The 72089-nt window shown below is 44.7% G+C and overlaps 2 protein-coding genes and 1 pseudogene across 2 annotated transcripts; 2 read left to right on the top strand and 1 right to left on the bottom strand.

The window, feature by feature from the left end:
* Positions 1–23546: 23546 nt before the first annotated feature.
* On the bottom strand, positions 23547–35573 carry LOC124042236 (polymeric immunoglobulin receptor-like). The gene is made up of 9 exons (XM_046360652.1): positions 35510–35573; positions 35015–35320; positions 34386–34718; positions 34105–34216; positions 32925–33019; positions 32671–32711; positions 31734–31817; positions 31418–31477; positions 23547–23600 (listed from the first exon to the last, which is right to left on the bottom strand). The coding sequence occupies exons 1-9, from the start codon at positions 35571–35573 to the stop codon at positions 23547–23549; spliced, it is 1149 nt and encodes a 382-aa protein (XP_046216608.1).
* A 15809-nt stretch (positions 35574–51382) lies between these two features.
* Positions 51383–56840, top strand: LOC124042235 (polymeric immunoglobulin receptor-like). The gene is made up of 5 exons (XM_046360651.1): positions 51383–51431; positions 51702–52022; positions 55822–56250; positions 56418–56529; positions 56738–56840. The coding sequence occupies exons 1-5, from the start codon at positions 51383–51385 to the stop codon at positions 56838–56840; spliced, it is 1014 nt and encodes a 337-aa protein (XP_046216607.1).
* A 3049-nt stretch (positions 56841–59889) lies between these two features.
* LOC124042234 lies at positions 59890–71525 on the top strand (annotated as a pseudogene).
* Positions 71526–72089: the final 564 nt, after the last annotated feature.

The raw sequence follows: 72089 nt of genomic DNA, 5'->3' as shown, positions 1-72089 counted from the left end.
TGCATATGACGGCCTTCCACACCTGCATATGATGGCCTTCCACACCTGCATATGATGGCCTTCCACACCTGCATATGATGGCCTTCCACCTCTGCATATGACGGCCTTCCACCTCTGCATATGACGGCCTTCCACCTCTGCATATGACGGCCTTCCACCTCTGCATATGATGGCCTTCCACCTCTGCATATGATGGCCTTCCACCTCTGCATATGATGGCCTTCCACCTCTGCATATGATGGCCTTCCACCTCTGCATATGACGGCCTTCCACCTCTGCATATGATGGCCTTCCACCTCTGCATATGATGGCCTTCCACCTCTGCATATCACAGCCTTCCACACCTGCATATGATGGCCTTCCACACCTGCATATGATGGCCTTCCACACCTGCATATGATGGCCTTCCACCTCTGCATATGATGGCCTTCCACCTCTGCATATGATGGCCTTCCACACCTGCATATGATGGCCTTCCACCTCTGCATATGATGGCCTTCCACCTCTGCATATGATGGCCTTCCACCTCTGCATATGATGGCCTTCCACCTCTGCATATGATGGCCTTCCACCTCTGCATATGATGGCCTTCCACCTCTGCATATGATGGCCTTCCCACACCTGCATATGATGGCCTTCCACCTCTGCATATGATGGCCTTCCACCTCTGCATATGATGGCCTTCCACCTCTGCATATGATGGCCTTCCCACCTCTGCATATGATGGCCTTCCACCTCTGCATATGATGGCCTTCCACCTCTGCATATGATGGCCTTCCACCTCTGCATATGATGGCCTTCCACCTCTGCATATGATGGCCTTCCACCTCTGCATATGATGGCCTTCCACACCTGCATATGATGGCCTTCCACCTCTGCATATGATGGCCTTCCACCTCTGCATATGATGGCCTTCCACCTCTGCATATGATGGCCTTCCACCTCTGCATATGATGGCCTTCCACCTCTGCATATGATGGCCTTCCACCTCTGCATATGATGGCCTTCCACACCTGCATATGATGGCCTTCCACCTCTGCATATGATGGCCTTCCACCTCTGCATATGATGGCCTTCCACCTCTGCATATGATGGCCTTCCACCTCTGCATATGATGGCCTTCCACCTCTGCATATGATGGCCTTCCACCTCTGCATATGATGGCCTTCCACCTCTGCATATGATGGCCTTCCACCTCTGCATATGATGGCCTTCCACCTCTGCATATGATGGCCTTCCACCTCTGCATATGATGGCCTTCCACCTCTGCATATGATGGCCTTCCACCTCTGCATATGATGGCCTTCCACCTCTGCATATCACAGCCTTCCACACCTGCATATGATGGCCTTCCACACCTGCATATGATGGCCTTCCACACCTGCATATGATGGCCTTCCACCTCTGCATATGATGGCCTTCCACACCTGCATATGATGGCCTTCCACACCTGCATATGATGGCCTTCCACCTCTGCATATGACGGCCTTCCACCTCTGCATATGATGGCCTTCCACCTCTGCATATGATGGCCTTCCACACCTGCATATGATGGCCTTCCACCTCTGCATATGATGGCCTTCCACCTCTGCATATGATGGCCTTCCACCTCTGCATATCACAGCCTTCCACACCTGCATATGATGGCCTTCCACACCTGCATATGATGGCCTTCCACACCTGCATATGATGGCCTTCCACCTCTGCATATGATGGCCTTCCACACCTGCATATGATGGCCTTCCACACCTGCATATGATGGCCTTCCACCTCTGCATATGATGGCCTTCCACCTCTGCATATGATGGCCTTCCACACCTGCATATGATGGCCTTCCACACCTGCATATGATGGCCTTCCACACCTGCATATGACAGCCTTCCACACCTGCATATGATGGCCTTCCACCTCTGCATATGATGACCTTCCACACCTGCATATGATGGCCTTCCACCTCTGCATATGACGGCCTTCCACACCTGCATATGATGGCCTTCCACACCTGCATATGACGGCCTTCCACACCTGCATATGATGGCCTTCCACACCTGCATATGACGGCCTTCCACACCTGCATATGACGGCCTTCCACACCTGCATATGATGGCCTTCCACACCTGCATATGACGGCCTTCCACACCTGCATATGACGGCCTTCCACACCTGCATATGACAGCCTTCCACACCTGCATATGATGGCCTTCCACACCTGCATATGACAGCCTTCCACACCTGCATATGACAGCCTTCCACACCTGCATATGACGGCCTTCCACACCTGCATATGATGGCCTTCCACACCTGCATATGATGGCCTTCCACACCTGCATATGATGGCCTTCCACCTCTGCATATGACGGCCTTCCACCTCTGCATATGACGGCCTTCCACCTCTGCATATGACGGCCTTCCACCTCTGCATATGATGGCCTTCCACCTCTGCATATGATGGCCTTCCACCTCTGCATATGATGGCCTTCCACCTCTGCATATGATGGCCTTCCACCTCTGCATATGACGGCCTTCCACCTCTGCATATGATGGCCTTCCACCTCTGCATATGATGGCCTTCCACCTCTGCATATCACAGCCTTCCACACCTGCATATGATGGCCTTCCACACCTGCATATGATGGCCTTCCACACCTGCATATGATGGCCTTCCACCTCTGCATATGATGGCCTTCCACCTCTGCATATGATGGCCTTCCACACCTGCATATGATGGCCTTCCACCTCTGCATATGATGGCCTTCCACCTCTGCATATGATGGCCTTCCACCTCTGCATATGATGGCCTTCCACCTCTGCATATGATGGCCTTCCACCTCTGCATATGATGGCCTTCCACCTCTGCATATGATGGCCTTCCACCTCTGCATATGATGGCCTTCCACCTCTGCATATGATGGCCTTCCACCTCTGCATATGATGGCCTTCCACCTCTGCATATGATGGCCTTCCACCTCTGCATATGATGGCCTTCCACCTCTGCATATGATGGCCTTCCACCTCTGCATATGATGGCCTTCCACCTCTGCATATCACAGCCTTCCACACCTGCATATGATGGCCTTCCACACCTGCATATGATGGCCTTCCACACCTGCATATGATGGCCTTCCACCTCTGCATATGATGGCCTTCCACACCTGCATATGATGGCCTTCCACACCTGCATATGATGGCCTTCCACCTCTGCATATGATGGCCTTCCACCTCTGCATATGATGGCCTTCCACCTCTGCATATGATGGCCTTCCACACCTGCATATGATGGCCTTCCACCTCTGCATATGATGGCCTTCCACCTCTGCATATCACAGCCTTCCACACCTGCATATGATGGCCTTCCACACCTGCATATGATGGCCTTCCACACCTGCATATGATGACCTTCCACCTCTGCATATGATGGCCTTCCACACCTGCATATGATGGCCTTCCACACCTGCATATGATGGCCTTCCACCTCTGCATATGATGGCCTTCCACCTCTGCATATGATGGCCTTCCACACCTGCATATGATGGCCTTCCACACCTGCATATGATGGCCTTCCACACCTGCATATGACAGCCTTCCACACCTGCATATGATGGCCTTCCACCTCTGCATATGACGGCCTTCCACACCTGCATATGATGGCCTTCCACACCTGCATATGACAGCCTTCCACACCTGCATATGATGGCCTTCCACACCTGCATATGACGGCCTTCCACACCTGCATATGATGGCCTTCCACACCTGCATATGACAGCCTTCCACACCTGCATATGATGGCCTTCCACACCTGCATATGACAGCCTTCCACACCTGCATATGACAGCCTTCCACACCTGCATATGACGGCCTTCCACACCTGCATATGATGGCCTTCCACACCTGCATATGATGGCCTTCCACCTCTGCATATGATGGCCTTCCACCTCTGCATATGACAGCCTTCCACACCTGCATATGATGGCCTTCCACCTCTGCATATGATGGCCTTCCACCTCTGCATATGACAGCCTTCCACACCTGCATATGATGGCCTTCCACCTCTGCATATGATGGCCTTCCACCTCTGCATATGATGGCCTTCCACCTCTGCATATGATGGCCTTCCACCTCTGCATATGATGGCCTTCCACCTCTGCATATGATGGCCTTCCACCTCTGCTGGCCTTCCACCTCTGCATATGATGGCCTTCCACACCTGCATATGATGGCCTTCCACACCTGCATATGACAGCCTTCCACACCTGCATATGATGGCCTTCCACACCTGCATATGACAGCCTTCCACACCTGCATATGACAGCCTTCCACCTCTGCATATGATGGCCTTCCACCTCTGCATATGATGGCCTTCCACCTCTGCATATGATGGCCTTCCACCTCTGCATATGATGGCCTTCCACCTCTGCATATGATGGCCTTCCACCTCTGCATATGACAGCCTTCCACCTCTGCATATGACGGCCTTCCACCTCTGCATATGATGGCCTTCCACACCTGCATATGATGGCCTTCCACCTCTGCATATGATGGCCTTCCACCTCTCTGCATATGATGGCCTTCCACACCTGCATATGATGGCCTTCCACCTCTGCATATGATGGCCTTCCACCTCTGCATATGATGGCCTTCCACCTCTGCATATGATGGCCTTCCACCTCTGCATATGATGGCCTTCCACCTCTGCATATGATGGCCTTCCACCTCTGCATATGATGGCCTTCCCACCTCTGCATATGATGGCCTTCCACCTCTGCATATGACAGCCTTCCACACCTCTGCATATGATGGCCTTCCACACCTGCATATGATGGCCTTCCACACCTGCATATGATGGCCTTCCACCTCTGCATATGATGGCCTTCCACCTCTGCATATGCCTTCCACAGCCTTCCACACCTGCATATGATGGCCTTCCACCTCTGCATATGATGGCCTTCCACCTCTGCATATGAGCCTTGGCCTTCCACCTCTGCATATGATGGCCTTCCACCTCTGCATATGATGGCCTTCCACCTCTGCATATGATGGCCTTCCACCTCTGCATATGATGGCCTTCCACCTCTGCATATGATGGCCTTCCACCTCTGCATATGATGGCCTTCCACCTCTGCATATGATGGCCTTCCACCTCTGCATATGACGGCCTTCCACCTCTGCATATGACGGCCTTCCACCTCTGCATATGATGGCCTTCCACACCTGCATATGATGGCCTTCCACACCTGCATATGATGGCCTTCCACCTCTGCATATGATGGCCTTCCACCTCTGCATATGATGGCCTTCCACCTCTGCATATGATGGCCTTCCACCTCTGCATATGATGGCCTTCCACCTCTGCATATGATGGCCTTCCACCTCTGCATATGACAGCCTTCCACACCTGCATATGATGGCCTTCCACCTCTGCATATGATGGCCTTCCACCTCTGCATATGACAGCCTTCCACACCTGCATATGATGGCCTTCCACCTCTGCATATGATGGCCTTCCACCTCTGCATATGATGGCCTTCCACCTCTGCATATGATGGCCTTCCACCTCTGCATATGATGGCCTTCCACCTCTGCATATGATGGCCTTCCACCTCTGCATATGATGGCCTTCCACCTCTGCATATGACGGCCTTCCACCTCTGCATATGATGGCCTTCCACCTCTGCATATGATGGCCTTCCACCTCTGCATATGATGGCCTTCCACCTCTGCATATGATGGCCTTCCACCTCTGCATATGATGGCCTTCCACACCTGCATATGATGGCCTTCCACCTCTGCATATGACAGCCTTCCACACCTGCATATGATGGCCTTCCACCTCTGCATATGATGGCCTTCCACCTCTGCATATGATGGCCTTCCACCTCTGCATATGATGGCCTTCCACCTCTGCATATGACAGCCTTCCACACCTGCATATGATGGCCTTCCACACCTGCATATGATGGCCTTCCACCTCTGCATATGATGGCCTTCCACCTCTGCATATGATGGCCTTCCACCTCTGCATATGATGGCCTTCCACCTCTGCATATGATGGCCTTCCACCTCTGCATATGATGGCCTTCCACCTCTGCATATGACAGCCTTCTACACCTGCATATGATGGCCTTCCACCTCTGCATATGATGGCCTTCCACCTCTGCATATGACAGCCTTCCACACCTGCATATGATGGCCTTCCACCTCTGCATATGATGGCCTTCCACCTCTGCATATGATGGCCTTCCACCTCTGCATATGATGGCCTTCCACCTCTGCATATGATGGCCTTCCACCTCTGCATATGACAGCCTTCCACACCTGCATATGATGGCCTTCCACCTCTGCATATGATGGCCTTCCACCTCTGCATATGATGGCCTTCCACCTCTGCATATGACAGCCTTCCACACCTGCATATGATGGCCTTCCACCTCTGCATATGATGGCCTTCCACCTCTGCATATGATGGCCTTCCACCTCTGCATATGATGGCCTTCCACCTCTGCATATGATGGCCTTCCACCTCTGCATATGATGGCCTTCCACACCTGCATATGACGGCATTCCACCTCTGCATATGACGGCCTTCCACCTCTGCATATGATGGCCTTCCACACCTGCATATGGCGGCCTTCCACCTCTGCATATGGCGGCCTTCCACCTCTGCATATGATGACCTTCCACACCTGCATATGATGGCCTTCCACCTCTGCATATGATGGCCTTCCACACCTGCATATGATGGCCTTCCACCTCTGCATATGATGACCTTCCACCTCTGCATATGATGGCCTTCCACACCTGCATATGATGGCCTTCCACCTCTGCATATGACAGCCTTCCACACCTGCATATGATGGCCTTCCACCTCTGCATATGATGGCCTTCCACCTCTGCATATGACAGCCTTCCACACCTGCATATGATGGCCTTCCACCTCTGCATATGATGGCCTTCCACCTCTGCATATGATGGCCTTCCACCTCTGCATATGATGGCCTTCCACCTCTGCATATGATGGCCTTCCACCTCTGCATATCACAGCCTTCCACACCTGCATATGATGGCCTTCCACACCTGCATATGATGGCCTTCCACACCTGCATATGATGGCCTTCCACCTCTGCATATGATGGCCTTCCACACCTGCATATGATGGCCTTCCACCTCTGCATATGATGGCCTTCCACCTCTGCATATGATGGCCTTCCACCTCTGCATATCACAGCCTTCCACACCTGCATATGATGGCCTTCCACACCTGCATATGATGGCCTTCCACACCTGCATATGATGGCCTTCCACCTCTGCATATGATGGCCTTCCACACCTGCATATGATGGCCTTCCACACCTGCATATGATGGCCTTCCACCTCTGCATATGATGGCCTTCCACCTCTGCATATGATGGCCTTCCACACCTGCATATGATGGCCTTCCACACCTGCATATGATGGCCTTCCACACCTGCATATGACAGCCTTCCACACCTGCATATGATGGCCTTCCACACCTGCATATGACGGCCTTCCACACCTGCATATGATGGCCTTCCACACCTGCATATGACAGCCTTCCACACCTGCATATGATGGCCTTCCACACCTGCATATGACGGCCTTCCACACCTGCATATGATGGCCTTCCACACCTGCATATGACAGCCTTCCACACCTGCATATGATGGCCTTCCACACCTGCATATGACAGCCTTCCACACCTGCATATGACAGCCTTCCACACCTGCATATGACGGCCTTCCACACCTGCATATGATGGCCTTCCACACCTGCATATGATGGCCTTCCACACCTGCATATGATGGCCTTCCACCTCTGCATATGATGGCCTTCCACCTCTGCATATGACAGCCTTCCACCTCTGCATATGACGGCCTTCCACCTCTGCATATGATGGCCTTCCACACCTGCATATGATGGCCTTCCACCTCTGCATATGATGGCCTTCCACCTCTGCATATGATGGCCTTCCACACCTGCATATGATGGCCTTCCACCTCTGCATATGATGGCCTTCCACCTCTGCATATGATGGCCTTCCACCTCTGCATATGATGGCCTTCCACCTCTGCATATGATGGCCTTCCACCTCTGCATATGATGGCCTTCCACCTCTGCATATGATGGCCTTCCACCTCTGCATATGATGGCCTTCCACCTCTGCATATGACAGCCTTCCACACCTGCATATGATGGCCTTCCACACCTGCATATGATGGCCTTCCACCTCTGCATATGATGGCCTTCCACCTCTGCATATGATGGCCTTCCACCTCTGCATATGATGGCCTTCCACCTCTGCATATGATGGCCTTCCACCTCTGCATATGATGGCCTTCCACCTCTGCATATGACGGCCTTCCACCTCTGCATATGATGGCCTTCCACCTCTGCATATGATGGCCTTCCACCTCTGCATATGATGGCCTTCCACCTCTGCATATGATGGCCTTCCACCTCTGCATATGATGGCCTTCCACCTCTGCATATGATGGCCTTCCACCTCTGCATATGATGGCCTTCCACCTCTGCATATGACGGCCTTCCACCTCTGCATATGATGGCCTTCCACCTCTGCATATGATGGCCTTCCACACCTGCATATGATGGCCTTCCACACCTGCATATGATGGCCTTCCACCTCTGCATATGATGGCCTTCCACCTCTGCATATGATGGCCTTCCACCTCTGCATATGATGGCCTTCCACCTCTGCATATGATGGCCTTCCACCTCTGCATATGATGGCCTTCCACCTCTGCATATGACAGCCTTCCACACCTGCATATGATGGCCTTCCACCTCTGCATATGATGGCCTTCCACCTCTGCATATGACAGCCTTCCACACCTGCATATGATGGCCTTCCACCTCTGCATATGATGGCCTTCCACCTCTGCATATGATGGCCTTCCACCTCTGCATATGATGGCCTTCCACCTCTGCATATGATGGCCTTCCACCTCTGCATATGATGGCCTTCCACCTCTGCATATGATGGCCTTCCACCTCTGCATATGACGGCCTTCCACCTCTGCATATGATGGCCTTCCACCTCTGCATATGATGGCCTTCCACCTCTGCATATGATGGCCTTCCACCTCTGCATATGATGGCCTTCCACCTCTGCATATGATGGCCTTCCACACCTGCATATGATGGCCTTCCACCTCTGCATATGACAGCCTTCCACACCTGCATATGATGGCCTTCCACCTCTGCATATGATGGCCTTCCACCTCTGCATATGATGGCCTTCCACCTCTGCATATGATGGCCTTCCACCTCTGCATATGACAGCCTTCCACACCTGCATATGATGGCCTTCCACACCTGCATATGATGGCCTTCCACCTCTGCATATGATGGCCTTCCACCTCTGCATATGATGGCCTTCCACCTCTGCATATGATGGCCTTCCACCTCTGCATATGATGGCCTTCCACCTCTGCATATGATGGCCTTCCACCTCTGCATATGACAGCCTTCTACACCTGCATATGATGGCCTTCCACCTCTGCATATGATGGCCTTCCACCTCTGCATATGACAGCCTTCCACACCTGCATATGATGGCCTTCCACCTCTGCATATGATGGCCTTCCACCTCTGCATATGACGGCCTTCCACCTCTGCATATGATGGCCTTCCACCTCTGCATATGATGGCCTTCCACCTCTGCATATGACAGCCTTCCACACCTGCATATGATGGCCTTCCACCTCTGCATATGATGGCCTTCCACCTCTGCATATGATGGCCTTCCACCTCTGCATATGACAGCCTTCCACACCTGCATATGATGGCCTTCCACCTCTGCATATGATGGCCTTCCACCTCTGCATATGATGGCCTTCCACCTCTGCATATGATGGCCTTCCACCTCTGCATATGATGGCCTTCCACCTCTGCATATGATGGCCTTCCACACCTGCATATGACGGCATTCCACCTCTGCATATGACGGCCTTCCACCTCTGCATATGATGGCCTTCCACACCTGCATATGGCGGCCTTCCACCTCTGCATATGGCGGCCTTCCACCTCTGCATATGATGACCTTCCACACCTGCATATGATGGCCTTCCACCTCTGCATATGATGGCCTTCCACACCTGCATATGATGGCCTTCCACCTCTGCATATGATGACCTTCCACCTCTGCATATGATGGCCTTCCACACCTGCATATGATGGCCTTCCACCTCTGCATATGACAGCCTTCCACACCTGCATATGATGGCCTTCCACCTCTGCATATGATGGCCTTCCACCTCTGCATATGACAGCCTTCCACACCTGCATATGATGGCCTTCCACCTCTGCATATGATGGCCTTCCACCTCTGCATATGATGGCCTTCCACCTCTGCATATGATGGCCTTCCACCTCTGCATATGATGGCCTTCCACCTCTGCATATGACAGCCTTCCACACCTGCATATGATGGCCTTCCACCTCTGCATATGATGGCCTTCCACCTCTGCATATGATGGCCTTCCACCTCTGCATATGATGGCCTTCCACCTCTGCATATGATGGCCTTCCACCTCTGCATATGATGGCCTTCCACCTCTGCATATGATGGCCTTCCACCTCTGCATATGACGGCCTTCCACCTCTGCATATGATGGCCTTCCACCTCTGCATATGATGGCCTTCCACCTCTGCATATGATGGCCTTCCACCTCTGCATATGATGGCCTTCCACCTCTGCATATGATGGCCTTCCACCTCTGCATATGATGGCCTTCCACCTCTGCATATGACGGCCTTCCACCTCTGCATATGATGGCCTTCCACCTCTGCATATGATGGCCTTCCACCTCTGCATATGGCGGCCTTCCATCTCTGCATATGACGGCCTTCCACCTCTGCATATGATGGCCTTCCACCTCTGCATATGATGGCCTTCCACCTCTGCATATGGCGGCCTTCCACCTCTGCATATGATGGCCTTCCACCTCTGCATATGATGGCCTTCCACCTCTGCATATGATGACCTTCCACCTCTGCATATGGCGGCCTTCCACCTCTGCATATGACTGCCTTCCACCTCTGCATATGATGGCCTTCCACCTCTGCATATGATGGCCTTCCACCTCTGCATATGACGGCCTTCCACCTCTGCATATAATGGCCTTCCACACCTGCATATGACGGCATTCCACCTCTGCATATGACGGCCTTCCACCTCTGCATATGATGGCCTTCCACACCTGCATATGGCGGCCTTCCACCTCTGCATATGGCGGCCTTCCACCTCTGCATATGATGGCCTTCCACACCTGCATATGATGGCCTTCCACCTCTGCATATGATGGCCTTCCACACCTGCATATGATGGCCTTCCACCTCTGCATATGATGACCTTCCACCTCTGCATATGATGGCCTTCCACACCTGCATATGATGGCCTTCCACCTCTGCATATGATGGCCTTCCACACCTGCATATGATGGCCTTCCACCTCTGCATATGACGGCCTTCCACACCTGCATATGATGGCCTTCCACCTCTGCATATGACGGCCTTCCACCTCTGCATATGATGGCCTTCCACACCTGCATATGGCGGCCTTCCACCTCTGCATATGACGGCCTTCCACCTCTGCATATGATGGCCTTCCACACCTGCATATGATGGCCTTCCACACCTGCATATGATGGCCTTCCACCTCTGCATATGATGGCCTTCCACCTCTGCATATGATGGCCTTCCACCTCTGCATATGATGGCCTTCCACCTCTGCATATGATGGCCTTCCACCTCTGCATATGATGGCCTTCCACCTCTGCATATGACAGCCTTCCACACCTGCATATGATGGCCTTCCACCTCTGCATATGATGGCCTTCCACCTCTGCATATGACGGCCTTCCACACCTGCATATGATGGCCTTCCACCTCTGCATATGATGGCCTTCCACCTCTGCATATGATGGCCTTCCACCTCTGCATATGATGGCCTTCCACCTCTGCATATGATGGCCTTCCACCTCTGCATATGATGGCCTTCCACCTCTGCATATGATGGCCTTCCACCTCTGCATATGATGGCCTTCCACCTCTGCATATGACGGCCTTCCACCTCTGCATATGATGGCCTTCCACCTCTGCATATGAAGGCCTTCCACCTCTGCATATGATGGCCTTCCACCTCTGCATATGATGGCCTTCCACCTCTGCATATGATGGCCTTCCACACCTGCATATGATGGCCTTCCACCTCTGCATATGACAGCCTTCCACACCTGCATATGATGGCCTTCCACCTCTGCATATGATGGCCTTCCACCTCTGCATATGATGGCCTTCCACCTCTGCATATGATGGCCTTCCACCTCTGCATATGACAGCCTTCCACACCTGCATATGATGGCCTTCCACACCTGCATATGATGGCCTTCCACCTCTGCATATGATGGCCTTCCACCTCTGCATATGATGGCCTTCCACCTCTGCATATGATGGCCTTCCACCTCTGCATATGATGGCCTTCCACCTCTGCATATGATGGCCTTCCACCTCTGCATATGACAGCCTTCCACACCTGCATATGATGGCCTTCCACCTCTGCATATGATGGCCTTCCACCTCTGCATATGACAGCCTTCCACACCTGCATATGATGGCCTTCCACCTCTGCATATGATGGCCTTCCACCTCTGCATATGATGGCCTTCCACCTCTGCATATGATGGCCTTCCACCTCTGCATATGATGGCCTTCCACCTCTGCATATGACAGCCTTCCACACCTGCATATGATGGCCTTCCACCTCTGCATATGATGGCCTTCCACCTCTGCATATGATGGCCTTCCACCTCTGCATATGATGGCCTTCCACCTCTGCATATGATGACCTTCCACCTCTGCATATGGCGGCCTTCCACCTCTGCATATGACTGCCTTCCACCTCTGCATATGATGGCCTTCCACCTCTGCATATGATGGCCTTCCACCTCTGCATATGACGGCCTTCCACCTCTGCATATAATGGCCTTCCACACCTGCATATGACGGCATTCCACCTCTGCATATGACGGTTCCGGTTCCGGTTGGAGCGAGTGGTCGCATCTGCACGTCGCTCCAACGGGTAGTATAACTTTTTCATTATATTTCATTATATTTCATTATATTCATTATATCACAACGGTTTGATTTGTCTTATCTTAGCAATTTCTTCTCAGCTAGCTACATAGCCGTCTTTGTATCAAAGATAATTGCGTAATTATCGTATTTCGCCGTCCTAACGTAGTCTTCACTAGCCAGCTAGCTAACGTCCACTGATTAGCTGCACTGAGAAACTTTACACTCAACTGAACGACTTGATTAGTTTAGTGTTAGCTACCTACATAGCTGTCTTTGCTGTCTTCGTATCATCGTATCATCGTATCCAAGATAATTGTGTTGTTTAGGTTTAGAGTGTGTAGTCTTAGAGTGATTATCTTAATTTACCGAGGTTAGCTAGCCAGCTATTTGTCGTCCTTAACGTAGGTGACTCTGCTAGCTAGCCAACAGCTAGCCAACGCTAGCCAACGTCTTCTGTATAGAACTCAACTACCCGGTCGCATTCACAGGTTGTATCACATTTTCACTTCATTTCATTACAGTACAACGGTTTGATTTGTTTGATCGTAGCTAGCTACTTAGCTAGCTACATAGCCGTCTTTGTATCAAAGATAATTGTGTAGTCTAGAGCGATTTTCTAGGTTCGCTAGCCATCTATTGTCGTTCTTTTAACGCAACGTAACGTAAACAACACTGCTAGCTAGCCTGCTAGCCCCCGAATAGCAACACTGCAGAAACTATTACACTCAACGGAATGACTTGATTAGTGTAGTGTCAACAACGCACCCACTGCCAGCTGGCCTACTTCAGCAGTACTGTATCATTTTAATCATTTTAGTCAATAAGATTCTTGCTACGTAGCTTAACTTTCTGAACATTCGAGACGTGTAGTCCACTTGTCATTCAATCTCCTTTGCATTAGCGTAGCCTCTTCTGTAGCCTGTCAACTATGTGTCTGTTTATCCCTGTTCTCTCCTCTCTGCACAGACCATACAAACGCTCCTCACCGCGTGGCCGCGGCCACCCTACTCTGGTGGTCCCAGCGCGCACGACCCACGTGGAGTTCCAGGTCTCCGGTAGCCTCTGGAACTGCCAATCTGCGGTCAACAAGGCAGAGTTCATCTCAGCCTATGCCTCCCTCCAGTCCCTCGACTTCTTGGCACTGACGGAAACATGGATCACCACAGACAACACTGCTACTCCTACTGCTCTCTCTTCGTCCGCCCACGTGTTCTCGCACACCCCGAGAGCATCTGGTCAGCGGGGTGGTGGCACCGGGATCCTCATCTCTCCCAAGTGGTCATTCTCTCTTTCTCCCCTTACCCATCTGTCTATCGCCTCCTTTGAATTCCATGCTGTCACAGTTACTAGCCCTTTCAAGCTTAACATCCTTATCATTTATCGCCCTCCAGGTTCCTCGGAGAGTTCATCAATGAGCTTGATGCCTTGATAAGCTCCTTTCCTGAGGACGGCTCACCTCTCACAGTTCTGGGCGACTTTAACCTCCCCACGTCTACCTTTGACTCTTTCCTCTCTGCCTCCTTCTTTCCACTCCTCTCCTCTTTTGACCTCACCCTCTCACCTTCCCCCCTACTCACAAGGCAGGCAATACGCTCGACCTCATCTTTACTAGATGCTGTTCTTCCACTAACCTCACTGCAACTCCCCTCCAAGTCTCCGACCACTGCCTTGTATCCTTTTCCCTCTCGCTCTCATCCAACACCTCCCACACTGCCCCTACTCGGATGGTATCGCGCCGTCCCAACCTTCGCTCTCTCTCCCCGCTACTCTCTCCTCTTCCATCCTATCATCTCTTCCCTCCGCTCAAACCTTCTCCCACCTATCTCCTGATTCTGCCTCCTCAACCCTCCTCTCCTCCTCTCTGCATCCCTTGACTCTCTATGTCCCCTATCCTCCAGGCCGGCTCGGTCCTCCCCTCCCCGCTCCGTGGCTCGATGACTCATTGCGAGCTCACAGAACAGGGCTCCGGGCAGCCGGCGGAAATGGAGGAAAACTTCGCCTCCCTGCGGACCTGGCATCCTTTCACTCCCTCCTCTCTACATTTTCCTCCTCTGTCTCTGCTGCTAAAGCCACTTTCTACCACGCTAAATTCCAAGCATCTGCCTCTAACCCTAGGAAGCTCTTTGCCACCTTCTCCTCCCTCCTGAATCCTCCGCCCCCTCCCCCCTCCTCCCTCTCTGCAGATGACTTCGTCAACCATTTTGAAAAGAAGGTCGACGACATCCGATCCTCGTTTGCTAAGTCAAACGACACCGCTGGTTCTGCTCACACTGCCCTACCCTGTGCTCTGACCTCTTTCTCCCCTCTCTCTCCAGATGAAATCTCGCGTCTTGTGACGGCCGGCCGCCCAACAACCTGCCCGCTTGACCCTATCCCCTCCTCTCTTCTCCAGACCATTTCCGGAGACCTTCTCCCTTACCTCACCTCGCTCATCAACTCATCCCTGACCGTTGGCTACGTCCCTTCCGTCTTCAAGAGAGCGAGAGTTGCACCCCTTCTGAAAAAACCTACACTCGATCCCTCCGATGTCAACAATTACAGACCAGTATCCCTTCTTTCTTTTCTCTCCAAAACTCTTGAACGTGCCGTCCTTGGCCAGCTCTCCCGCTATCTCTCTCTGAATGACCTTCTTGATCCAAATCAGTCAGGTTTCAAGACTAGTCATTCAACTGAGACTGCTCTCCTCTGTATCACGGAGGCGCTCCGCACTGCTAAAGCTAACTCTCTCTCCTCTGCTCTCATCCTTCTAGATCTATCGGCTGCCTTCGATACTGTGAACCATCAGATCCTCCTCTCCACCCTCTCCGAGTTGGGCATCTCCGGCGCGGCCCACGCTTGGATTGCGTCCTACCTGACAGGTCGCTCCTACCAGGTGGCGTGGCGAGAATCTGTCTCCTCACCACGCGCTCTCACCACTGGTGTCCCCCAGGGCTCTGTTCTTGGCCCTCTCCTATTCTCGCTATACACCAAGTCACTTGGCTCTGTCATAACCTCACATGGTCTCTCTTATCATTGCTATGCAGACGACACACAATTAATCTTCTCCTTTCCCCCTTCTGATGACCAGGTGGCGAATCGCATCTCTGCATGTCTGGCAGACATATCAGTGTGGATGACGGATCACCACCTCAAGCTGAACCTCGGCAAGACGGAGCTGCTCTTCCTCCCGGGGAAGGACTGCCCGTTCCATGATCTCGCCATCACGGTCGACAACTCCATTGTGTCCTCCTCCCAGAGCGCCAAGAACCTTGGCGTGATCCTGGACAACACCCTGTCGTTCTCAACTAACATCAAGGTGGTGGCCCGTTCCTGTAGGTTCATGCTCTACAACATCCGCAGAGTACGACCCTGCCTCACACAGGAAGCGGCGCAGGTCCTAATCCAGGCACTTGTCATCTCCCGTCTGGATTACTGCAACTCGCTGTTGGCTGGGCTCCCTGCCTGTGCCATTAAACCCCTTCAACTCATCCAGAACGCCGCAGCCCGTCTGGTGTTCAACCTTCCCAAGTTCTCTCACGTCACCCCGCTCCTCCGTTCTCTCCACTGGCTTCCAGTTGAAGCTCGCATCCGCTACAAGACCATGGTGCTTGCCTACGGAGCTGTGAGGGAACGGCACCTCAGTACCTCCAGGCTCTGATCAGGCCCTACACCCAAACAAGGGCACTGCGTTCATCCACCTCTGGCCTGCTCGCCTCCCTACCACTGAGGAAGTACAGCTCCCGCTCAGCCCAGTCAAAACTGTTCGCTGCCCTGGCCCCCAATGGTGGAACAAACTCCCTCACGACGCCAGGACAGCGGAGTCAATCACCACCTTCCGGAGACACCTGAAACCCCACCTCTTTAAGGAATACCTAGGATAGGTTAAGTAATCCCTCTCACCCCACCCCCCTAAGTTTTAGATGCACTATTGTTAAGTGACTGTCCCACTGGATGTCATAAGGTGAATGCACCAATTTGTAAGTCGCTCTGGATAAGAGCGTCTGCTAAATGACTTAAATGTAATGTAAAAATGTGGCCTTCCACCTCTGCATATGATGGCCTTCCACACCTGCATATGGCGGCCTTCCACCTCTGCATATGGCGGCCTTCCACCTCTGCATATGATGGCCTTCCACACCTGCATATGATGGCCTTCCACCTCTGCATATGATGGCCTTCCACACCTGCATATGATGGCCTTCCACCTCTGCATATGATGACCTTCCACCTCTGCATATGATGGCCTTCCACACCTGCATATGATGGCCTTCCACCTCTGCATATGATGGCCTTCCACACCTGCATATGATGGCCTTCCACCTCTGCATATGACGGCCTTCCACACCTGCATATGATGGCCTTCCACCTCTGCATATGACGGCCTTCCACCTCTGCATATGATGGCCTTCCACACCTGCATATGGCGGCCTTCCACCTCTGTATATGACGGCCTTCCACCTCTGCATATGATGGCCTTCCACACCTGCATATGGCGGCCTTCCACCTCTGCATATGATGGCCTTCCACCTCTGCATATGATGGCCTTCCACCTCTGCATATGGCGGCCTTCCACCTCTGCATATGACGGCCTTCCACCTCTGCATATGATGGCCTTCCACCTCTGCATATGATGGCCTTCCACCTCTGCATATGGCGGCCTTCCACCTCTGCATATGATGGCCTTCCACCTCTGCATATGATGGCCTTCCACCTCTGCATATGGCGGCCTTCCACCTCTGCATATGATGGCCTTCCACACCTGCATATGGCGGCCTTCCACCTCTGCATATGACGGCCTTCCACCTCTGCATATGATGGCCTTCCACCTCTGCATATGGCGGCCTTCCACCTCTGCATATGACGTCCTTCCACCTCTGCATATGATGGCCTTCCACCTCTGCATATGATGGCCTTCCACCTCTGCATATGACGGCCTTCCACCTCTGCATATGATGGCCTTCCACACCTGCATATGACGGCCTTCCACCTCTGCATATGACGGCCTTCCACCTCTGCATATGATGGCCTTCCACACCTGCACATGGCGGCCTTCCACCTCTGCATATGATGGCCTTCCACCTCTGCATATGATGGCCTTCCACCTCTGCATATGATGGCCTTCCACACCTGCATGTGATGGCCTTCCACCTCTGCATATGATGGCCTTCCACACCTGCATATGATGGCCTTCCACCTCTGCATATGATGGCCTTCCACACCTGCATATGATGGCCTTCCACCTCTGCATATGACGGCCTTCCACCTCTGCATATGACGGCCTTCCACCCCTGCATATGGCGGCCTTCCACATCTGCATATGACGGCCTTCCACATCTGCATATGACAGCCTTCCACACCTGCATATGACAGCCTTCCACATCTGCATATGACAGCCTTCCACATCTGCATATGACAGCCTTCCACATCTGCATATGACAGCCTTCCACCTCTGCATATGACAGCCTTCCACCTCTGCATATGACAGCCTTCCACCTCTGCATATGACAGCCTTCCACATCTGCATATGACAGCCTTCCACATCTGCATATGACAGCCTTCCACCTCTGCATATGACAGCCTTCCACATCTGCATATGACAGCCTTCCACCTCTGCATATGACAGCCTTCCACACCTGCATATGACAGCCTTCCACCTCTGCATATGACAGCCTTCCACATCTGCATATGGCGGCCTTCCACCTCTGCATATGACAGCCTTCCACATCTGCATATGACAGCCTTCCACCTCTGCATATGGCGGCCTTCCACATCTGCGGTGTTTGTCAGACCAGTAGACATTACGAAATTGGGTCTTCTCAAGAAATCGTCTGTAGAATCCAAACGATTTGGGCTACAAACTAGTATGACCCATGACCCCCTCTATGGAAAGATGATACTCCCACAAATGTGAGAGATATACTGTAGATCCATGATATAGAGAGGACCAACACTTCTTTTGATGTATCTTATAGCAGCAAACTGTGAAAACTGTCAAGAGGTGTGTAGACTCTGTCACAAGTTACCACGACTCTTCGGGAATATTCATGAATAGCGTAGCTTATGCCAAGTTAGGAAATAAACTATCAATATGCCAAAACTTTAGATGTACAGAATCATAAATATGCAAATTTGTTCTACAAGCTTCCCTAAATGTGAACATGTAGTAGTTGAATGTTTTCTAGCTTTTTTCATTCATGGAAGTTGACAACGGCATTATGATGAGATCAATGGGTAAATTGTATCAATAATCATTCTGAAAAGTGTTTGTGCAATTTTTTTTTAAAACCAGCAGTGTTGTCCTTGTCTCCTTCCTTATCTTAGCTGTGCATTGCACTTACTGTATGTTCATCACTTTACATCCCAGGTGGAACTTTACTGACCCCTGCTGGATGAAGACAGTATTCATCAGTATCCAGCGGGCCAAACAGCCTGTTGGGACAGTTATACAGGGCCTAGAGTTCACCACAGAATCAGGAACAGGTCCAGAGCTTAAAGGGTATGTATAGGAGTTCAATGGATGCCATCTCTATAAAAGGCTAACTTTAAATTTGAATAATGGTCTTCTGTATAAAGCTTTAATGAAGATAGGCATAATCTGAATAAGATGGCAGTCAGAACACATTGAGTTTGCTGGCACCACAGAGATCCTATTAGCCTAAATAGTTCTATATGTAATACTATGGCTGGTACTAAGAGAGAGATCAGAGTTGTGTGGCCTCGTATAACCATTTACTTGTTATGAATTAAAACAAGACTCAAAATCATTGTTTCCAGTGTTGTTTTAGCCTTCTGATCTGGGTGGGAAGAATTCAGAATTGGAATCTTCGTTAGCCAAAGCCTGGAGGCTGTGTGACGGGGTTAAGCAGGGCCCTATAGAGTAGGCTGCCGAAGCACCTACACACACCAGAGTCATTTCAATCACATACTGTGAATCTCAGTAATATCATGCCGGGACACATCAGATTACATGTTTGTTATACTTAAATCAAATCAAATCTAATTGTATTAGTCACATGTGCCAAGTACAACAGTTGTGTAGACTTACAGTGAAATCCTTACTTACGAGCCCCTAACCAACAATGCAGTTAACAAAAAACAATATGGATAAGAATAAGAAATAAAAGTAACAAGTAATTAAAGAGCAGCAGTAAAATAACAATAGCGAGAATATATTCAGGGAGGTACCGGTACAGAGTCAATGTGCGGGGACACCAGTTAGTTGAGGTAATATGTACATGTAGGTAGAGTTATTAAATTGACTGTGCATAGATGATAACAACAGAGAGTAGCAGTGGTGTAAAAGAGGGGAGGGGGGGGGGGGCTATACAAATAGTCTGTGTAGCCATTTGATTAGGTGTTCAGAAGTCTTATGGCTTGGGGGTAGAAGCTGTTTAGAAGCCTCTTGGACCTAGACTTGGCGCTCCGGTACCGCTTGCCGTGCGGTAGCAGAGAGAACAGTCTATGACTAGGGTGGCTGGAGTCTTTGACAAATTTTAGGGCCTTCCTCTGACACCGCCTGGTATAAAGGTCCTGGATGGCAGGGGGCTTGGCCCCAGTGATGTACTGGGCTGTTCGCACTACCCTCTGTAGTGCCTTGCGGTCAGAGGCCAAGCAGTTGCCATACCAGGCAGTGATGCAACCAGTCAGGATGCTCTCAATAGTGCAGCTTTAGAACCTTTTGAGGGTCTGAGGACCCATGCTAAATCTTTTCAGTCTCCTGAGGGGGAATAGGTTTAGTCGTGCCCCCTACACAACTGTCCTCGTGTGCTTGGACCATGTTAGTTTGTTGGTGATGTGGACACTAAGGAACTTGAATCTCTCAACCTGCTCCACTGCAGCCCTGTCGATGAGAATGGGGGCGTGCTCGGTCCTCCTTTTCCTGTAGTCCACAATCATCTCCTTTGTCTTGATCACGTTGAGGGAGAGGTTGTTGTCCTGGCACCACATGGCCAGGTCTCTGACCTCCTCCCTATAGGCTGTCTCATCGTTGTCGGTGATCATGCCTACCACTGTTGTGTCATCTGCAAATGTAATGATGGTGTTGGAGTCGTGCCTGGCCATGCAGTCATGAGTGAACAGGGAGTACAAGAATTGACTGAGCACGCACCCCTGAAGGACCCCTGTGTTGAGGATCATTGTGGCGGATGTGTTGTTACCTACCCTTACCCCCTGGGGGCGGCTTGTCAGGAAGTCCAGGATCCAGTTGCAGAGGGAGGTGTTTAGTCCCAGGGTCCTTAGCTTATTGATGAGCTTTGAGGGAACTATGTTGTTGAATGCTGAGCTGTAGTCAATGAATTGCATTCTCGCATAGGTGTTCCTCTTGTCCAGGTGGGAAAGGGCAGTGTGGTGTGCAAAAGAGATTGCATCATCTGTGGATCTGTTGGGGCGGTATGCAAATTGGAGTGGGTCTAAGGTTTCTGGGATAATGGTGTTGATGTGATCTATGACCAGCCTTTCAAAACAATTCAAGGCTACAGATGTGAGTGCTATGGGTCGTTAGTTATTTAAGCAGGTTACCTTAGTGTTCTTGGGCACAGACACTATGGTGGTCTGCCTAAAACATGTTGGTATTACAGACTCGGACAGGGAGAGGTTGAAAATGTCAGTGAAGACACTTGCCAGTTGGTCAACGCGTGCTCGCAGTACACATCATGGTAATCCGCCTGGCACTGCGGCCTTGTGAACGTCGACCTGTTTAAAGGTCTTACTCACATCGGCTGCAGAGAGTGTGATCACACAGTCTTCCAGAACAGCTGGTGCTCTCATGCATGTTTCAGTGCCATTTAACTCAAAGAAAGCATAGAAGTAGTTTAGCTCACCTGGTAGGCTCATGTCACTGGGCAGCTTTCGGCTGTGCTTCCCTTTGTAGTCTGTAATGGTTTGCAAGCCCTGCCACATCTGACGAGCGTCAGAGCCGGTGTAGTACGATTAGATCTTAGTCCTGTATTGATGCTTTGCCTGCTTTATGGTTCGCCGGAGGGCATAGCGGGATTTCATATAAGCTTCAGGGTTAGAGTCCCGCTCCTTCAAAGCGGCAGCTCTAGCCTTTAGCTCAGTGAGGCTGTTGCCTGTAATCTATGGCTTCTGGTTGGGGTATGTACGTATGGTCACTGTGGGGACAACGTCATCGATGCAGTTATTGATAAAGCCAGTGACTGATGTGGTGTACTCCTCAATGCCATCGGAGTAAACCCAGAACATATTCTAGTCTGTGCTAGCAAAACAGTCCTGTAGCTTAGCATCTGCTTCATTTGACCCCTTTTTATTGATCTAGTCACTGGTGCTTCCTGCTTAAATATTTGCTTATAAGCAGGAATCAGGAAGATATAATTATAGTCAGATTTTCCAAATGGAGGGTGAGGGAGAGCTTTGTATGCGTCTCTGAGTTGAAGTAAAGATGGTCCAGAGTTTGTTTTCCTCTGGTTGCACATTTAACATGCTGATAGAAATTTGGTAAAACGGATATAAGTTTCCCTGCATTAAAGTCCACAGCTACTAGGAGCGCAGCCTCTGGGTGAGCGTTTTTTTGTTTGCTTATGGTGGAATACAACTCATTCAATGCTGTCTTAGTGCCAGCCTCTGCTGTGGTGGTATGTTAACATCTACGAAAAATACAGATGAAAACTCTCTAGTTAGGTAGTGTGGTCTACAGCTTATCATGAGGTACTCTACCTCAGACGAGCAATAGCTGGAGGCTTTCTTAGATATTGTGCACCAGCTGTTATTTACAAAAATACATAGACCACCACCCCTTGTCTTACCAGACGCCGCTGTTCTATCCTGCCGGTACAGTGTATAACCAAGCTGCTGTATGTTGATAGTGTCGTCGTTCAGCCACGACTCCGTGAAACATAAGATACTACAGTATTGAATGCCCCGTTGGTAGTTTAATCTTCAGAGTAGGTCATCTATTTTATTCTCCAAAGATTGCATGTTTGCTAGCAGAATGGAAGGAAATGTTGTTGTTTTTTAGATCGCCTACGAATTCTCTGCTGCAATCTGGTAAATGGTGTCATCATAATCAAGAACTGGCAGGAAAGTCACCTGTACATTCTGCTTCCTGCTATTTAGCAAGAGGCAATATCTATTTCTAAAAAGCCCACTTTAAATCTTAGCTTTTTAACTAGCTCATCCATATGTAAAAAAATAAAAAAAATAAAGTCTTTGTCAATCCAGATGCCCAGATATTAGTCGGTGGTATCCAATGAATAAATATGCAGTCCATCTGGAATATTCTTGCGAGAACTAGAGAACAACATGTATTTAGTCATGGTCGCATTATAGCAATCTAGTGCCCGACAGCACAATTGATGACAACGTGGCAACCATTGGTTGATGCATGCAACATCTGAGCAGGGGAACACAACCTTTATGTGGTTTGCTGATATGTAAAATACCTATCCAGGCATTGTAAGATCTGGCATGCATCAGCAACGTCTGCCTCCACTTTAATACTTTCAAGCCTCAAACCACTGGGCCAATCCTACAGGCAGTAACAAAGGGTAGTAGGACTGAAAAACAAAAATACAATAGAGGAAATTCAAAAGAAAATGTCGTACTGAAGAAGTGCCTATGGGCTATCAAAAATTGTTCTGTGCTTTGTGAGTTTGAGTGTTATATTCTGATGTATCAGAAGTAGATTACTGAGATGGAGCCAAAGATAAAAGGTATAGTCAATATTTAATATGACGTCATGGAATGAGTTTACCCAAGATTTGCAGCCTTGTGGTACTGCAACTTCCTGAGTGAACTTTGACACTTTGGCTATGAATACATTATCTGTGGCTATGAGCTGCGTCTACTGAATGACAAGGCATTATTTCCTGTATAGAAGAGGGAGAGAGATAGAGAGCGTTCATGTTGAACGGAAAACCACATCAGACTGGGTCTGGAGGACCCTGAACTATGAACCTGGTTTAACGTGAGAGTCTATGGAGGTCTTGGTCTAGTTCCCATCACTCCACCTCTGCAGCACATCTCAATTCTATCAATTTCTTTGATACAAATGTATGAGAGTTTTTTTATATACAGAATTAATTCTGAAATACTGAATTTGGAAACAAAAAGGTGCAATGCTATCTCACTATTAAACATTACTAGTTTTAAAAGACTGACATTTTAGCCTTTAATGGCCTTCTTCAGAAATATTGAATTTGGCCATTGCATCCAATATTTGTATCATTAATGACCTGTTTTCCATCAGAGGACAGCAGGATAGTAGTGAATCTTGGTCCCAAAAAGGCCTTAGAGAAAGCTGAAATATATTTTAGTGACTATGATTATGGTGTTAAATTAGTCCATATGATGCAATAGTTGCTGTCTGCCACTGAGGGAGGAATGTACACACAAACAGAAGCAGGAAGAGAGTTACAGACAGTGAGGTCTGTGAACATAAGGAAATATAGTCATTCTCGCTGTTGACTTTTTTTCTTGGCACACACATTAGTACATAGATACCTGTCTCTCTCACACACACACACACACACACACACACACACACACACACACACACACACACACACACACACACACACACACACACACACACACACACACACACACACAGAGTCAAACCCTCACATGGCTCCCCATCTCATCTTCCCCAGACTCTCAGCAGGTATGTGTAATCTCCTACAAACAACAATTTACTATAGAAAACTGTAGTACTTACTATAGAATTCTGTAGTAAAGTATTCTACACCACACTGTAGTATTTTTTAATTTTACATTTATTTAACTAGGCAAGTCAGTTAAGAACAAATTCTTATTTCCAATGACGGCCTAGGAACAGGGGTTAACTGCCTGTTCAGGGGCAGAACAACAGATTAGTACCTTGTCAGCTCGGGGGTTTGAACTTGCAACCTTCCAGTTACTAGTCCAATGCTCTAACCACTAGGCTACCCTGCCACCCCAGTATACTGTAGTATACATTGATTGTAGTATACTGGAGTATACTATATGATAGATTGAAGTATACCTTTTGATCGTGTAGTGCTTACAATATACTTTTGTCGTATAATGGAGAATTATATTCTATTCTTCTTCTAGTCTTCTTCTAGTCCTCAATCACGTAGTACTTAATTTATAATTTTTTAGATGGATTGGACTGCTAGCTAGTTTTGCTGCTGTTTTGATTTGAACGTGCTGTCCTTGGTGAGCTCATGCCGGGGATTTCCACCGAGGTTCCGACTTGATCATGTAGCACTTACTGTAGAATGTTGCAGTATACTGTAGAATACTATACTCAACACTTTAGTATCCCTTGACTGATAGATTTGATCTGACTACTTAAAAAACAAAACAACCACAAATGTGGATACAATATATTTAGAAATGTGTTGAGAATAACACAAAAGAAGTTGTACATTTATGTCCATTGTGATCCTAGTTCAAACCTACAAATATATTACACATTTACAGCTTACCCACATGAAAAAATACTAAAGTATTCTATGGTATAAATACTGTAGTATTACTATAGTTATATGCTATAGTCTTGCGGACTAGTGTTTTTGACAATAGTATTCAATGTTGTGTTTTTGCAGACATGACTGTAGTATACAATAGTATTCAATGTTGTGTTTTTGTAGACTTTACTGTAAAAATCAAATCAAATCCAATTTTATTTGTCACATACACATGGTTAGCAGATGTTAATGCGAGTGTAGCGAAATGCTTGTGCTTCTAGTTCCGACAATGCAGTAATAACCAACAAGTAATCTAACTAACAATTCCAAAACTACCGTCTTATACACACAAGTGTAAAGAATATGTACATAAAGATATATGAATGAGTGATGGTACAGAGCGGCATAGGCAAGATGCAGTAGATGGTATCGAGTACGGTATATACATATGAGATGAGTATGTAAACAAAGTGGCATAGTTAAAGTGGCTAGTGATACATGTATTACATAAAGATGCAGTAGATGATGCTCAGTAGTACAGTATATCCCGGGACTACATACGTAGAATGTATGAGATTAATAATGTAGGGTAGATGTAAACATATGAGATTAATAATTATGTAAACATTATATTAGGTAGCATTGTTTAAAGTGGCTGGTGATATATTTTATATCATTTCCCATCAATTCCCATTATTAAAGTGGCTGGAGTTGAGTCAGTGTGTTGGCAGCAGCCACTCAATGTTAGTGGTGGCTGTTTAACAGTCTGATGGCCTTGAGATAGAAGCTGTTTTTCAGTCTCTCGGTCCCAGCTTTGATGCACCTGTACTGACCTCGCCTTCTGGATGATAGCGGGGTGAACAGGCAGTGGCTCGGGTGGTTGTTGTCCTTGATGATCTTTATGGCCTTCCTGTAACATCGGGTGGTGTAGGTGTCCTGGAGGGCAGGTAGTTTGCCCCCGGTGATGCGTTGTGCAGACCTCACTACCCTCTGGAGAGCCTTACGGTTGTGGGCGGAGCAGTTGCCGTACCAGGCGGTGATACAGCCCGCCAGGATGCTCTCGATTGTGCATCTGTAGAAGTTTGTGAGTGCTTTTGGTGACAAGCCGAAGCTGTAGTATTCACTGCAGTGGTCTTGGGGGCATGACTGGTATACTATAGTATTCACTGTAGTGTTTTGGTTGACATGGCTGTAGTGATTGTGGACTTCAGGAAACAGCAGAGGGAGCACCCCCCTATCCACATCGAAGGGACAGCAGTTGAGAAGGTGGAAAGTTTTAAGTTCATAGGCATACACATCACAGACATGGTCCACCCACACATTCCAGAAGATAGCAGTTGGTCGTTTCTGTGGAGTGTTTTGCTCTGAAGCCAAACTGCATGGAGTGTAATGTGAAGGGGCTGATGTTGAGGTGGGCAATCAGTTGTTCTGCTACACACTTTTGAACAACCTTCGACACCACAGGTAGTATACAAATGGGCCTGAAGTTACTCACGTCAGCAGGGTCACCCGATTTATTGATGGCCGTTATTATGGCCGACTTCCAGACCCTTGAAACAACCCGGACTATTGCTATTTCGACTGCATCCTGTGTTAGATTGTCATTCACCTTGATTCTTAGTCTTTTTGCAGTGTTACTATGGTCTTTCACTGTTAACTTTTTTAGATTCTCCCATATCAATTTAGAATTTCCCTTTGCTTCACCAATTATGTTAATAAAAAGTTTGCCTTGGCCTGTCTGATTTCTTTCATCACCTTATTTCTCAACATAGTAAACCTATGTCTGTCCTGCTCTAATTTAGATTTTAGGGCTATTTTTAGAGCATAATCTCGTTCTTTCATCAATTTCCAGATTTCTCCATTTAGCCAAGGAAGAGTGCTCTTTTGGCCAGGTTTGGATTTGATTTTCTTTAGGAAGCCATTTATTGTAGTCTGGATTGTGGATAGAAAAACCTGACTATCAGCTTCCACGTCTGTATAGGACAAGAGATCATTCCAGTTTATTCCCTTAATTGCTTTTTCAAAATAGTTTAATTCACTCTTAGGTATTCTGAGTTGATCCGGCTTTCTAACAGTAGAGAGGTTAAACCTGCTCTTAGACAGCTTTCTGGCTATAAGTGTCAGATTATGATCAGACAGCCCAGTAACCATATTGAATGATTTAGTCACTCTCATACACTCTCACTCTCATATATTAGCAACATATTGAATGATTTAGTCACTCTCATATATTAGCAACTTTTGACAAAAAAAAATTATGTTTACTATGGGCACGCAATTACTCCAGCAGGGGCAGTAGACAGCCCTATCCCCATAACCAGTTTTAGACACTTCAGAGTGTTTTCTATACACACATACTTATCATTTGCATATACTATATTCCAAACATGAGTAGCAGGACTTTGAAATGTTGCACGATTTTTTACAAAAAGCTGCGAAAATTTGCAGCTTCCTTAAGGTACTGCAGTGCATCTCCTCCTCATGGACTGCACCAGATTTGCCAGTTCTTGTTGTGAGATGTTACCCCACTCTTCCACCAAGGCACCTGCAAGTTCCCAGACATTTCTGGTGGGAATGGCCCTAGCCCTCACCCTCCGATCCACAGGTCCCAGACGTGCTCAATGGGATTGAGTTCCGGACTATTTGCTGGCCATGGGAGAACACTGACATTCCTGTCTTGCAGGAAATCAAGCAGTATGGCTGGTGGCATTGTCATGCTGGAGGGTCATGTCAGGATGAGCCTGCAGGAAGGGTACAACATGAGGGAGGAGGATGTCTTTCCAGTAATGAGACTGCCTGCAATGACAACAAGTTCAGTCTGATGCTACTGTGAGACACCGCCCCAGACTATGATGGACCGCCCACCTACAAATCAATCCTGCTCCAGAGTACAGGCCTCGGTGTAACGCTCATTCCTTCGAAGATAAACACGAATCCGACCATCACCCCTGGTGAGACAAAACCGCAACTTGTCAGTGAAGAGCACTTTTTGCTAGTCCTGTCTGGTCCAGTGATGGTGGGTTTGTGCCCATAGGCGATGATGTTGCTGTTGATATCTGGTGAGGACCTGCCTTACATCAGGCCTACAAGCCCTCAGTCCAGCCTCAGCCTATTGCGGACAGTCTGAGCACTGATGGAGGGATTGTGCGTTCTTGGTATAACTCAGGCAGTTGTTGTTGCCATCCTGTAACTGTCCCACAGGTGTGATGTACCAGTCCTGTGCAGGTGTTGTTACACGTGGTCTGCAACTGCGAGCATGATCAGCTGTCCGTCCTGTCTCCCTGTAGCTCTGTCTTAGGCGTCTCACAGCATGGACATTGCAATTTATTGCCCTAGCCACATCTGCAGTCCTCATGCCTCCTTGCAGCATTCCTAAGGCACATTCATGCAGATGAGCAGGGACTCTGGGCATCTGTCTTTTGGTGTTTCAGTCAGTAGAAAGGCCTCTTTAGTGTACTAAGTTTTCATAACTGTGACCTTATTTGCCTACCGTCTGTAAGCTGTTAGTGTCTTAACGACCGTTCCGCAGGTGCATGTTCATTAATTGTTTATGGTTCATTGAACAAGCATGGAAATGGTGTTTCAACCCTTTACAATGAAGATCTGAAACAGTGTTTCAACCCTTTACAATGAAGATCTGAAACAGTGTTTCAACCCTTTACAATGAAGATCTGAAACAGTGTTTCAACCCTTTACAATGAAGATCTGAAACAGTGTTTCAACCCTTTACAATGAAGATCTGAAACAGTGTTTCAACCCTTTACAATGAAGATCTGAAACAGTGTTTCAACCCTTTACAATGAAGATCTGAAACAGTGTTTCAACCCTTTACAATGAAGATCTGAAACAGTGTTTCAACCCTTTACAATGAAGATCTGAAACAGTGTTTCAACCCTTTACAATGAAGATCTGAAACAGTGTTTCAACCCTTTACAATGAAGATCTGAAACAGTGTTTCAACCCTTTACAATGAAGATCTGAAACAGTGTTTCAACCCTTTACAATGAAGATCTGAAACAGTGTTTCAACCCTTTACAATGAAGATCTGAAACAGTGTTTCAACCCTTTACAATGAAGATCTGAAACAGTGTTTCAACCCTTTACAATGAAGATCTGAAACAGTGTTTCAACCCTTTACAATGAAGATCTGAAACAGTGTTTCAACCCTTTACAATGAAGATCTGAAACAGTGTTTCAACCCTTTACAATGAAGATCTGAAACAGTGTTTCAACCCTTTACAATGAAGATCTGAAACAGTGTTTCAACCCTTTACAATGAAGATCTGAAACAGTGTTTCAACCCTTTACAATGAAGATCTGAAACAGTGTTTCAACCCTTTACAATGAAGATCTGAAACAGTGTTTCAACCCTTTACAATGAAGATCTGAAACAGTGTTTCAACCCTTTACAATGAAGATCTGAAACAGTGTTTCAACCCTTTACAATGAAGATCTGAAACAGTGTTTCAACCCTTTACAATGAAGATCTGAAACAGTGTTTCAACCCTTTACAATGAAGATCTGAAACAGTGTTTCAACCCTTTACAATGAAGATCTGAAACAGTGTTTCAACCCTTTACAATGAAGATCTGAAACAGTGTTTCAACCCTTTACAATGAAGATCTGAAACAGTGTTTCAACCCTTTACAATGAAGATCTGAAACAGTGTTTCAACCCTTTACAATGAAGATCTGAAACAGTGTTTCAACCCTTTACAATGAAGATCTGAAACAGTGTTTCAACCCTTTACAATGAAGATCTGAAACAGTGTTTCAACCCTTTACAATGAAGATCTGAAACAGTGTTTCAACCCTTTACAATGAAGATCTGAAACAGTGTTTCAACCCTTTACAATGAAGATCTGAAACAGTGTTTCAACCCTTTACAATGAAGATCTGAAACAGTGTTTCAACCCTTTACAATGAAGATCTGTGAAGTTATTTGGATTTGTATGAATTATCTTTGAAAAACAGGGTCTTGAAAAAAGGGACGTTTAAAGCTGATCTACCCCCCAAAAATGTAATGAAAAGTTCAATGATTCCCAATAAATATAACATGATTTGCAAAAAGAAAATGCTTCTGTGTAATTCACACAAATATCTGCTATATATAGATGTAACAATTGCATTGTACCATTGATATCCATTGGGCAATATATAGTCAATTTTATTATTGCAGTTCAGTATACTAAGATCTTAATACACGTTTGATCATGATTAGTTACAGGCATAGGACATTAAACTAGATCAATAAGATCATGATGTAAGAAACCAGAGAGGGGAAAGGTTGATGGGACATAACTATTAACAGAAATGTGATGATAATCACAACAAACACAGCAGACTGTCTTCAGTAGTTTATTACACTAAAGAATAGAGGGGTCTACCTGGGGTGGGTTAAGAGGTATGACAGAATCATATTGGAGGCAGATAGATGTTGTAACACAGGAGAGGGGAGTGTTCTGTCCTTAAAGGATTAGGACTCGATCAAGGTCTTCTCAGTCAGTCACTGCTGTGCTGCTTCCCTCTGCTGGAGAGGAAGTGAAACATTCAGTCACATTCTCCATGGTGACGTTTCCATTGGCCACAGATCTAAGATCAGTTTCCCCTCCTCCTACTCTAACTTTAACCTTTGGTGGGGGGGAAATTAAATCTGACCCAAGATCAGCATCTAGAGGCAACGTCACCCTAAACCTAGGCACAGTTCACACTGTAATGTTATAGATACACACTGATAACAGTTAGGTTAGCTGGTCAAAATGTGATAATAACATTTTACATGCAGCAAAACAAAAACACTAATAAAGGTGTGTGTGGTTAAAGAGTGATGTTTAGTATACATAGTAATGTGGTGTTGTCTGTATCTTTGTTGAGAGATCAGCATCATCTGGTACAACAGACAGAGGAGAGACCAACACTGACCTGTGTGGTCACCTGTAGAGCTAGTGAGCTGTAGACCACATTATCATCTGGTTCTGCTGACTACAGAGGAGGAACAGGTAGAGAGGTGAACAGGGACAGTTCTGTCATGATGGAGATACACTATAAAAACACACTTCTCTGTGAAATTAAAAGTGTAGACAGTTATAATTGTGATATGTAACATAAAGGTGATATATTAGGCCTACAGCTATAATGGTGATGTAACCATGACTATATTAACACTGAGGAAACAATCACCTACTGTTGTTTCTGATAACATAATACCAGCTGTGGAGAATCAGTAGAACAGCTTTACCTTGGTCTGTCCTTTCAGTTGGGTCTTGTGTTGGGGGATGACAGTGCTGTATGTGACATCATCATCAGCTTCAGGAAATGGATCCTGACGCCCAAGTAACAAAAACGTGTTGTTATAGTGTACATTTACCTATTGCTTGTTCCAAGACAGAAAGTGATACTGGAAATACAATTGTTTTCTAAAACAGATGCACATTTGCCAAGCCTATGACGCTTTATGAGTAACAGCCATAATGTTGTCTTAAGAGCCGAGATGCTTGTAACCTTCTGTTCTGTCCTGAACTGATCAGGCATCACAGTGCTGTACATCACGTCATGGTGGCTCCTGGGTTTGACCTCTGAGAAATGGACAGCACAGAAGATAAACACATGACTACATGCATAGGAAGACAACCGGAACTTCAGATGCTCAGCTCACACTGCAGAGATGGAGGAGAGAGAAAGAGAGACAGAGAGAGAGAGAGAACCTCAGCTCACTACAGAGATGGAGGGGAAGGAGAGAACTTGCAGAGATGGAGGAGAGAGAGAGAGAGAGAGAGAGAGAGAGAGAGAGAGAGAGAGAGAGAGAGAGAGAGAGAGAGAGAACCCCAATAGATATGTCATAACTGTCTAATGCAAATTAAAATGTCATGTGTTTGTCAAGAACTCGTAGAATTGGTTTGGAAACAGACATGAGGTATAATATTGTTATATGATAGGATGCGGTCACAGATATATTTAGTGAACTGACAATTTCCTGTTCTCTGTATTTTTAACAGCATTTTTCAACATCTTGAGAGCTATAAGAGCTTGGGTTTAGTTCGAATATGGGACCTTTTATGTCAACTCATTGATGATCAACTGAAGAGGTAACGCTGGAGTCAAATGGTAGATGATCCCAGATCAAGAACAGAAAAGCAGATGGTTGAAAATAATAAAATTAAAGAAGTGTATCCTACCACTGAGTTGTTAGTTGTCTGGTCCTTGGCCTTATTGTCCTCTGGAATAAAGAGAGGGAGATGTCAGTAACTTCTGAGTTTGTTATAGTACAATAATACCTCTGAATGGGTTTCTAAAAGACAATTCCTCCAAGTATTTTCTGTCATTCAAGATAAATCACTGGCAAGAAATATACTGTTGGTCACAATACCAATACATTTAGTATTTTCTAAACTGTTCTCCTTTTTTATATTCACATAAAATGACTACTTACTATGCCTTCTCCACATCTTCCATGTTACTAGGATACCAGCTGTCACCCCCACCAACATGCCCAGAGAGATGAGTAGGACTTTCACATCTATGGACCTGATGGATGAAGGAATCCCTCTAGTGGTGTGGGGGCTGTGCTTTGGCAAAGTGGGTGGGGTTATATCCTTCCTGTTTGGCCCTGTCCGGGGGGGTATCATCCTATGGGGCCACAGTGTCTCCTGACCCCTCCTGTCTCAGCCTCCAGTATTTATGCTGCAGTAGTTTATGTGTCGGGGGGCTAGGGTCAGTTTGTTATATCTGGAGTACTTCTCCTGTCCTATCCGGTGTCCTGTGTGAAGTTAAGTATGCTCTCTCTAATTCTCTCATTCTCTCTTTCTTTCTCTCTCTCGGAGGACCCTAGGACCATGCCTCAGGACTACCAGGCACCTGGCCGTGCTGCTGCTCCAGTTTCAACTGTTCTGCCTGTGTTTATTATTATTTGACCATGCTGGTCATTTATGAACATTTGAACATCTTGGCCATGTTCTGTTATAATCTCCACCCGGCACAGCCAGAAGAGGACTGGCCACCCCTCATAGCCTGGTTCCTCTCTAGGTTTCTTCCTAGGTTTTGGCCTTTCTAGGGAGTTTTTCGTAGTCACCGTGCTTCTACATCTGCATTGCTTGCTGTTTGGGGTTTTAGGCTGGATTTCTGTACAGCACTTTGAGATATCAGCTGATGTACGAAGGGCTGTATAAATACATTTGATTTGATTTGATGGATTATATATAAAATATTCTATTAAAAATACAATTAAAATAGATCCTTATTAATTGATCGTTTTCTGTATGCACTTGTTATGTGCACTGTTGTGGTAAAAGGAACAATTGTTTATCTGACCATGAAAATGAAGAGATGATATGATTATCATTGAGATTATTACTGTACAAATACAATTTTTTTTAAAGTGTGCAACTTTTTCTTGCAAATGACTGAGTATAACACAATAATGCTGCTACTTCTCACAAGGCAACCACAGAGATGTTCTACCCAGGAGGAAGTGATAACAGTCTCTATATGCATTTAGGGAGGGTGTTTGGTTTGCATTAACTGTTGTAGTGTATGATGGAATTGTAATGTTTCTCTGAGTTCATATTATCTAACAACATGTGGGATAAAACATCTGAAGGAGTGATAATAACCTCTGGTGGACTTCCTCCATGTTCCCCTCAGCTCCTTGACTTGTGTTGTCAGTCTGAACAGGCTCAGCAGTTGGAGAGGCAGAGGGTTGTTGAGGGGTTGGATCTTGGGTTGCTGTGAGGTAAAACAACAATATCATCAATGAAGTTAATGGTAAACCAGACAGTCAGGTTGTATAGCAACATCACATTCATAGTTCATATTACAATTAGTTCCAGATGATACCAGTGGATAAAACAAAGGGAATCATATTGATCATAAAGTATGTGATTGATCTACTCACTTGAGGTCATCTTAGATGTTCTCTGTGTTGCAGTTTGTTGACTGACAGTGATGTGAACAGGCATCTCTAGTTCTCCAACTCTACACCAATACCAGTCAGTGTTCTCCATCTTCAGTCCACTCATAGTCACTGTTACTGTTCTGTTGTTGGCATCACTAGTCCGCATTAATGTCACTGATGTTCCATTTAAAGTCCCAGAATTCCCACTCACACAATCACCACCCATCCTGCACCACTTCATGTCTCCAGAGTTACTATAGTAACAACAGACAGTGACACTCCCTCCTTCTACTCCAGTCACTTCCTGTTGTTCCACATAGAGTTCTGGAGTACCTGAACACAGGTAAAAAAACAAGAATTCAGAGAAGAAAAAGTGCTTTTACAACAGCCTCTTTACAAATTCCTTCAAGCTGCATTCTGTGATTGGTACATCCATTTTTGGTCTTTTAAATTCATAATAATTATATTTAGTCAATGATTCTTGAAGAATGTAACTATCCTCACAATCTTAGTTCTGTTACTCCGTCATGACACAAAATATAATCTTGTTTTAACTACATGTACAGTATAGCTCTGTCTAGGAATGATTCATTCTACTTTACTAGATATAAGCAGTGAAGGGATCTTACCTGGAGTGACAGATAGGTAGAACCATTGTATCATGATATCTGTTCCTCCATTGATCTCCACAACACACCTGTAATTCCCATAGTCCCATAACGTCAGGTAGGTCATGGTCACAGTGAAGATTCTCTTGTTGATGTCATCAGATATTGAGGTCTTACCACTGCTCTTAGGATGGTCAGTACGTACTAAATACGAACATACATCCCAACCTAATTCTTGACACCAGTATTTCACATGTTTTATGTAATACTGATCATAGCTACATGGGAAGGTGATGGAGCCTCCTGTCTGCACAGAAACATACCCCACTGTGGACACATCAACACAAAACACATTTAAATTAGAGTTAACATTTAATAGGATCTTTACAGAGGGAAAATGTAAATATCACATCGCTCCAACACTTTTAAAAAGCTTGTTCATGATTCTGATTGATTATACAGTTTTTAAAGTGAACTGACCCAGGTGACTTCGCCCTTAATTCATAGAAATGGGACCCTTACCTGCTGAAAGTCTGTCGAAGATGAGGAGTAGGAGCAGGAGGGAGAGATGAAGAGCCATGTGAGAGTTAGAGTCTGCCTCTTATGTTAAATGGTTCCTGAGCACAAATGTGTGTCAAGGACCAAGGCACCAGCCAGAATGATTCTACTTCCTAATGTCAGTACACTGTCTGTAACTCTCTTCCTGCTTCTGTTTGTGTGTACATTCCCCCCTCAGTGGCAGATAGGAACCACTGCAGTATATAGACTACTTTTAAAAACTTCTTAGGGATAGCCCCCTTTTTTTAAAATGTTCGCCTAAATGACATACCCAAATCTAACTGCTTGTAGCTCAGGCCCTGAAGCAAGGAAATGCATATTCTTGGTACAATTTGGAAGGAAACACTTTGATATTTGTGGAAATGTGAATTTAATGTAGGAGAATATAACACAATAGATCTGGTAGAAGAAAATACAAATGGTGATTTTTTACTTCCATCTTTGAAATGCAAAAGAAAGGTCATTGTTAAAGTGATCCCTCTGGTTGTAATTCAGATTGTGTCCACAAGATGGCAGCAGTGTATAAGCAAATTTCCATAATGGAAGACTTGAAAAATTAGTGAACAAGAATACATTTAGTGAGAAGACCCCAAGTACATTTGGGCAAATCGTGAAGGGGACATTCACATTCATATTCCATTTTTCTGCAAGAATATCGTCAAATCTGTATACTTGGACATCGATTTTGCTTTCCAAGTATTAGTATCCATATTATAAATTCAACATTTGCAAAACAACCAGTTTTCATAACTTCATAACTCTGAATATTCTTTTACGTTGTGTCCAAAAGGAAAAGGCATGTCTTCGCAAAAGGTTAGCACCTACATTTTGTGACCGAGACGGGTTTCCGGATACTCCCGTAAAGCCCAGCTCATTGGCTATCTAGCTAGCTTTGTTTGACCCCGATTGGTGCTTATTTGACAAAGATACAGTCCTTCAAGTGATGGCTGCCCGCTTCATCGGCGTGCCATGAAGGCGTCACTCTCTGACCAAATATGGTGTCCTATAGGATATACTACACCCCTAATGAAATAGTGAAGTATTGTTACCTTCTAGGATATCTGAGGAATAGAGATGAACGTAATTTGACTCATTCAAACAATGAGATTTTCACTGATTCCTTTATTCGCAAATTGAACGAGTGGAAATACAAAATCGATCTTGTGTGCTATATGGACCTTTTTAGGATAAGAAAACATATTTTATCTAACAAAAAGACACGTCATGTTCACACTGGGACCCTTTGGATGATAAATCAGAGCAAGATTTCAAATATAAGTACACATTTCCCTTCAGAGGTGAATCTATCAAACCTATCGCTTTGAAAAAAGTGTTTTGTTATTAGGAGCTCTCAACAAACAATAGCATGCCATTTTTTTGCAGTAATTGCTACTGTAAATTGGACAGTGCAGTTATATTAACACGAATTTAAGCTTTCTGCCAATATAAGACACTTATATTTACCGACATTTGTGGTTTCTCTAAAATTTGTGAACATGTCATTTAAATGTTTATACTGTCCAAAGACACATTTTATTTATGTAGTTCTCAATATCCATATATAGTAGACAAACCAATTAAAAATCTATAGGTTTACCAAATGGTTAAGTGGTTAAACATTAAACGTAGGTGGATTAAGTGATGGTCAAATGTATTTAAACAAATTAGAGATAATAATATGAAAGTATTGTGAGCATTGCATTGTGGAAGGCAATTACTATATATGAAAGGTATTTCTAAATGAAACACTGATTAGGTTTGGTGAAAAAGTTACTGTGTGATTTTGTGTGTTGTATTTAGTCATTTGAAAATGTGCTTCAAGTTTTGTTAAAACAGCATTTTTGATGATCTGTTTTAAGTTTTGTACTAAAAGTTGTGAAATGTTGCCACAGACATGTGAAAATAGCACGAAAGCAATACAACATTTTTTTAAAGACATTTTATTGTCACAACATGATGTGAGCTCCTTGCTCAGCAATCTACACACAATACCCCATAATGACAAAGTGAAACAAGTGTTTTAGACATTTTAGCAAATGTATTAAAAATAATAAACAAAAATACCTTAATTACATACGTTTTCAGACCCTTTGCTATGAGACTCTATGAAATTGAACTCAGGTGCATCCTGTTTCCATTGATCATCAGTGAGATGTTTCTACAACTGGTTTAGAGTCCACCTGTGGTCAATTCAATTGATTGGACATGATTTGGAAAGGCTCACACCTGTCTATATTAGGTCCCACAGTTGAAACTGCATGTCAGAGCCATGAGGTCGAAGGAATTGTCTATAGAGCAACGAGACAGGATTGTGTCGAGGCACAGATCTGGGGAAGGGTACCAAAAAATGTCTGCAGCATTGAAGGTCCCCAAGAACAGAGTGGCCTCCATCATTCTTAAAAGGAAGAAGTTTAGAACCACCAAGGTTCTTCCTATAGCTGGCCGCCCGGCCAAACTCAGCAATAGGGGGAGAAGGGCCTTGGTCAGGGAGGTGACCAAGAACCCGATGGTCACTCTGACAGAGCTCTAGAGTTCCTCTGTGGGGTTGGGAGAAACTTCCAGAATTCCCAGTGTCATGTCTGGAGGTAACATGGCACCATCCCTACGGCGGAGCCCTGGTGGTGGTAGCATCATGCTAATGAGATGTTTTTCAGTGACAGAGACTGGGAGACTAGTCAAGATCGAGGAAAAGATGAATGGAACAAAGTACAGAGAGATCCTTGATGAAAACCTGCTCCAGAGTGTTCAGCACCTCAGACTGGGGCGATGGTTCACCTTTGAACAGGACAATGACCATAAGCACACAGCCAAGACAATGCAGGAGTGACTTCAGGAGAAGTCTCTGAATATCCTTGAGTGGCCCAGCCAGAGCCCGGACTTGAACCCGATCAAACATCTCTAGAGAGATCTGAAAATATCTGTGCAGTAATGCTTCCCATCCAACCTGACAGAGTTTGACAAGCTCTCCAGGATCCCCAAATACAGGTGCGTCAAGCTTGTAGCGTCATACCTATGAAGACTCAATGCTGTAATAGCTGCCAAAGGTGCTTCAACAAAGTACTGAGTAAAGGGTCTGAATACTTATGTACATGTGATATTTCTGTTTTTATTTGTAATACATTTGCAAACATTTTTAAAAACATTTTATGGGGTTTTGTGTGTAGATTGCTGAGGATAAAAACAATTTAGAATACATTTTAGAAAATGGCTGTAACAACAAAATATGGATAACGTCAAGGGGTCTGAAAAATGTCTGAAGGCGCTGTTTGTTATATTCCGAAAAATAGATTTTTACCAATAGGAATGTGGTGCATGTCGCCCAATTATCACATTTTTATAATCAAATTTTTATAATCATTTGTGGCCTATCTTCCAGTAGAGAGTAACAGGATTGTAGTGACTATTGGTCCCAAAGAGTCCTTAGACAAAGATGAAAGCTGAAATATATTGTAGTGACTATGATTTTGGGGTTAATTTTAACCACTTAACCATTTGGAAAACCTATAGATTTTTAATTGTTCTGTCTACTATATATAGGTATTGAGAACTACATAAATAAAATGTGTGTTTGTACAATATAAACATCTAAATGACATGTATAATACATGATAACCGCACATAATGACTATTCATTATTTCTAATTGATTTCACATAGTGGTAACCACAGTTGGTCAACATATAAAAGGGTGTGTGTGAACACTTGCATTCTTTCAGCATGGAGCAAGATAGACAGCAAGGGACAGGAAGAAATCAAATAGCTCTTTGACAAGGGGCCTGTCAGAGAAGTGGGCATGGACCCCGTCAAAGAGCTGGGCATGGACCCCATCAAAGAGGTTAAAGAGGTGGGCATGTGACCCATCAAAGCGGTCTAAGAGGTCAAAAAGCTGGGCATGGTCCTTGTCAAAAAGGTCAAAAAGCTGGGCATGGGCCCCGTCAAAGAGGTGGACATTAGAGAGAGAGAGAGAGCTGACGGCAGGGAACTGTTGTGTCTAATGAAGTCCATGCTATCTTTGTTGACCATATGGTAAACAGAGGCCTTAACATGCCAGAGGCTGTCAATCCAATCTAAAAGGATCAACTGTTTGTTAGATAACATGTCACGCCCTGACCATAGAGAGCCTTTTATTCTCTATGTTGTTTAGGTCGGGGTGTGACTAGAGTGGGTTATCTAGGTTATTATATGTCTATGTTGGCATGGTATTGTTCCCAATCAGAGGCAGCTGTTTATTGTTGTCTCTGATTGGGGATCATGTTTATGCAGCCTTTTCCTACTGTGTTTTGTGGGATCTTGTTTCTGTGTAGTTGCCTGTGAGCACTGCTTGAGGTTCACGTATAGTTTATTCTTGTTCATTGTTTTTGTGAGTGTCATTTAATAAACATGTGGAACTCTACATACGCTGCGCCTTGGTCTGATATTCATTATAACGATCGTGACAGAAGATCCCACCACAACAGGACCAAGCAGCGTGCCCAGGTGGAGAAAGTATCATGGACTTGGGAGGAGATTTTGGATGGGAAGGGATCCTGGACTTGGGAGGAAATCCTGGCAGGAAAGGATCGCCTTCCTTGGTGGGAGACGCAAGAAGAGAAGGGAGGACAGCGACGACGCCAGGGTTCACGGCCAGGTAGAAAACACAAAAGACAGCCCAAAATTTGTAGGGGGGAGCACATGGGGTGGTCGGCGGAGCAGAGGGGTGAACTGGAGCTAGTCAGGGAGTGGAAGGAGGAACTCGACCAAAGATTCCGGAGAGTGGTGTTGGCTATTAGAGTGCTGCAGAGCGGGCATGCTGAGGAGCGTGACACCAGTTCGGTGTCATATGCACCAGTTTCACGCATCTGGCCTCCAGTGCGCCTCCCCAGGCTGGTACGTCCTGTGCCTGCTCCTCGCACTCTCCCTGAATTGCGTGTCCCCAGGCTGGTACATCCTGTGCCTGCTCCTCGCACTCTCCCTCAAGTGCGCCTCCACAGCCCAGTATGTCCTGTGCCTCCTCCTCGCACTCTCCCTCAAGTGCGTGTCACCAGTCCGGTGCCACCTGTACTGGCCCCATGCATCAGGCCTCCAGTGCATCTCCCCAGTCGGTATGTCCTGTGCCTGCTCCTCGCGCTCGCCCTAAGGTACCACCAGTTCGGTACCACCAGAGCCGGCCCCACGCACCAGGCTTCCTGCGACAGTTCCCAATCCAGAGCTTCCGGTGACAGTTCCCAGTCCAGAGCTTCCGGTGACAGTTCCCAGTCCAGAGCTGACGGCGACAGTTCCCAGTCCAGAGCTGACGGCGACAGTTCCCAGTCCAGAGCTGACGGCGACAGTTCCCAGTCCAGAGCTGACGGTGACAGTTCCCAGTCCAGAGCTGACGGTGACAGTTCCCAGTCCAGAGCTGACGGCGACAGTTCCCAGTCCGGCACCTCCGGAGACGGTCCACAGTCCGGCACCTCCGGAGACGGTCCACAGTCCGGAACCTCCGGAGACGGTCCACTGTCCGGAACCTCCTGAGACGGTCCACTGTCCGGAACCTCCTGAGACGGTCCACAGTCCGGAACCTCCTGAGACGGTCCACAGTCCGGAACCTCCTGCGACGGTCCACAGTCCGGAACCTCCAGCTCCAATGCAGGAGTCTTCCTCTGCGCCGGTGCCCAGTCCAGGCACGTCGGTCAACTCAGCTCCCTGGCCGAAAACACCCCTAAGCTAGACTACCTGCTTTAAGAACAGCTAGCTAACTAACCAAAAATACAGTGGGTGGTCCGCCCAGTTCTAAATAGTGTTCTTAGACAAAGTATTCCTACGGGTAATGTATGCCCATGGGCAACTTGTCTTGGTAACCCCTTTTCCCATCATCAAACAAACACCATAACCAAAACAATACTCACAGGTGGGGACAAAGTGAAATGTAGTTGCAAAAACAAAAGACAGCTCAATCCAAAAAGAGAGAGAGAGATATAGAGAGCGAGATATTGAGCGAGAGACACAGATATATTGAAACACAGAGAGATCGAGCGACACAGAGAGATTAAAACAGAGAGATCAAGCTCCAGAGGAAACAACTGAATGTGTTTTTAAACCAAGGGAGAGTGGATGTGATTGGGTAAAGGAAACAGGAGGTGTGTCTTCTGATTGATGACCGCATGGTGACTGATTGGGGAATGATGATTGCCACCTGTGAGGGGAGAAGGACAGAAAAGAAATTCACACACAGGATACACTCACAGGATACCTATATCCGTAACACATACCAAGCGTTTTTGTAAGCACATCTCTCTCAGTAGACAAAATATTACAAAAGGCTAGCAGCCAAGTAGATTGGTCACAAAGTCAGAAAAGCAATAAATTAAATTGCTTACCTTTGATGATCTTTGATGATCCACTGGTATCATCTGGAACTAATTCTAATATGAACTATGAATGTGATGTTGCTATACAACCTGACTGTCTGGTTTACCATTAACTTCATTGATGATATTGTTGTTTTACCTCACAGCAACCCAAGATCCAACCCCTCAACAACCCTCTGCCTCTCCAACTGCTGAGCCTGTTCAGACTGACAACACAAGTCAAGGAGCTGAGGGGAACATGGAGGAAGTTCACCAGAGGTTATTATCACTCCTTCAGATGTTTTATCCCACATGTTGTTAGATAATATGAACTCAGAGAAACATTACAATTCCATCATACACTACAACAGTTAATGCAAACCAAACACCCTCCCTAAATGCATATAGAGACTGTTATCACTTCCTCCTGGGTAGAACATCTCTGTGGTTGCCTTGTGAGAAGTAGCAGCATTATTGTGTTATACTCACTCATGTGCAAGAACAAGTTGCAAACTTAATAAATAGTCATAATCTCAATAATAATCATACATAGTCAACTTCCACACATGTGAACAGATAAATAATTGTTCCATGTATCACAACAAGTGCACACAACAAATGAACAATTTATAATGATCTCTTTTAATTGTATTTTTATTTCAAGTTCGTATATGTAATCCATCAGGTCCATAGATGTGAAAGTCCTACTCATCTCTCTGGGCATGTTGGTGGTGGTGACAGCTGGTATCCTAGTAACATGGAAGATGTGGAGAAGGCATAGTAAGTAGTCATTTTATGTGAATATAAAAAAGGAGAACAGTTTAGAAAATACTAAATGTATTGATATTGTGACCAACAGTATATTCTTGCCTGTGATTCATCTTGAATGACAGAAAACATTTGGAGGAATTGTCTTTTAGAAACCCATTCAGAGGTATTATTGTACTATAACAAACTCAGAAGTTACTGACATCTCCCTCTCTTTATTCCAGAGGACAATAAGGCCAAGGACCAGACAACTAACAACTCAGTGGTAGGATACACTTCTTTAATTTTATTATTTTCAACCATCTGCTTTTCTGTTCTTGATCTGGGATCATCTACCATTTGACTCCAGCGTTACTTCTTCAGTTGATCATCAATGAGTTGACATAAAAGGTCCCATATTCTAACTGAACCCAAGCTCTTACAGTGCTCACGATGTTGAAAAATGTTGTGAATACTGTCAGTTCACTAAATATACACCTGACTGCATCATATCATTGGAAACAAACTGTGGTTAAGGTGGTAAATAGACAAATCCTGTTTCTCTTGGCTATTTATTTCTTTGCAGTCTGCTGACCCTGAGCAGGACATTACATACAGCACAGTGACCCACACCAGACAAAAAGCACCGCAGGTACAAACTGAATAAACCTGGATTTGGTCTGTGGTGATCTTGGACTAGTAACAATCACTCCATCTTCGCAGTGAGCTGGGGTTCTCTCTCTCTCTCTCTCTCTTCTCTCTCTTCTCTCTCTCTCTCTCGCTCTCTCTTTCTCCTCCATCTCTGAAGTGTGAGCTGGGGTTCTCTCTCTCTCTCTCAATTCAATTCAAAGTGCTTTATTGAAATGGGAAACATGTTAGCAATGCCAAAGTAAATGAAATAGATAATAAACAAAAGTGCAATAAACAATACAAATTAGAGTAAACGTTACATTAACAGAAGTTCCAAAATAATAAAGACATTTCAAATGTAATGTGGTGGCTATATACAGTGTTGTAACGATGTGCAAATTGTACAAAAAGTACAAATTGGAAAATAAATCAACATAAATATAAGTTGTATTTACAATGGTGTTTGTTCTTCACAGCTTGACCTTTTCTTGTGGCAACAGGTCACAAATGTTGCCGCTGTGATGGCACACTGGTATTTCACCCAGTAGATATGGCAACTTATCAAACAAAACAAACAAAATATATCCTTTGTGGATCTGTGTAACCTGAGGGAATTATGTGTCTCTAATATTGCATACATTTGGCAGGAGGTTAGGAAATGCAGCTCAGTTTCCATCTCATTTTGTGGGCAGTGAGCACATAGCCCGTCTTGTCTTGAGAGCCAGGTCTGCCTTTAGCAGCCTTTCTCAATAGCAAGGCTTTGCTCACTGAGCCTGTACATAGTCAAATATTTATTTAGGTGATGGCTTTGTTATGGAAGGTTTGGGAATCGCTTCCTTTTAGGTGGTTGTAGAATTTATCGTCTCTTTTCTGGATTTTGATAATTAGCGGTATCGGCCTAATTCTGTTCAGCATGCATTATTATGTGTTTTGCGTTGTACACAGACGATATTCTTGCAATATTCTGCATGCAGTCTCAATCTGATGTCTGTCCCATTGTGTGAATTTTTGGTTGGTGAGCAGACCCCAGAATGTACAACCACGAAAGGCTCTATAACTGATTCAAGTACTTTTAGCTAGATCCTAATTGGTATGTCTAATTTTATGTTCCATTTGATGGCATAGAAGGCCCTTCTTGCCTTGTCTCTAAGATCATTAACAGCTTTCTGGAAGTTACTGTGGTGCTGATGTTCAGGCCAAGGTATGTATAGTTTGTGTGCTCTAGGGCAACGGTGTCAAGATGGAATTTGTATTTGTTGTCCTGTCAACTGGACCTTTTTTGGAACTCCATTATTTGTCATCTTACTGAGATTTATTATCAGGGCCCACGTCTCACAGAATCTGTGCAGAAAATCTAGGTGCTGCTGTAGGCCCTCTGTGGTTGAGGACAGAAGCACCAGATAATCAGCAAACAGTAGACATTTGACTTCAGATTCAAGTAGATTGAGTCCGGATGCTGCAGACTGTTCTCGTGCCCTCGCCAATTCATTGATATATATGTTGAAGAGGGTGGGGCTTAAGCTGCATCCCTGTCTCACCCCCCGGCCCTGTGGAAGAAATGTGTGTTTCTTTGTACATGGATTTTACGTCATTTTTTCACGCAACACCACTTTCCTTCAATTTGTACAGCAGGCCCTCATGCCAAATGGATTCAAAAGCTTTTTTGAAACCAACAAGAATTTGAAGAAGAATTTGCCTTTGTTTTGGTTTGTTTGTTTGTGGATTAGTGTGAACAGGGTAAATATGTTGTCTGTCATACCGTAATTTGGTAAAAAGCCAATTTGACATTTGCTCGGTACATTTTTGTTCTGTAGTGTATTTTTGTCCAGGAAATTGTTGAGAAGGAATTGAATTTGTCTTGCCTAATTGTTTTATGGTAGATTTCCACAATACTTTCCTTCCATCTATAGCATTTCTTAATATTATTCAGGTCCTTTGGCTTTGATGCCTCATGATTGAGCTCAGCCCTGTTCGAGTAGAGTGTGACTTTGCTGTGATCTGATAGGAGTCTCAGCACTACTGCCAAGAGATGAGCTATAGGTGTAAATACCGTAGGAGTCCCCTCGAAACCTACCATTGACTATGTACATTCCCATTGTCCGACAGACCTGCAAGAAATGTGACCCATTTTTGTTGGTTATGTTGTCGTAGTTGTGTCTATGGGGACACATGGGGGAGGGAATGCTGTCACCTCCAGGTAGGTGTTTTCTCCACCTGCGTGCTGAGGGCTTCTTGTCTAGTTCTGGCATTTAGGTTGCCACAGACTAGTCCATGTCCCTGGGCCTGGAAATGGTTGAGCTCCTCCTCTAGGGTGAGCGAAGTGAGCTGAGCATCTGAAGTTCTGGGTCTCTTCCAATGCATGTAGCCATGTGTTAATCTTCTGTGCTGTCCATTTCTCAGAGGCCAAACCCAGAGAGACGCCATGACGTCATGTACAGCACTGTGATGCCTGATCAGTTCAGGACAGAAGAGAATGTCAACATATGGCTACAATCATCTCAGCTCTTAGACAACATTATGGCTGTTACTCATAAAACGTCACTGCCTTGGCAAATGTGCATCTGTTTAGAAAACAATTGTATTTCCACTATCACTTTCTGTCTTGGAACAAGCAATAGGTAAATGTACACTATAACAGTATAACAACACGTTTTTGTTACTTGGGCGTCAGGATCCATTTCCTGAAGCTGATGATGTCACATACAGCACTGTCATCCTCCAGCACAAGACCCAACTAAAAGGACAGACCAAGGTAAAGCTGTTCTACTGATTCTCCACAGCTGGTATTATGTTATCAGAAACAACAGTAGGTGATTGTTTCCTCAGTGTTAATATAGTCATGGTTACATCACCATTATAGCTGTAGGCCTAATATATCACTTTTATGTTACATATCACAATTATAACTGTCTACACTTTTAATTTCACAGAGAAGTGTGTTTTATAGTGTATCTCCATCATGACAGAACTGTCCCTGTTCACCTCTCTACCTGTTCCTCCTCTGTAGTCAGCAGAACCAGATGATAATGTGGTCTACAGCTCACTAGCTCTACAGGTGACCACACAGGTCAGTGTTGGTGTCTCCTTTGTCTGTTGTACCAGATGATGCTGATCTCTCAACAAAGATACAGACCACATTACTATGTGTACTAAACATCACTCTTTAACCACCCAAATCTTTCTTAGTCGTTTTGCTTTGCTGGATGTAAAATGTTATTATCACATTGTGACCAGCTCAACTATTGTTATCAGTGTGTATCCATAACATTACAGTGTGGACTGCGCCTGGGTTTAGGGTGACGTTGCCCCTAGATGATGATCTTGGGTCAGATTTTTTTTAAATCCCACTGAAGATTAAGGTTAGGATAGGAGGAGGGGAAGCTGATCACAATGGAGATTGTGACTGAATGTTTCACTTCCTCTCCAGCAGAGGGCAGCAGCAGCACAGTAGTGACTGACTGAGAAGACCTTCCTTTTACTGGAAGGTCAGAACACTCCCCTCTCCTGTGTCACAACATCTATCTGCCTCCAATATGATTCTGTCACACCTCTTAACCCATCCCAAGAAGACACGTCTATTCTATAGTGTAATAAACTACTGAAGGCAGTCTGCTGTTTGTTCTGATTATTTACATACATTTAACATTTAACATTTAAGTCATTTAGCAGACGCTCTTATCCAGAGCGACTTACAAATTGGTGCATTCACCTTATGACATCCAGTGGAACAGTCACTTTACAATAGTGCATCTAAAACTTAAGGGGGGGGGGGGTGAGAGGGATTACTTATCCTATCCTAGGTATTCCTTAAAGAGGTGGGGTTTCAGGTGTCTCCGGAAGGTGGTGATTGACTCCGCTGTCCTGGCGTCGTGAGGGAGTTTGTTCCACCATTGGGGGGCCAGGGCAGCGAACAGTTTTGACTGGGCTGAGCGGGAGCTGTACTTCCTCAGTGGTAGGGAGGCGAGCAGGCCAGAGGTGGATGAACGCAGTTCCCTTGTTTGGGTGTAGGGCCTGATCAGAGCCTGGAGGTACTGAGGTGCCGTTCCCCTCACAGCTCCGTAGGCAAGCACCATGGTCTTGTAGCGGATGCGAGCTTCAACTGGAAGCCAGTGGAGAGAACGGAGGAGCGGGGTGACGTGAGAGAACTTGGGAAGGTTGAACACCAGACGGGCTGCGGCGTTCTGGATGAGTTGAAGGGGTTTAATGGCACAGGCAGGGAGCCCAGCCAACAGCGAGTTGCAGTAATCCAGACGGGAGATGACAAGTGCCTGGATTAGGACCTGCTCCGCTTCCTGTGTGAGGCAGGGTCGTACTCTGCGGATGTTGTAGAGCATGAACCTACAGGAACGGGCCACCGCCTTGATGTTGGTTGAGAATGACAGGGTGTTGTCCAGGATCACGCCAAGTTTCTTGGCGCTCTGGGAGGAGGACACAATGGAGTTGTCAACCGTGATGGCGAGATCATGGAACGGGCAGTCCTTCCCCGGGAGGAAGAGCAGCTCCGTCTTGCCGAGGTTCAGCTTGAGGTGGTGATTCGTCATCCACACTGATATGTCTGCCAGACATGCAGAGATGCGATTCGCCACCTGGTCATCAGAAGGGGGAAAGGAGAAGATTAATTGTGTGTCGTCTGCATAGCAATGATAAGAGAGACCATGTGAGGTTATGACAGAGCCAAGTGACTTGGTGTATAGCGAGAATAGGAGAGGGCCAAGAACAGAGCCCTGGGGACACCAGTGGTGAGAGCGCGTGGTGAGGAGACAGATTCTCGCCACGCCACCTGGTAGGAGCGACCTGTCAGGTAGGACGCAATCCAAGCGTGGGCCACGCCGGAGATGCCCAACTCGGAGAGGGTGGAGAGGAGGATCTGATGGTTCACAGTATCGAAGGCAGCCGATAGATCTAGAAGGATGAGAGCAGAGGAGAGAGAGTTAGCTTTAGCAGTGCGGAGCGCCTCCGTGATACAGAGGAGAGCAGTCTCAGTTGAATGACTAGTCTTGAAACCTGACTGATTTGGATCAAGAAGGTCATTCAGAGAGAGATAGCGGGAGAGCTGGCCAAGGACGGCACGTTCAAGAGTTTTGGAGAGAAAAGAAAGAAGGGATACTGGTCTGTAATTGTTGACATCGGAGGGATCGAGTGTAGGTTTTTTCAGAAGGGGGGCGACTCTCGCTCTCTTGAAGACAGAAGGGACGTAGCCAGAGGTCAGGGATGAGTTGATGAGCGAGGTGAGGTAAGGGAGAAGGTCTCCGGAAATGGTCTGGAGAAGAGAGGAGGGGATAGGGTCAAGCGGGCAGTTTGTTGGGCGGCCGGCCCAACAACTAACTAATAACCTCTGTTATTAGTTATGTTCCACCACCTTTCCCCTTGTCTCTTATTTCTTACATCATGATCTTATTGATCTAGTTTAATGTCCTATGCCTGTAACTAATCATGATCAAACATATATTGAGATCTTAGTATAGACAGCTACTATGTATAATAACTACTGTACTGCAATAATAAAATGTATTATATACACTGCTCAAAAAAATAAAGGGAACACTAAAATAACACATCCTAGATCTGAATGAAATGTTCTTATTAAATACTTTTTTCCTCTACATAGTTGAATGTGCTGACAACAAAATCACACAAAAAGTATCAATGGAAATCAAATTTATCAACCCATGGAGGTCAGGATTTGGAGTCACACTCAAAATTAAATTGGAAAACCACACAACAGGCCGATCCAACTTTGATGTCATATCCTTAAAACAAGTCAAAATGAGGCTCAGTAGTGTGTGTGGCCTCCACGTGCCAGTATGACCACCCTTCAACGCCTGGGCATGCTCCTGATGAGGTGGCGGATGGTCTCCTGAGGGATCTCCTCCCAGACCTGGACTAAAGCATCCGCCAACTCCTGGACAGTCTGTGGTGCAACTTGGCGTTGGTGGATGGAACGAGACATGATGTCCCAGATGTGCTCAATTGGATTCAGGTCTGGGGAACGGGCGGGCCAGTCCATAGCATCAATGCCTTCCACTCGCAGGAACTGCTGACACACTCCAGCCACATGGGGTCTAGCATTGTCTTGCATTAGGAGGAACCCAGGGCCAACAGCACCAGCATATGGTCTCACAAGGGGTCTGAGGATCTCATCTTGTTACCTACTGGCAGTCAGGCTACCTCTGGCGAGCACATGGAGGGCTGTGCGGCCCCCCAAAGAAATGCCACCCCACACCATGACTGACCCACCACCAAATCGGTCATGCTGGAGGATGTTGCAGGCAGCAGAACGTTCTCCATGGCGTCTCCAGACTGTCACGTCTGTCACATGTGCTCAGTGTGAACCTGCTTTCATCTGTGAAGAGCACAGGGCGTCAGTGGCGAATTTTCCAATCTTAGTGTTCTCTGGCAAATGAACCTGTGGACGTCGGGCCCTCATACCACCCTCATGGATTCTGACCGCTCTGACCGTTTGAGCAGACACATGCACATTTGTGGCCTGCTGGAGGTCATTTTGCAAGCTTCTGACAGTGCTCCTCCTGCTCCTCCTTGCACAAAGACGGAGGTAGCGGATGTGACGGATGTGTTGTCATCTTTTGGTTGAAAATGTTCCTAGGTCAGTGGTGAAACGTCACAACTCAGCAACTCAGGCAGCAACATTTTCTAATTTTCCTCTTGTAATTCCGACTTGGAGGGTCATTCAAGTGAAACTACCCAGTCAGAACTAGGAATTTCACAGAACTCCGAAAGCACATGAACGTGGCAATGAACCTTTGGTAAAGAAGCATGCAGTGTTTAGCCCAGGGACGTCACAAGAGATTACTGGATAGGGGGGCTAAGCCTCTTTTAGGGGGGTCTGGCATATTCCCTCCATTCCGTTTATTGTTAGCTAGCAGTCTCAAGCCACAGAAGTAGCTAAGGTTAACTTAAATGTTAGCTACAAGTAGGCCTAACTGTGCATGTACACTAGATAGTGATAAATTGCCGCGTGCAGCTTAGGCCGCCCCTTGTGACTCGCTTGTGGGCGTGCTGGAAGCACGTTCGATTATGTGGCAAGAATTCAGCATAGCAAGATTGTATGAAGGTCTGGTTATTAAATGGGTACACAGTTAATTGGGATAGGGGGCAGCATGTTCATTTTTGGATGAATAGAGTGCCCAGAGTGAATTGCCTCCTACTCTGTCTCAGGTACTAATATATGCATATTATTATAATAAACACCAAGGGACCACGCAACCGTCATACCGCTCAGGAAGGAGACACGTTCTGTCCTAGAGATGAACATACTTTGGTTCAAAAAGTGCAAATCAATTTTTGTTAGCCTTTCCTGAAGAATAACAGTCACTAGAGCGCCAGCAGCCTCCCCAGGTCTTAGCACCTACTAAATTGGATTTTAAGTTGCGATGGAAATGTTGACGAAAAAAAGAAGAAATAACACATAAAATATATTGTTTGATATATTGACTTATTTTAGGGGGGGCTCATTAATTAGCGACCAAGAAAAATGAGCGTCCACAAACTTCTTGTAAAATAAACCAATAGTAACTCCACACCACCCACTGCCTCCACTCTAGTAGTGCAGGGTCAACCAACCCTACAGTAGCTGTTTTATCAACATGTAATGTAATGAGTTAACCTGAAAACTGTAGTCTTGTGGTACATCAGCTTCCTGAGCTACTGCTGATGTGCTACCTTACAGGACAATGTGGTTTTGAGATGCATCTATGACCAGGGTTTATTTCCTCGACACAGACAATGTTTATTGTTTCTTTTTCTATTCCTTTTTAGTCTTTTAAAGACAGAGAGGCTTCGTATCTGAATTTTGTGTAACCACCTTAAAATCCCAGACTGTATCGTGGTAGATCTAATCATTGGTTTACTTTGAAGCTGATTTTAGGTCTGGTCTGTGGAGATATTGGTCTAATCTTATCGGGGAAAAATACATCAAGTAAGTACATAAATAAATTCAATGTAAATTAATTCATTAAATCAAATCATATCAGTTGTATTGACTGATCCACAGAATGTATTGTTACCAGCCAATCAGGGGCATGTTCACTTAAACAGAAGCAGAAAGAGGGGTACAGACAGTGATGTGTATAGGAGACATTGTCGTTGGTGCCTCTTCCCTTGACACATACATTTGTGTACAGAAAGACATGGCTCCTCATCTCTCCCTCCTCCTAGTCATCTTCTCCAGACTCTCAGGTACTGGTAAAATGTTTTTATGAATTGATAAAGTCTCAAGTTTCTGTGCACTGCTGTTTGAAGTCAGGGACTGGCTATGCTGAAACCCTGAAGACAAAATATTAGCTAGCTTATATACTGAGCCCACACTCATCCCGGCCATACCAGCCATGTTGTGCACTTCTCACTCCTACTGGTGTCCTGAATGGGTAATTGGTAGACAACCTTATCAGTCGACCAAAAGGAGTCTCAAAGTGTTTTCTGTTGCTGTGTCTGCAGGTACTCAGGCAGGAGCGTACGGTGTGTCAACTGTGAGTAAGGTGTCTGTGAAGACAGGAAACTACATCACCATCCCATGTCGCTATGATCAGAGATACATACAATATGTCAAATACTGGTGTCAAGGAGATTACTGGAATTCTTGTTCTGCTCTTGTACGCACGGACCAACCAAAGATATCTGGGACAGTGTCCATCTCTGATGATGTCACCCGAAGAATCTTCTCTGTTAACATGACTGATCTGCAGCCAGAGGACTCTGGATATTACTGGTGTGCTGTGGAGACTGCAGGACGAGATCAAAGTACATACTTGCACCTGTCAGTCACCACAGGTTAGCCCTCCATACCTCTCCTCAATCACACTGTGTTTGATCATCATAGAGAGCTGACTTAGAGAGTACAACTTGGTCTTGTCTTTTATACACTATAGTAATAATTGCTATTGATTGCTATTGCTATTGATTTGGAGAAGACCGTTTTAAGGCTCTAAATACAATGTATTTACATGGTTATACATACAGGCAGACACAATGTAAATATGGAATGGGTTTATATTGTAGGTATACATTGTTACATTGTTACACTGTGGAGAATAGAAACACTTTATTATGAAGGGTGCCTACATAAGGATGTCATAACACGTTCATACGCCATGCATAATGAATTCAAAATCACAACCTAATGTTAATATTTTTGTTAAGTCACAGTATTGTCACTTTCATATGCCTAACGCAACAAAAAAATAGTTCCCAAACCCAGAGAGACACCATGATGTGACATACAGCACTGTGATGCCTGATCAGTTCAGGACAGAACAGAAGGTCAGCATTTTATATATACTGTATTTCCACAACATGAGGTTGGAAAAATACTGTGAAATTGTGAAAAATTATGATTATTCCCTTTCAGTGTTGAGCTGTTTGAAAAGACCGCCTGAAATGTCAGCCTGTTTTGGTGGGATGGAGTTGTGGCATTCCATGGTGACATCATCATGCAGTAAATTAGTTATTATCAACTGGTTGGTTGGAGCCCTGAATGCTGATTGGCTGACAGTTGTGGTATATCATACCGTTTACCACGGGTATGACAAAACATTTATTTGTACTGCACTAATTACATTGGTAAACAGTTTTTAATAGTAAAAAGGCACCTCAGGGGTTTGGTATATGGCTAATATACCACAAGCCCCTGTATCCAGGCATTGCGTAAGAACATCCCTCAGCCGTGGTATATTGGCCATATACCACACCCCCTCGTGCATTTTTGCTTAAAGACCAATAAGAAAGAGGTCTCCAAAGCTCTCTACCAAGAACAGCTAATGAGGGATGAGCCTGGATAAATGTAACCACTCAGAGCTATGGAGTGACCATCCAAGATATTAAAATAATAGTTTTAATCATGTTTTGAGGGAGGCTATACAGTGTTAGGTTACATTTACATTGTTTACAAACATTGGATAAAAACGAGCTTAGAAGTTGAAGTTGGAAGTTTACATATACTTAAGTAATTAAAACTCGTTTTCGACCACTCAACACATTTCTTGTTAACAAACTATAGTTTTGGCAAGTCGGTTAGGATTTCTACTTTGTGCATGACGCAAGTCATTTTTCCAACAATTGTTTACAGACCGATTGTTTCACTTATTACTCACTGTATCATAATTCCAGTGCATCAGAAGATTACATACACTAAATTGACTGTGCCTTTAATCAGCTTGGAAAATTCCAGAACATTTTGTCATGGCTTTAGAAACTTCAGAAAGGCTAATTGACATCATCTGAGTCAATTGGAGGTGTACCTGTGGATGTATTTCAAGGCCTACCTTCAAACTCTGTGCCTCTTTGCTTGACATCATGGGAAAATCAAAAGAAGTCAGCCAAGACCTCCACAAGTCTGATTCTTCCTTAGGAGCAATTTCTAAATGCCTGAAGGTACCACATTCATCTGTACAAACAATAGTACGCAAGTATAAAAACCATGGGACCACACATCCGTCCTACCGCTCAGGAAGGAGACCCGTTCTGTCTCCTAGAGATGAACGTACTTTGGTGCAAAAAGTAAAAATCTATCCCAGAACAACAGCAAAGGACCTTGTGAAGATGGAGGAAACAGGTCCAAAAGTATCTATTTCCACAGTAAAACAAGTCCTATATCGACATAACCTGAAAGGCCACTAAGCAAGGTAGAAGCCTCTGCTCCTTAATTGCCATAAAAAAGCCAGACTATGGTTAGCAACTGCACAGGGGGACTAAGATCATACTTTTTGGAGATATGTCCTCTGGTCTTATGAAACAAAAATAGAACTGTTTGGCCATAACGACCATCGTTATGTTTGGTGGAAAAAGGGGGACGCTTGCAAGCTGAAGAACACCATCCCAACCGTGAAGCACGGTGGTGGAAGCATCATGTTGTGTGGGTGCTTTGCTGCAGAAGGGACTGGTGCACCTCACAAAATAGATGGCATCATGAGGTATGAAAATTATGTGGTTATATTGAAGCAACATCTCAAGACATCAGTCATGAAGTTAAATCTTGGACACAAATTGGTCTTCCAAATGGACAATGACCCCAAGCATACTTCCATAGTTGTGGCAAAATGGCTTAAGGACAACAAAGTCAAGGTATTGGAGTGGCCATCACAAATCCCATTAATCCTATAGAACATTTGTGGGGAGAACTGAAAAAGTGTGTGCAAGCAAGAAGGCCTACAAACCTGACTCAGTTACACCAGATCTGTCAGGAGGGATGGGCAAAAATTCACCCAACTTATTGTGGGAATCTTGTGGAAGGCTACTCGAAACATTTGACCCAAGTTAAACAATTTAAAGGCAATGCTACCAAATACTAATTGAGTGTATGTAAACTTCTGACCCACTAGGAATGTGACGAGAGGAATAAAAGCTCAAATAAATAATTCTCTCTACTATTATTCTGACATTTCACATTCTTAAAATAAAGTCGTTATCCTAACTGACCTAACAGGGAATTTTTACTAGGATTAAATGTCAGGAATTGTGAAAAACTGAGTATAAATGTATTTGGCTAAGGTGTATGTAAACTTCCAACTTCAACTGTATATTTTGGGTTCTGATGGGGTCATTGATTGAAGTTGTCACGTTTTCACCTCATTTATCACCTCTCAATAGGTGGTCGAGGTATCCTCCTGACATGGCACAAGTGGGGGATGGACCTTTCCTCTTTTGTTGTCCATCGTTCCTCTATTGTTCCCACAAGGGTGAGGCCGATGACAACACGGATTCCCATCAGACCAACTCGTTGACACTAAAAACACTATTTTGCTCGAAACATTTTTTTTTTACCCTTAAGTGTACATGGGGTTTTTTACTCAACAGGAAATGTAGAGTTTGAGTTTCTCTTAAATACATGCATTAATTATCTTTGAGACATTAAGTTGAAATACGGTCCAATGCCCGTCATTCCTGTTGAAGACCGCTCCTTCTGAAGAGTACCAATATGGCAGACAGGTGCTTCAAAGCCTCTCATTGGCCAATACATAGCATCATCAATCTAGTGTTTGTATACACTGAGTGCACAAAACATTAGGGACACCTTCCTAATATTGAGTTGCTCCCCCGTTTGACCTCAGATCAGCCTCAATTCGTCAGGGCATAGACAATACAAGGGGTCGAAAGCGTTCCAGAGAGATGCTGGCCCATGTTGACTCATATGCTTTCCACAGTTCTGTCAAGTTGGCTGAATAACCTTTGGGTGGTGGACCATTCTTGATACACAAGGGAAACTGTTGAGTGTGAAAATCCCAGCAGCATTGCAGTTCTTGACACACTCAAACCGGTGCACCTGGCACCTACTACCATACCGTTTTCAAAAGCACTTAAAGCTTTTGTCTTGCCCATACAAATCCATGTCTCAAATGTCTCAAGGCTTAAACATCCTTTAACCTGTCTCCTCTTCTTCATCTACACTGATTGAAGTGGATTTAACAAGGGACATCAATAAAGGATTGTATCTTTCACCTGGATTCACCTGGTCAGTCTATGTAATGGAAAGAGCAGGTGTTCTTAATGTTTTCTCCATCAGTGTACATCATTGCCTATGATATGACGTGTTGCTTCTCCCTTGGTGAATTTGTGTCTGTACCTCTGTGTTCAGGTACACCAGAACTCTATGTGGACCAACAGGAAGTTACTGGAGTAGAAGGAGGGAGTGTCACTGTCCATTGTTACTATAGTAACACTGTGGTTAAGAAGTGGTTGTGGTGTAAGATGGGTATCTACTATGTCCCCTTGGTGGGGAGATATTCAGGGATTTTAGATGGAACATCAGTGACATCACAGCAGAACATTGATCACAACAACAGACACATTTTAACAGTGACTCTGAATGGATTGAATATGGGAGATACTGGCTGGTACTGGTGTTCCAGAGGAGATCTACAGATGCCTGTTCACATCACTGTCAATCAACTGACCACAACACAGAGTACCACACCTGCCTCCACCACCACCCCTACCCCTTCTTCCACCATCATCATCTCCACTGTTAATCAACTGACCACAACACAGACTGACACCATCATTAGTAAGTAATGAGTGACCAGTTATAACCAAAAATAGTGGAATGAGTCTTTCAAGTTCACAGAATCCAACTGAAGTCATTTTGATAATTTAATACATTACCATATCACGCTGAAATTGTGTCACTTCAACACTAATACATTACATACGGAAACTGTTGCACCTTGACAGACAAACAGACTACTCAAGACATCTCTCTGACCTCGCCCACAACTGTAGATCCTGCTGTCTCCTCTTCCACCTCTCAGGCCCCAGTCAACAACACACATCATGTAGCCCAGGGGTAAGTGTACACTACCACCTCTTCAACCGGTACTCAACAAGCAAAAATGTCATTTATTTAAATGTCAATTATTGGATTCATGAATTGTGTTGTTTTAAAATCACATACAAAAGAGATATGTCCCCTGAATGCCTCATTCTTAAATTATATATGCCTGATTGACATTTGCAGAGTATCATGTCCTCAAAGCAGTGTTATTCTTGTACAGATGGGAGAGAACACTCTTCTACCTTCAGAAAACTGTTAATGCAGTGCTCTTCATCCTGTGCAACGTCATTGCTGTGGTGAAGTTCAGAGCAACCCGACTCTGAGGTGAAACAGGATGAGTAGAAACTAGATTTATTTAGCATTTGCATATATTTTATTGCGGGATATGTCTTTACTTTCTTCACATTTTCCACATTTAATTGAATATTTAATTTACTTGCTAATAAACATGTTTTACTGTTATCAAGATCATCTGTCACCAAATTCTGTGAAATTCCGTGAATGAAAATCTGAAATTCTGATGTATCGAAGTTATTTGCTCTGTTGGAGACAACAAGTGTTTAACAAGATGTCATAGCATGACTTAGTTTACCAGAAACCTGCAGCCTTGTGGTACAGCAGCTTCCTGAGATAACTAACAGTTTAGGTTGGAGGACATCTGTGGTTTTGAGCTGCGTCTATGACCAGGGTTGATCTCTAAGTGGAAGGATGTCATCACTCCATCTCTGTAGCTCATGTGCTCTTAATTCTATACATTTCTTTGTTTAATCATTAGTGACCTATTTTCCAGCAGAGGGTAACAGTGACTCTTGATCCCAAAGAGCCCTTAGAGAAAGCTGGAAGCTGAAATACGTTGTAGTGACTATGAGTTTTGGGTTAAACTAGTCTACATAATGCAATAGTTGCTATCTTCCACTGAGGGGGGCAGGTACACAAACATGTTTAGCTTTCTTCAGGATAAAACACACACACACACACGTATGTTTTACAATCTTTGTGGGGACCAAAAAATGTATGCCAATTCAAAATCCTGTTTCCCCTAACCCTAATTATGATCCTAACCTTAACCCTAATTGTAACCATAACCCTAAACCTAACCCCTCAGGCTAAATGTAATGTTTCCTTGTGGGGACCGGCAAAATGTCCCAACTTGTCCAAATGGTGCATCACCCATCTCACATGTATATACTGTATTCTATACTATGGCACTGTATCTTAGTCCAATGTCGCTCTAACATACATGTATATACATTCTTAATCCATTCCTTACTTATATTAATGTGTATTTTGTGTGTATGTTGTGAAACTGTTCAATATTACTTCTGAGATATTACTGCACTGTTGGAGCTAGAAGCACAAGCATTTCTCTACACCTGCAATAACATCTGCTCAACATGTGTATGTGACCAATACATTTGATTTGATTTGCTTTTGAATTTTAACTTGTCTAAATGGTTCTCGTTTTACCCACAAGGATAGTAAAACCAAACCGCACACACACACACACATACACACACACAAGACAAGGTTACATTTAAATGTTTTTGGTTCATTTATGAATCCTGAGTTCTTGAGTTGTTTCAAAGTTGATATTTGGTTGTCTGGTTTTCTGTAACAAATCGTCTCCTTGTTGAATCAGAGCCTTGGAGAACTATTCTGTCTTTACCTTCTCCAGCTTTAATGGAATCTATAAATGCTTTGCTAATAAAACATTTTAAAGACATTTTATTGTTCTCAAGATAATTTGTCACTAGATGTTGTGCTCAGTGAGTTTGAGTGTGAAATTGATTTATCATAAATAGTTTTCTGTGTTGGAGCCAACAATAGAATGTACAGTGGATTCAGAAAGTATTCACACCCCTTCCCTTTTTCCACATTTTGTTGTGTCACTGCCTTATTCTACAATGGATGAAATACAAACAAACCTAATCAATCTACACACACTACCCCATTACGACAAAACAAAAACAGTTTTACCTTATTTCCATACACTACCGGTCAAAGGTTTTACAACCCCTACTCATTCAAGAGTTGTTCTTTATTTTTACTATTTTCTACATTGTAGAATAATAGTGAAGTCATCAAAACTATGAAATAACACATATGGAATCATTTAGTAACCAAAAAAGTGTTACACAAATCAAACTATATTTGATATTTGAGATTCTTCAATGTAGCCACCCTTTAACTTGAGGACAGCTTTGCACACTCTTGGCTTTATGTATTATACATGTCATTTAGATGTTTATACTATACAAACAGATTTTATTTATGTATTTCTCAAAATCCATATATAGTAGACAAACCAGTTTAAAAATGTTATGTTTACCAAACGGTTAAGTGATTAACCATTAAGCACCGTTGGATTACCTCATGGTCAAATGTATTTCAACAAGTGAGAAGAGAATCATATGAAAAGTATTGTGAGCATTGCATTGTGAGGGGCAATTACTTTATATGAAGGGTGTTTATAGATTAAATACTGATTAGGTTTGGTGGAAAAAGTTACTGAGTGATTTTGTGTGTCCTTTTTGAGGATCTTTTTGTGCTAAACGTTGTGAAATGTTTCCACAAGTGTGAAAATAATACCAAAGCAATTTAAAAAACTGTAATTAACATTTTCAAAGACATTTTATTATTCTCAAGATAATTTGTCATAACATAATGTGAGCACTGTGGTCTGTAGGTTTGGGAGTTCAATTCTGATGTATCTGAAGTAGTTTGCTGAGTTGGAGCCAATAACAGAACGTACAGCTCAGCATTTAACGTGACATCATGGAATGAGTTTAGCTGAAACAGAATTCTGGTAATGCAGCTTCCTGACCTAACTTTACCACCTTCACTTGGAGGACATCTGTAGTTATGAGCTGTACATGACCAGGGTTCATTTCCTGTATAGAGGGGGAGAGAGAAAGAGTCTGTTCTTGTGGAACGTAAAACCACATCATATTGGGTTGTGGTCCAGAGGACCCTGAACCATGAACCTGATTTAAAGTGAGAGTCTATGGCGGTCTTGGTCTAGTACCCATCACTACATTTGTTTGCATATGTAGGACATTTATCATATAGTTTCATATATAGTGAAATATAGAATTTTGCCAATGGAAATATGGTGCATGTTGCCCAATTATCAAATCTTTGTAATCATTAGTGACCTATGTTCCAGTAGAGAGTAGTATGAGGATAGTAGTGATTCTTGGTCCCAAAACCCTTAGAGAAAGCTGAAATATATTTTAGGTTTAGTTTTAGGTTAAATTAGTCCATATGATGCAATAGTTGCTGGCTGCCACTGATGGGGGAGTATACACACAAACAGAAGCAGGAAGAGAGTTACAGACAGTGTACTAACATTAGGAAGTAGAGTCATTCTGGCTGGTGCCTTGGTCCTTGACACACATTTGTGCTCAGGTATTACATGCAGACTGAAACCCTCACATGGCTAACCATCTCTCCTTCCCCCTCCTCCTCTTCATCATCTTCTACAGAGTCTCAGCAGGTATGTGAAACATGTTTATATGAAGGGCTGAAGTCCAGTGGGTCAATTCACCGTAAACACTGTGTAATAAATCTCAATCATTAACAAGCTGTTTTATAGTTTACAAGCAATGTGATTCTGTTTTCTGCAGTGCAGTTTGTATTGTATTCAAACCTAAATGTGTTTTGTGTTGATATGTCCACAGGGAGGCATGTGTCTGTGCAGACAGGAGGCTCCATCACCATCCCATGTAGCTATGATCAGTATTACATAAACCACGTGAAGTACTGGTGTAAAGGGTATGGTTGGGCTCATTGCTCCTCTGTAGTACGCACTGACCATCCTAAGAGCACTGATAGGGCATCAATCTCTGATGACATCACCCAGAAAGTCTTCACTGTGATCATGACTGATCTGGAGCCAGATGACTCTAATACTTACAGGTGTGTTGTGGAGATCAATGGAGGAACAGATAGCATGATACAACTGCTCTACCTATCTGTCACTCCAGGTAAGATCCCTGCAACTCTTACAATTCAGTAAAGTAGAATAGGTCGTTCTCAGTAAGGATCAGACTCTCCGAAAATACCAGCTTTCACAAACTACATGACTGGTGTTCTCGTTTCATTTCCTTGTAACAAGTTCCGTGTCTGGTATCTGGAATTACCATTATTGTTCAAGTTGACCTGAGGAATGTAGGTACAGTGGGGCAAAAAAAGTATTTAGTCAGCCACCAATTGTGCAAGTTCTCCCACTTAAAAAGATGAGAGAGGCCTGTAATTTTCATCATAGGTACACTTCAACTATGACAGACAAAATGAGAAAAAAAATCCAGAAAATCACATTGTAGGATTTTTAATGAATTTATTTGCAAATTATGGTGGGAAATAAGTATTAGGTCACCTACAAACAAGCAAGATTTTTGGCTCTCACAGACCTCTTCTTTAAGAGGCTCCTCTGTCCTCCACTCGTTACCTGTATTAATGGCACCTGTTTGAACTTGTAATTGGTATAAAATACACCTGTCCAAAACCTCAAACAGTCACACTCCAAACACCACTATGGCCAAGACCAAAGAGCTGTCAAAGGACACCAGAAACAAAATTGTAGACCTGCACCAGGCTGGGAAGACTGAATCTGCAATAGGTAAGCAGCTTGGTTTGAAGAAATCAACTGTGGGAGCAATTATTAGGAAATGGAAGACATACAAGACCACTGATAATCTCCCTCGATCTGGGCTCCACGCAAGATCTCACCCCGTAGGGTCAAAATGATCACAAGAACGGTGAGCAAAAATCCCAGAACCACACGGGGGGACCTAGTGAATGACCTGCAGAGAGCTGGGACCAAAGTAACAATGCCTACCATCAGTAACACACTACATCGCCAGGGAGTCAAATCCTGCAGTGCCAGACGTGTCCCCCTGCTTAAGCCAGTACATGTCCAGGCCCATCTGAAGTTTGCTAGAAAGCATTTGGATGATCCAGAAGAAGATTGGGAGAATGTCATATGGCCAGATGAAACCAAAATATAACTTTTTGGTAAAAACTCAACTCGTCGTGTTTGGAGGAATGCTGAGTTGCATCCAAAGAACACCATACCTACTGTGAAGCATGGGGGTGGAAACATCATGCTTTGGGGCTGTTTTTCTGCAAAGGGACCAGGACGACTGATCCGTGTAAAGGAAAGAATGAATGGGGCCATGTATCGTGAGATTTTGAGTGAAAACCTCCTTCCATCAGCAAGGGCATTGAAGATGAAATGTGGCTTGGTCTTTCAGCATGACAATGATCCCAAACACACCGCCCGGGCAACGAAGGAGTGGCTTCATAAGGTCCATAAGGTCCTGGAGTGGCCTAGCCAGTCTCCAGATCTCAACCCCATAGAAAATCTTTGGAGGGATTTGAAAAGTACGTGTTGCCCAACAACAGCCCCAAAACATCAATGCTCTAGAGGAGATCTGCATTGAGGAATGGGCCAAAATACCAGCAACAGTGTGTGAAAACCTTGTGAAGACTTACAGAAAACGTTTGACCTCTGTCATTGCCAACAAAGGGTATATAACAAAGTATTGAGATAAACTTTTTTTATTGACCAAATACTTATTTTCTACCATAATTTGCAAATAAATTCATTAAATCCTACAATGTGATTTTCTGGATTTTTTTTTCTCATTTTGTCTGTCATAGTTGAAGTGTGCCTATGATGAAAATTACAGGCCTCTCTCATCTTTTTAAGTGGGAGAACTTGCACAATTAGTGGCTGACTAAATACGTTTTTGCCCCACTGTATATGTCTATTTTATGTTTTCTATATGTAGATGTTGATGTAAACTTTGTTTCAAGTCTGCTGTCTGCATTGTGTCTTTCAACGTTGTCTACCACAAGCAGCACCATATCACCTAGTAACACTATGTGTAAAGGTCATACACCTACTAGAAATAAAGGTCTGCTGCTGAGGTCTTTCTATGGTGTCTGTACCTCTGTGTTCAGGTACTCCAGAACTCTATGTGGATCAACAGGAAGTGACTGGAGTAGAAGGAGGGAGTGTCACTGTCTGTTGCTACTATAGTAACTCTGGAGATATGAAGTGGTGCAGGATGGGTGGTGATTGTCTGAGTGGGAATTCTGGGACTTTAAATGGAACATCAGTTGCATTAAAGCGGACTAGTGATGCCAACAACAGAACAGTCTTAACAGTGACTATGAGTGGACTGAAGCTGGAGAACACTGACTGGTATTGGTGTAGAGTTGGAGAACTAGAGATGCCTGTTCACATCACTGTCAGTCAACAAACTGCAACACAGAGAACATCTAAGATGACCTCAAGTTAGTAGATCAATCACATACTTTATGATCAATATGATTCACTTTGTTTTATCCACTGGTATCATCTGGAACTAATTGTAATATGAACTATGAATGTGATGTTGCTATACAACCTGACTGTCTGGTTTACCATTAACTTCATTGATGATATTGTTGTTTTACCTCACAGCAACCCAAGATCCAATCCCTCAACAACCCTCTGCCTCTCCAACTGCTGAGCCTGTTCAGACTGACAACACAAGTCAAGGAGCTGAGGGGAACATGGAGGAAGTCCACCAGAGGTTATTATCACTCCTTCAGATGTTTTATCCCACATGTTGTTAGATAATATGAACTCAGAGAAACATTACAATTCCATCATACACTACAACAGTTAATGCTAACCAAACACCCTCCCTAAATGCATATAGAGACTGTTATCACTTCCTCCTGGGTAGAACATCTCTGTGGTTGCCTTGTGAGAAGTAGCAGCATTATTGTGTTATACTCACTCATTTGCAAGGACAAGTTGCACACACAAAAAAAACATTATTTGTATAGTAATAATCTCAATAATAATTATATCATCTCTTCATTTGCATGGTCAACTTCCACACATGTGAATAGATAAATAATTGTTCCACTTATCATACAAGGTGTTACCTTTTCACAAATGATCAATTTATAATGATCTATTTTAATTGTATTATTAATTCAAGTTGTCATCAGGTCCGTGAAAGTCCTACTCATCTCTCTGGGCATGTTGGTGGTGGTGACAGCTGGTATCCTAGTAACATGGAAGATGTGGAGAAGGCATAGTAAGTAGTCATTTTATGTGAATATAAAAAAGGAGAACAGTTTAGAAAATACTAAATGTATTGATATTGTGACCAACAGTATATTCTTGCCTGTGATTCATCTTGAATGACAGAAAACATTTGGAGGAATTGTCTTTTAGAAACCCATTCAGAGGTATTATTGTACTATAACAAACTCAGAAGTTACTGACATCTCCCTCTCTTTATTCCAGAGGACAATAAGGCCAAGGACCAGACAACTAACAACTCAGTGGTAGGATACACTTCTTTAATTTTATTATTTTCAACCATCTGCTTTTCTGTTCTTGATCTGGGATCATCTACCATTTGACTCCAGCGTTACTTCTTCAGTTGATCATCAATGAGTTGACATAAAAGGTCCCATATTCTAACTGAACCCAAGCACCGCAGGTACAAACTGAATAAACCTGGTTTTAGTCTGTGGAGATCTTGGACTAGTACCAATCACTCCACCTTCGCAGTGAGCTGGGGTTCTCTCTCTCTCTCTCTCTCTCTCTCTCTCTCTCTCTCTCTCTCTCTCTCTCTCTCTCTCTCATCCTCTCTCTCTCTCTCTCTCTCTCTCTCTCTCTCTCTCCTCTCTCTCTCTCTCTCTCTCTCTCTCTCTCTCTCTCTCTCTCTCTCTCTCTCTCTCCATCTCTCTCTCTCTCTCTCTCTCTCTCTCTCTCTCTCTCTCTCTCTCTCTCTCTCCTCCATCTCTGAAGTGTGAGCTGGGGTACTCTCTCTCTCTCTCTCTCTCTCTCTCTCTCTCTCTCTCTCTCTCTCTCTCTCTCTCTCTCTCTCTCTCTCTCTCTCTCCTTCTCCTCCATCTCTGAAGTGTGAGCTGGGGTTCTCTCTCTCTCTCTCTCAATTCAATTCAAAGTTCTTTATTGAAACGGGAAACATATGTTAGCAATGCCAAAGTAAATGAAATAGATAATAAACAAAAGTGAAATAAACAATACAAATTAGAGTAAACGTTACATTAACAGAAGTTCCAAAAGAATAAAGACATTTCAAATGTAATGTGGTGGCTATATACAGTGTTGTAACGATGTGCAAATTGTACAAAAAGTAAAAATTGGAAAATAAATCAACATAAATATGGGTTGTATTTACAATGGTGTTTGTTCTTCACAGCTTGACCTTTTCTTGTGGCAACAGGTCACAAATATTGCCGCTGTGATGGCACACTGGTATTTCACCCAGTAGATATGGCAGCTTATAAAACAAAACAAACAAAATATATCCTTTGTGGATCTGTGTAACCTGAGGGAATTATGTGTCTCTAATATTGTCATACATTTGGCAGGATGTTAGGAAATGCAGCTCAGTTTCCATCTCATTTTGTGGGCAGTGAGCACATAGCCCGTCTTGTCTTGAGAGCCAGGTCTGCCTTTAGCGGCCTTTCTCAATAGCAAGGCTTTGCTCACTGAGCCTGTACATAGTCAAATATTTATTTAGGTGATGGCTTTGTTATGGAAGGTTTGGGAATCGCTTCCTTTTAGGTGGTTGTAGAATTTATCGTCTCTTTTCTGGATTTTGATAATTAGCGGTATCGGCCTAATTCTGCTCAGCATGCATTATTATGTGTTTTGCGTTGTACACAGAAGATATTCTTGCAATATTCTGCATGCAGTCTCAATCTGATGTCTGTCCCATTGTGTGAATTTTTGGTTGGTGAGCAGACCCCAGAATGTACAACCACGAAAGGCTCTATAACTGATTCAAGTACTTTTAGCTAGATCCTAATTGGTATGTCTAATTTTATGTTCCTTTTGATGGCATAGAAGGCCCTTCTTGCCTTGTCTCTAAGATCATTAACAGCTTTCTGGAAGTTACTGTGGTGCTGATGTTCAGGCCAAGGTATGTATAGTTTGTGTGCTCTAGGGCAACGGTGTCAAGATGGAATTTGTATTTGTTGTCCTGTCAACTGGACTTTTTTTGGAACTCCATTATTTGTCGTCTTACTGAGATTTATTATCAGGGCCCACGTCTGACAGAATCTGTGCAGAAAATCTAGGTGCTGCTGTAGGCCCTCTGTGGTTGAGGACAGAAGCACCAGATAATCAGCAATATAATATATATGTTGAAGAGGGTGGGGCTTAAGCTGCATCCCTGTCTCACCCCCCGGCCCTGTGGAAGAAATGTGTGTTTCTTTGTACATGGATTTTACGTCATTTTTTCACGCAACACCACTTTCCTTCAATTTGTACAGCAGGCCCTCATGCCAAATGGATTCAAAAGCTTTTTTGAAACTAACAAGAATTTGAAGAAGAATTTGCCTTTGTTTTGGTTTGTTTGTCGATTAGTGTGAACAGGGTAAATACGTTGTCTGTCATACCGTAATTTGGTAAAAAGCCAATTTGACATTTGCTCGGTACATTCTTGTTCTGTAGTGTATTTTTGTCCAGGAAATTGTTGAGAAGGAATTGAATTTGTCTTGCCTAATTGTTTTATGGTAGATTTCCACAATACTTTCCTTCCATCTATAGCATTTCTAAATATTATTCAGGTCCTTTGGCTTTGATACCTCATGATTGAGCTCAGCCCTGATCGAGTAGCGTGTGATTTTGCTGTGATCTGATAGGCACTACTGCCAAGAGATGAGCTATAGGTGTAAATACCGTAGGAGTCCCCTCGAAACCTACCATTGACTATGTACATTTCCATTGTCCGACAGACCTGCAAGAAATGTGACCCATTTTTGTTGGTTATGTTGTCGTAGTTGTGTCTAGGGAGACATATGGGGGAGGGAATGCTTTCACCTCCAGGTAGGTGTTTTCTCCACCTGCGTGCTGAGGGCTTCTTGTCTAGTTCTGGCATTTAGGTTGCCACAGACTAGTCCATGTCCCTCGGCCTGGAAATGGTTGATCTCCTCCTCTAGGGTGAGCGAAGTGAACTGAGCATCTGAAGTTCTGGGTCTCTTCCAATGCATGTAGCCATGTGTTAATCTTCTGTGCTGTCCATTTCTCAGAGGCCAAACCCAGAGAGACGCCATGACGTCATGTACAGCACTGTGATGCCTGATCAGTTCAGGACAGAAGAGAATGTCAACATATGGCTACAAGCATCTCAGCTCTTAGACAACATTATTGCTGTTACTCATAAAATTCACTGCCTTGGCAAATGTGCATCTGTTTAGAAAACAATTGTATTTCCAGTATCACTTTCTGTCTTGGAACAAGCAATAGGTAAATGTACACTATAACAGTATAACAACACGTTTTTGTTACTTGGGCGTCTCTCTACCAACAGGATCCATTTCCTGAAGCTGATGATGATGTCACATACAGCACTGTCATCCCCCAGCACAAGACCCAACTAAAAGGACAGACCAAGGTAAAGCTGTTCTATTGATTCTCCACAGCTGGTATTATGTTATCAGAAACAACAGTAGGTGATTGTTTCCTCAGTGTTAATATAGTCATGGTTACATCACCATTATAGCTGTAGGCTTATCTTCTGGCGCCGACAGAGATGGCCGCCTCGCTTCGCGTTCCTAGGACACTATGCATTTTTAGTTTTTTTTACGTGTTATTTCTTACATTAGTACCCCAGGTCATCTTAGGTTTCATTACATACAGTCGAGAAGGACTACTGAATATAAGATCAGCGTCAACTCACCATCAGTACAACCAAGAATATGTTTTTCGCAACGCGAAATGACTCCGAAAAAGAGGGAAACGAGGCGGTCTTCTTGTCAGACTCCGGAGACGGGCACACCGTGCACCACTCTCTAGCATTCTTCTTACCAATGTCCAGTCTCTTGACAACAAGGTTGATCCGAGCAAGGGTAGCATTCCAGAAGGACATCAGAGACTGTAACATTCTTTGCTTCACGGAAACATGGCTCACTGGAGAGACGCTATCCGAGGCGGTGCAGCCAACGGGTTTCTCCACGCATCGCGCCGACAGAAACAAACATCTTTCTGGTAAGAAGAGGGGCGGGGGCATATGCCTTATGGCTAAGGAGACATGGTGTGATGAAAGAAACATACAGGAACTCAAATCCTTCTGTTCACCTGATTTAGAATTCCTCACAATCAAATGTAGACCGCATTATCTACCAAGAGAATTCTCTTCGATTTTAATCACAGCCGTATACATCCCCCCCCCAAGCAGACACATCGATGGCTCTGAACGAACTTTATTTAACTCTTTGCAAACTGGAAACCATTTATCCGGAGGCTGCATTCATTGTAGCTGGGGATTTTAACAAGGCTAATCTGAAAACAAGACTCCCTCAATTTTATCAGCATATCGATTGCGCAACCAGGGGTGGAAAAACCTTGGATCATTGTTACTATAACTTCCGCGATGCATATAAGGCCCTGCCCCGCCCCCCTTTCGGAAAAGCTGACCACGACTCCATTTTGTTGATTCCTGCCTACATACAGAAACTAAAACAAGAGGCTCCCACGCTGAGGTCTGTCCAACGCTGGTCCGACCAAGCTGACTCCACACTCCAAGACTGCTTCCATCACGTGGACTGGGATATGTTTCGTATCGCGTCAGATAACAATATTGACGAATACGCTGATTCGGTGTGCGAGTTCATTAGAACGTGCATTGAAGATGTCGTTCCCATAGCAACGATTAAAACATTCCCTAACCAGAAACCGTGATGGCAGCATTCGCGTGAAACTGAAAGCGCGAACCACTGCTTTTAATCAGGGCAAGGTGTCTGGTAACATGACCGAATACAAACAGTCTAGCTATTCCCTCCGCAAGGCTATCAAACAAGCTAAGCGTCAGTACAGAGACAAAGTAGAATCTCAATTCAACGGCTCAGACACAAGAGGCATGTGGCAGGGTCTACAGTCAATCAAGGACTACAAGAAGAAATCCAGCCCAGTCACGGACCAGGATGTCTTGCTCCCAGGCAGACTAAATAACTTTTTTGCCCGCTTTGAGGACAATACAGTGCCACTGACACGGCCTGCAAAGAAAACATGCGGTCTCTCCTTCACTGCAGCCGAGGTGAGGAAGACATTTAAACAAGTTAAACCTCGCAAGGCTGCAGGCCCAGACGGCATCCCCAGCCGCGCCCTCAGAGCATGCGCAGACCAGCTGGCCGGTGTGTTTACGGACATATTCAATCAATCCCTATACCAGTTTGCTGTTCCCACATGCTTCAAGAGGGCCACCATTGTTCCTGTTCCCAAGAAAGCTAAGGTAACTGAGCTAAATGACTACCGCCCCGTAGCACTCACTTCCGTCATCATGAAGTGCTTTGAGAGACTAGTCAAGGACCATATCACCTCCACCCTACCTGACACCATAGACACACTCCAATTTGCTTACCGCCCAAATAGGTCCACAGACGATGCAATCTCAACCACACTGCACACTGCCCTAACCCATCTGGACAAGAGGAATACCTATGTGAGAACGCTGTTCATCGACTACAGCCCGGCATTCAACGCCATAGTACCCTCCAAGCTCGTCATCAAGCTCGAGACCCTGGGTCTCGACCCCGCCCTGTGCAACTGGGTACTTGACTTCCTGACGGGCCGCCCCCAGGTGGTGAGGGTAGGCAACAACATCTCCTCCCCGCTGATCCTCAACACTGGGGCCCCACAAGGGTGCGTTCTGAGCCCCCTCCCGTACTCCCTGTTCACCCACGACTGCGGGGCCACGCACGCCTCCAACTCAATCATCAAGTTTGCGGACGACACAACAGTGGTAGGCTTGATTACCAACAACGACGAGACGGCCTACAGGGAGGAGGTGAGGGCCCTCGGAGTGTGGTGTCAGGAAAATAACCTCACACTCAACGTCAACAAAACTAAGGAGATGATTGTGGACTTCAGGAAACAGCAGAGGGAACACCCCCCTATCCACATCGATGGAACAGTAGTGGAGAGGGTAGCAAGTTTTAAGTTCCTCCTCATATACATCACAGACAAACTGAATTGGTCCACTCACACAGACAGCATCGTGAAGAAGGCGCAGCAGCGCCTCTTCAACCTCAGGAGGCTGAAGAAATTTGGCTTGTCACCAAAAGCACTCACAAACTTCTACAGATGCACAATCGAGAGCATCCTGGCGGGCTGTATCACCGCCTGGTACGGCAACTGCTCCGCCCTCAACAGTAAGGCTCTCCAGAGGGTAGTGAGGTCTGCACAACGCATCACCGGGGGCAAACTACCTGCCCTCCAGGACACCTACACCTCCCGATGTTACAGGAAGGCCATAAAGATCATCAAGGACATCAACCACCCGAGCCACTGCCTGTTCACCCCGCTATCATCCAGAAGGCGAGGTCAGTACAGGTGCATCAAAGCTGGGACCGAGAGACTGAAAAACAGCTTCTATCTCAAGGCCATCAGACTGTTAAACAGCCACCACTAACATTGAGTGGCTGCTGCCAACACACTGACACTAACACTGACTCAACTCCAGCCACTTTAATAATGGGAATTGATGGGAAATGATGTAAATATATCACTAGCCACTTTAAACAATGCTACCTTATATAATGTTACTTACCCTACATTATTCATCTCATATGCATACGTATATACTGTACTCTATATCATCGACTGTATCACTAGCCACTTTAACTATGCCACTTTGTTTACATACTCATCTCATATGTATATACTGTACTCGATACCATCTACTGTATCTTGCCTATGCTGCTCTGTACCATCACTCATTCATATATCCTTATGTACATGTTCTTTATCCCCTTACACTGTGTATAAGACAGTAGTTTTGGAATTGTTAGTTAGATTACTTGTTGGTTATTACTGCATTGTCGGAACTAGAAGCACAAGCATTTTGCTACACTCGCATTAACATCTGCTAAACATGTGTATGTGACAAATACAATTTGATTTGATTTCACAGAGAAGTGTGTTTTTATAGTGTATCTCCATCATGACAGAACTGTCCCTGTTCACCTCTCTACCTGTTCCTCCTCTGTAGTCAGCAGAACCAGATGATAATGTGGTCTACAGCTCACTAGCTCTACAGGTGACCACACAGGTCAGTGTTGGTGTCTCCTCTGTCTGTTGTACCAGATGATGCTGATCTCTCAACAAAGATACAGACAACGCCACATTACTATGTGTACTAAACATCACTCTTTAAAGGTCGACTTTGGGCAAAAACTAACAAATAACGGATTACAACTTTATAACTGATCAATGCACCATCATACCAGGTCATTTAATGCTTAAAAACAAAACATAATTGTTGAATTTGGCAGGAGTGCAATTTCTAACCGATCTCTACCGCATCCGTCCAAAAACAAATCCTGTGAAATGACGTCAACACATACTGGAAGATTTATTTTAGTTTTTACATACTGCAAGAGTTACTGGGTAGCTACATTGCCTAGCTTAGCTAGCTACATTGGTCGAGGTGCGCGTTGACACATCCATGAACCACCAAAGGCACAGCCCATTTGTTTGAAAATTTAGAACGAATCAAATCAAATCAAAAAGAGGCATCGATGGACAGTTTCTCGTACCCAAAGTCGGCCTTTAAACACACAATTTTTTTTGTCTTTTTACTTTGCTGCATGTAAAACTTTTTCATCACATTGTGACCAGCTAACCTCATTGTTATCAGTGTATCGATAGCATTACAGTGTTGAGTGTGACTGGGTTTAGGATGAAGTTGCCTCTAGACGCTGATCTCGGGTCAGTTTTGTAATGTCTCCTACTATTGGTTAAGGTTATGCGTTGGGGGAGGGGAAGAGGATCCTAGATCAGTACATAGGGGAAACGTCACCATGGAACTTCTGACATAATGTTTCTCTTCTTCTCCAGCAGAGGGCAGCAGCAGCAAAGCAGTTACTGACTGAGAAGACCTTGGTCTTTATGTTGGAAGGACAGCCCACACTCCCCTCTCCTGTGTCACAACATGTATCTGCAGAAAGACCCCTCTATCCTTTAGTGTAATAAACTACTGAAGACAGTCTGCTGTGTTTGTTTTCATTATCACCACATATCTGTTACATTAAGGTTATACTAGTAGAACTAGTAGAACCATTGTCTACAGTTCCACTAATTGTATATACTGTAGTTTTGTGTGGCTCAAAGTTTGGCTCAAATGATTGGAACAGATGGATGCTTCATCGATCTGTTTTTACAGGGCAGCGATCATTAGCTTGATTCAGCACGGGACAATTTTTTCTTGTGCGGCTGGTCAGGGGGCCGGAACATCATAACAAATCATTTGTAGACTGCAAATTGACCGTAAGAAGCCCAAACAGATATAATAATTGACAAAAATATAATCATTTCAAACCTTGCTTACATTTGTATACAATCACATATAGCTCTCTATTATGCGTGGGAATTCTTTGGAACAGATTTTCAAAATTAAAATCACTTGGAGCTGATTTGCTTTTATGTCCAACAATTATAATATAATAAAAAATCAAATATATTTAGATGTTTTTTTCTCAGAAAACACCTGTAATTAATCACATCAAAAGTGTATTACGATCTTAGTAGC

This window comes from Oncorhynchus gorbuscha, linkage group LG08, assembly GCF_021184085.1.
Source record: "Oncorhynchus gorbuscha isolate QuinsamMale2020 ecotype Even-year linkage group LG08, OgorEven_v1.0, whole genome shotgun sequence".
NCBI classification, from domain to species: Eukaryota; Metazoa; Chordata; class Actinopteri; order Salmoniformes; family Salmonidae; genus Oncorhynchus; species Oncorhynchus gorbuscha.
Note: the sequence above shows the minus strand (reverse complement) of the source record. Positions and strands in the feature narration are given on the sequence as shown.

What these genes read in the sequence shown, in the direction of transcription:
- LOC124042236 (XM_046360652.1), bottom strand. Translation starts at nt 35,573, where the DNA reads ATGGCTCTTCATCTCTCCCTCCTGCTCCTACTCCTCATCTTCGACAGA. An exon ending in CTACCTATCTGTCACTCCAG is followed by an intron (nt 34,719 to 35,014) that starts GTAAGATCCCTT and finishes ACCTGTGTTCAG; the next exon opens with GTACTCCAGAACTCTATGTG. An exon ending in AACATCTAAGATGACCTCAA is followed by an intron (nt 34,217 to 34,385) that starts GTGAGTAGATCA and finishes TTTACCTCACAG; the next exon opens with CAACCCAAGATCCAACCCCT.
- LOC124042235 (XM_046360651.1), top strand. Translation starts at nt 51,383, where the DNA reads ATGGCTCCTCATCTCTCCCTCCTCCTAGTCATCTTCTCCAGACTCTCA. An exon ending in GCACCTGTCAGTCACCACAG is followed by an intron (nt 52,023 to 55,821) that starts GTTAGCCCTCCA and finishes CTCTGTGTTCAG; the next exon opens with GTACACCAGAACTCTATGTG. An exon ending in ACAGACTGACACCATCATTA is followed by an intron (nt 56,251 to 56,417) that starts GTAAGTAATGAG and finishes GCACCTTGACAG; the next exon opens with ACAAACAGACTACTCAAGAC.